The sequence below is a fragment of the Mytilus edulis genome, chromosome 7 (assembly GCF_963676685.1).
Source record: "Mytilus edulis chromosome 7, xbMytEdul2.2, whole genome shotgun sequence".
NCBI classification, from domain to species: Eukaryota; Metazoa; Mollusca; class Bivalvia; order Mytilida; family Mytilidae; genus Mytilus; species Mytilus edulis.
The window spans coordinates 68,502,390-68,562,126 of NC_092350.1; the positions used below are offsets into that span (position 1 = coordinate 68,502,390).

The window sequence follows — 59,737 nt, forward strand, 5'->3', positions numbered from 1 at the left end:
CTTAATTCTGGAATGATAATGCATGGCTTACCACTTCTGGAGCGATGATGCATGGCTTACCACTTCTGAAGCAGTTATGCATGGCTTACCACTTCTGGAGCGATGTTGCATGGCTTACCGCTTCTGGAGCGATGATGCATGACTTACCACTTCTGGAGCGATGATGTATGGCTTACCAGGTCTGGAGCAATATTCAGCTAAACCAGTTTATCTCATCTCTACCAAAAGCGTACGATTGTGCCGTGAAGTATAGTATTACAGTGTCGGGCTCTTTTGTGACCTTAAGACGTTAGTTTAACGTGTAATTTAACAATCCTTGACTTGTTTGTTCTCAATCTCTAAATTATTGGTAGAGGTCATCAACACTTATAGTTAGAATTAACTGAATTATGTCTAGAAAAATCTTATGCAAAGTATACAAAAATAAACAGCTATTATGTACATGTATTTTTGCATAGCAGTGTATAAAAAACTATCAGAGAGGATTCCAACTAAATGTTTTAAATACAAATGCATTGATCGTCGAAAAAGAGGGGTCCTAATTCCCGCCCCCATTCTTGATTTTGGATCAGCCACTGACTATATACAAACCCATTCCTATAAAACACATGCTTAAGATTTATTTGCGTTCAGCACCTCTTTTTGGACAGCATTGAAACTGTGTGTGAGTTCGTACTGGGAGGATGGTCTCATCAGGAACTGGAAGTACGTCAACAGAATCTGTACGCACGACACCTTGTTTCTAAAATGACCACGAAATAGCCGTCATCAGGTTGGGGAAAAGGGGGGGGGGGGGTAAACAGAATCAACTCATATTCTATTGTTTTTAACTTGTCATTAACAGAAATTTGCCCCCATTATTTTTGCGAAAGTAAACCCAAGTTAGCCGCCAGCCACCATTCCAGCCTACTGCTACACTACATGGGGATACATGTATCATTTGTTTCAACTTATTTTTCAAACATGGATGTTTCATCGTTTTTGTTCTTTTAATTGTGTATTCCATTCCCATTTCAATTTATATGTCAATGCATTTAAAATTATCTCATTTAACACGCATCATTCAGAAAATGCATGAACTATTTGCCACTGGACGTTAAAACAACAATTTAATCAATGTACCCAAAATTTTGTAAGCTTGGTAATTTTTGTGGTTACCTTTCGTAATGCTCTACTTCAATTATCTATCAAGGACGGGTATTACAGATGCAGAAAAATATGATACAATGACTTTGTACTTATCGTATATATATACAGATCTGTATACCTATCTGGTTTTATCAGGTCAACATTGTGTACGTAATATGTATAAATATATCTATATACCAAATAAGGTCATTTGACCTTAATTTACGTTATATGATCACGTGATTATTGGATGTCAACAAAACGAAGGGTAAGCATATTGTGTGATCCTTGGACTAAGCCAAATATCAACAATAACGAAATGAAACAACCTGAATATAAAGAGGTAAACATTTAACCTTATAATTTACTTTCCGGACTCGTTAAGTTCATTTGTTGTCACAGTAGCTAAACTTGGCGGACATTTTTTCTTCGGGTAGATTATTAAATGTATGTTTCAAACGTATTGATGAATACTGTTAACAACAGTTCAACTAAAAACAGACGAATATTGAATGAAATAAACATTTGTTGATGTTATTCAGAGTAAGTGTGTGTTTTAATTCGAAATAGAAAAAAATAACATGATAAAAAGTATAAGTATTTATTTATTTACCGGAATTTCATTTTTAATACAATAATAACAATTGGAATGTATCCGGTATTTGGTGAGATCAGAATGAAATGTACCCGGAAACTTATTTGAATTAATCCATGTCACTAAACTTTCATTGGACATTAAAGTAGGTAAAAACATTAAATGTACATATCACACTTCTTTCATCATCAAAACGTGTATGTACATTAATCTATTGTACATTTATGTATTTGGATGAAAACTTTATGCATTTCTCAGTATCGTATGAGATATTTGCCACTGAACACTGTAGCAACCAACTATCAATCCACCATGAATGTCTATGAATATTTAAGCAATTAAGAAAAGGTGCTAGACGAGTGTTACGGAATGTTTAGTTTGTGTCGAGCCTGCAACTTTTGTTGCAGAAAGGTTGACATAGGGATAGTAATCCGGCGGCGGCGGCGGCGTTAGCTAACTTCTTAAAAGCTTTATATTTTTGAAGATGGAAGACCTGAATGCTTCATACTTTGTATATAGATGCCTCATGTTACGAAGTTTCCGTCAGTCATATGTCCAATGTCCTTGACCTCATTTTCATTGTCCACTTGAAAAAAAAGTTAAGATTTTTTGTTATGTTGAATTCTCTCTTATTATAAGTAATAGCTTTTTTTTTCTTGACCGTCCTCTTTCAATTCCAAAATGGGAGACTTTGTTCAGTGCTTAAAAGCATAGATTTCAGATGGTCGTACCACTACACCAAAGTTATGGAAAATAAAATGCAATATCCAACTGTTTGAACTTTAAGACCTCAGTAAAATTATATCTTGCTCCCTAATCCTGTTGCCACTAACAGGGTAATAGAAATATGGTAATTTTGTCTTTTTTATTTAAATAATATTAATTAGACAGTTGGTTTTCCTGTTCAAATGGTTTTAAACTAGTAATTTTTGGGGCCCTTTATAGCTTGTTGTTTGGTGTGAGCCAAGGCTCCGTGGTGAAGGCTGCGCGTTTGCCTATAATTGTTTACTTTTACAAATTTTGACTTGGATGGAGATTTGTCTCATTGGCACTCATATCAAATCTTTTTATATCTATGTACGTCGAAAATTCGAATGTGTTTTAAGCTGCATTGAAGACCTGTTGGTGACCTTCTGCTGTTGTTTGTTCTTCTAGGGTCGAGTTGCTGTCTCTTTGACACATTCCCCATTTCCATTCTCAATTTTATATTCAGTTCGGCGTTACAGAATCTAATATACTAGGACTAATTTTATACTTCATAATGAAGTTGCGTTACTTCATTGATTGAATGTCAGTCATTATTGTTAAGGATGTTAACCAATGATGATGATAAAATCACAACATTTTGTTATACGCGTTGGTAAATACAATCTAATTAAATTGCGGTAAATAATACCCAGAATCGGTAACGGCGATTGATCAACAACAGCATGTTTCGATTTAAACCTTGAACTTTACCGACAGAATGCGACTGGGTACGGTTGACACCGAGATAGTTTCGAGTAATTTAGAACAAGTGCATAACCTTTAAAAATCAGCAATCAAACACATTCGGGAAATGTTAGAGAGCTGACGTTCTTGCTTCGAAACTTGAAGACAATTTGTTCTCATTACTCAATACTAAGGCATTCTTAGCATTGGATTGAGTAAGGTTCGGTGTTAAAGGTATACCCACAGTTATAAACTCAGGAAAATGATGTTTAGTAAAAGGAGGTTCCTGCAACCACTTAATTATTTCTTTTATTTTATACTATTTTCACTCGTAATACTAACCTCTACAAACCTAAACATTGGAAAAAAGTGTAATAAATCGTTGCATTTCCAGCCACCCTTACTAACCGAAATTTGCATGTCTGCACATCTACATTTTATGGACATTTCTCTTTTATAACTCAGACCGGTTGTCTTTGTATTATATATATAATAAATAAAAAAGAAAGAAAACTGTTGCCATTTTAATACGAGAATTTGCCATTTTACGAGAATTCAAGTTCTTCAGTTTTTATCTTCTTTTTTTGTACTGGCAAATTTGAAATTGTCATTCCAGACTTTTAATTTTTGACTTTTTAAATGAAATCTCCATTGTCGAACCTTGTAAACCGTCTCGGTAGATAAATTTCATATTTGAGAAAAGACTCGAAATTTTGAAACTTCTATATAAGGGAATAAGCTTTCTGTTCAAAATTGCGTCACAAAGTAAAGTACTATTACAGTACGTTTAAATACACCTATTATTGTACTTTGCTACTTACAAAATACTGATAAGGGCTATACTTGATCAAATCAAGGCCAACAAGATAAAAAGTGATAAAACTATAAATTGCAACTAATTAGTTACCTCCCCTCTGTCAGAGTTCCGGAGTTTCTTTGACAGTCATAATTTTGGAGTTTCTTGTATAGCCATATTTGGAGTTTCTTTTATAGCCATAATTGGCATTCTAAAGTAAGTAATTTATTTATTTATTCATGCATTGCATTTTCTAATTAATTGAGATTTTTAGATTCAGTTATTTAATTTTCATGACAGGAATTTGGCACATTTTAGAAAGAAACTTGATTAAACGTTATCCTATCAGTTATTGTACACAAATAGGAACCATAATTCACAGGCAATATTAACCACTTAAAGTATTTAAAAAAACAGAAAGTATTTGAATACTAATTAAACCTGAGAAAAAAGGTTTTCTCAATTACAGGTCTTTTAAGTCTTTTTATTTCCAGATTGGGGTCACCCGCATATTGATTGATTGTGGAATTTGCAGTTGTTTTTGTCTCTTATAGTTGCAATTACTAGTTTAAAAACATAAATAGAAGTGCCGATTTGTCTAAAAAATCAGTGTTGTAATCCACTATAATAGAGAATAATATGAAAAATATATAGAAAAATTAACCGAAAAAATTAGAATAGAGAACAATAGGATAAATAAATAAAGAATTGAGAATAAATTGGTGCTAGAGCAAACATTATAAATTCTTTTAGAGAAAATACTTTAAATTTGAAAGAAAACCGAAAAACAGGATCCCTCATCCACTGAGACCCTCCGCTGTTCGTAAAGAAGCGATCGAATTATTTATTCGAGTAACAAATGTTGCCCGTATCAAAACCACGGAGACGAACAGACTAGATGATGAATGTCCATTTGATGTACTTTAGTAAATAAAACCCTACAACACGGGATCGAATTGTGATTTTGAGTATCATACTGATGTCGTTAGGCAGACTATTTGTTGTACAAATACATCTGTTACTAAGTAATTAATGTATCAGCTTCATTTCATATCGGTTTTCGATAAAGTCGTGTCATGAATCTTAAGTTGAAAGTTTAACACGAGTAACCTCCCTTTACACGGTATTAGGTTATGATTTCTCTACAATGCTGTGATATATATGACGAGAAGTTTCATACATACAGTTTTTGTTTGTTTTTGTTGTATATAAAAAAGATCATTCAATACTCAAGTTGGAATTAACTACAACATAAGATAAAGAGTACATTACAAACGTAAGGCAGTTAGTTTTCACGTTTGAATTGTTTTACATTGTCATTCCCGGGACTTTTATAGCTGACTATGCGGTATGGGCTTTGCTCATTGTTGAAGGCCGTACGATGACCTGTAATTGCTAATTTCTGTGTCATCTGGTCGGTTGTGGAGAGTTGTTTCATTGGAAATCATACCACATCTTCTTTTTTATAGTATCGAATTACTCTTAATTGAGGGCAATTGAGATTGATTGGTTGCTGTTTTTGTTTGGTTTAACGAACTGTCAACACTATGAGCTGTTTCATAGCGACAACATTTTTATCTGTGGAATAAGCGGGAATACTCGGAGAGATCCACCGACCTACGACAGGAAAACCTAGTCAATTAAGATTGGTGTCGAACGCACCGTGTCACGTGCGGTGTTCGATCGTTAGACATAATCGAGATTTAATGTTTTCTGAACAAGTTACATTATACAATTTGGGACCCTTAATACCATTTGATATGAAGAACAACTATCAAATCGCCTGTCCTCATCTTCTCTAGCCAAGGGTTACGATCCACTCCCGTTCTCTTCGAGTGGTGAGAACGGGAGTGGATCGTAACCCTTGGCTAGCGCAGATGGCATGTCCTTTGCATTTAGTTTGTGGAGTGTACGATGTAGGGAATACATATGATATATATGGTACAAATAAATATACCATATATTGTATTGACTTTAAGGAACAGATAACGCTTTTATGGTAGATTTCTCATGTCCTTGAAGGAGTTAAAATCTTACGTGTAATACATTTACAATTCATATCATATGATAAAGATGTCCATTTTTGTGAGTAATCAACAATGACTTAATCATAGAAAACCGGTTACAACTGGATTTATATCAGAAAATGATATGGTTATTGACGAGGGTCTATAGGATTTGAGTCCTTCATTTCTGACTGTATTCCTTATAATGTAGTATATGTCTTTTTCCGTATTCTTTATCATGTTTCTCCCATTATTCTCTTTTCTTTATATTTAAGGCCAAATAAAAAAAAGATGTGTGTCATGTTACCCTACCCTCCCAATTTTTTTCAGCTTAAAATAACCTTCCGTAAAAAAAAAATGGTCATTTTTCAATAAGCACTTTTAAAGTCAGAATGTCCCTCACATATACTCAATGTTAAAATATTAAAAAAAAACCATATACCTACCTACCTACCCTATTTTTTTGAAAGATGAAACACACATATTATTTGTTTGCCTAAGCACCCTATTTTTGACTATTCTTTTTTTTTGGCCATTTTTCTCTATTCTTAATTTGTTTGACACTTTATTCTGCGCCTTTTTCTTATGTTTTCTCTTGTCTGTAAACTCCATCCGGACCCTCATTGATGATTCGTTTATGGGAAGGTACGTTCGGAAATATAATAGTATTTGCTATACCCCATGCTGTTAATTGCACTTCAAACGTTTAATTGATCTGGGAGCCAATGAAATTACTCTCACGGTTTTTTCAATAGACAAACTGAAATAAATGTATTGATTTTTATAAAAACTAGTTTTAAATTTCTTTCTATGGAGTAGTCACCACGAAAAGCAAATATTTAATATTTGATTTATGGTACTTTATGAATAATTTAAAGTCACCCGACACCGATCTTATCTTCTTTTTTTATATAATGTTTTTTTTGTTAATAGATCGAGGTTGATGGATGGTTGCTAAAAAAACTTTAGTAAAACAGGCTAAGTATGTCAATCTGTCCATTGAACTTTGTGCCATATTTGGGCGTTTTTTCTTCTAAAATGCGTTTCACCAAATAAGGAAAAAATATAAAAAAAATGAAGCAATTGTTCATTCAGGGTTATGGGTATTTGTTTAAATTGACGAAAGAGCCATTAGGAGAATTTATGACTCAAATTAATAAAAATATTAATTAGTAATGCTATACAGAAGGGGAAAAAGCGAAAGATCTATAAAGCGAATGTTAATTGTCTGATTTGTCGCGTCTTGAATATGCATAAGATATTTGCGACTGAACTTTAAGCAAAAAACAAAAAGAATTCTATTGTATATGGTGACAGTTCCTTTTGGAAAGTGGAAAGTCTTGGTTTGATTGATTGATAAATGGTTGCTTAACGTCCAGTGGCAAATATTTCATGCATATTCAGGACGAGAACAAGTTCACAATAAATACAATAGGTAGTTCACAATAAATACAATAGGTAGGTTGATACAATACAGGCCATCTGAGATGATGTTCGGGGAAAATCGGACTGCCACTGGAAAATGAGGGTATATTGGATAGGGACAGAAATTTTGCCTTGAAACAGGCCACCTACGGACCCCTCAAAGAGGTGTTGCAAGGGTTCTTAACGTGCAAAGAGCGTTGCACTCTCTTTACACGAGGCATCGAATTTAACGTCTCCCTTCTGGCCGGACGTGACTGCGAACTTGAAACATCCCGTACAGCCAAACGGACGCCCCACTTTGGCAAGCGTTTAACTGCAGGTCGGGAGAAGACGTAAGTGACCATATTTCTATACCCCAGTCACCCTTGGGGTCGGAAAGTCTTGGATTGGTATGACAAATACTTCCTTGAAATTTCTAAATGTTTTGTTTGGCTTTGGTTTTAATATGTCTTTTATAATAATTATTCAAGAAACACATATCAATGATACACACTGCAATAATGTATTGCTTGTACCATATTCATGATATTTTGCTTTAAAGGGGCACTAGCTACGAGATATATAAAATATCTAAAGTTTGATTTTTTTTTGTTCAATCAATAATGAAAGTGAAATAGTGAAATAGCAATTCGCCTTTTGCAGCCAAAAAGGTTCAATTTTGTCAAATTACGCTAAGAAACATCGATAATTAGTTATTCACTTGCAAGTGAATGAGTCGACCTCTTTAAATCCGTATTCATGTGAACTTCAATTTAACCCCTAGCTAGAGATTGACAACGCATGCATTGTACGTGTACTGGTTATCAAGTTAAAGAAAAAGAATGTCAATAATGAAAGTGAAACAACGGTAAAACATTTGATTACTAATTCGATGCACATAAAATCATTCTTATACGGTTAAAAACAACGAGAAACGTCTATTTTTAATCTATAAAATAAAATCAAACAGGCCTATAAAAATCCAATTGCACGTGTTGGTTTAATCTATTTATATCTTAATTTGGGTTTACATCGCTTATATGGTCATCTGAGGTCAAATTGATAGTTAATTAGATGGCGTCTGGACTAAAATACACACGAAACGAACCTATATATTATCTACCCCATGCTCTGTAAACTGTTTATTTTAGACTTTATTTGATAGTTTGGATAAATGTTTTACATTGTTATAAATCAACTATGAGAATTTGAGTCAAATCGGTGACCATGAATTTGACAGCTAGTGCCCTTTAATTCTAAAAGCAGCATTAAACACCGTTTAAAGAATGATTCTGATTTTAGTACACGTAGAATTAGACCAAAGAAAAATTCATTGTATTTTACCCATCTCGTTTAGAATTACATGTACGACACGAAGGAACACATTTCTATTCTTCCTCAGTCATAATAACCTTCCATCATTACCGAACTGAACAAAGAAATAACACGACGGGTGCCGTATACGGTGCAGGAAATGCTTACCCTTCCGGAGCACCTGATTTCACTCCCGGTTTTTAGTGGAGTTCGTGTTGTTTCTTATTTATTATTTATAACTGTTGATGTAGATGTCCCTTGGTTTTGTGAGTCTTTGTTTACTCCTTGGTTTTGATCGTTATTGTCTCTTCTATATATAGTTTAAAAAACACAACTTTCTATATGTTGTCCCGACAAAACAACAATTTTCTAGGCCCTGTTTCATGTACACATATCTATACTATTAAACGAGAAGACCTCATTTTGGGTGTCGCTTCTCTTCTTTCCACAATAAATTAATCATCATGCCTCTGTGTCCTTTGGGTTCAGTGCATAATCGCATTTGTCATCCATTCATATGATTATTCAGATTGAGTTATTTTGGGTGAAAAACGAGAAAAAATACGTCCGGATATGTTTCCGTCATTGGGCGAAATTTTAAGTCAGATCAGTCTTCCGGTTTGCGTTTTTCTGTATACTTTGAACATACATTAATACTACGAATACAGTGTATGTTCTGTCTTATATCCGTCATTGGACGAAATTAAAGTCAGATTAGACCTCCGGTTTGCGTTTTTCTTTTTACTTTGAAACAAATACATATACTACGAATAAGGTGTATTTTCTGTCTGATATCATTTTCAAGTTTACTATCAACGGCAGTCACAGGTTTTATTTAATAGGGAGGGTCTGAATAATATATCAATGACCGCTGTGGATCAATTATTAAACTGAGAATTGACTGTAAAAAGAAAATACACTTTCAGGACGTCTGGAGCGGGTGTTTTAAAGATCGAAATTTCAGGATTGACCATTTTGGGATCCGGGATTTCTTTTTTCGAATTTCGGGATGTCGAGATATTTTATTTGTATAATAAATTCAGAACCTCGGGATTTCATGTTTTTAAGCCCGGGATATTGGGATCAGGGCCCCTCCGAAGTGGCGGATCCAGAAATGTTCATACGCAGGGGCCCGTTGACTGCATAAGAAGGGGTCCGCTCCGGACATGCTTGAGTGATTCCCTATATAAGCAACCAATTATTTTTCAGAAAGGGGGGGGGCTCCCTTAATCCGCCTCTGCCCCGATCCCCCCTTTAATGAATGTTCATAATATACAGATAAGCGCTAAAATTATTCATGTGTCATTAAAATTAATAGAGAACAAAAAAAAAAAAATTTGGAAAAAGGAGGAGCCGGGACAGAAAAAAAATTATCCTGTCCCAAATTACCTATGACTTTTGATAACTTTTCTGAAATTCTCAAGTCGCTAAATGTTTTACAAAAAAAGAAGATGTGGTATTATGAATGCCAATGAGAGAACTCTCCACAAGAGACCAACATGACACAAATTAACATTTAAAGGTAACCTTACGGCCTTCAACAATAAGCAAAAGCCGATACTGCATAGTCTGATATAAAAGGCCCCGAACTGACAATGTAAAACAATTCAAATGAGAAAATTAACAGCCTTATTTATGTTCAAAAAATGAACGAAAAACAAATATCACTGAACCACTGAATTACAGGCTCCTGACTGGAATGTTTTTAATACATGTACACTAAATGTATGTTAATAATGACATTAATAGAAAACAAAAAATAGGAATTTTGGAAATAAAGGAGGAGGGTTAATAAAAAAACATTTTCCTGTCCCCAAGTACCTATGACTTTTGATACTTTTCCTGAAATTCTGAAGTCATTATAAATCTTTTACAAAATTCTGCCTACAACACTTTACATCCTCTCAAATACGCTCTGAATTACCGCGATTTCGCGGGTGTGTTCTAGTATGAGTTATAAGCGATGCATTCTATTTCTTTTAATCTGCAAAACAATGACTTGCATGGCTCGAGTTAACATTTACAAATGAAAAGGTTGCAGGCCCAAGCCCCCAATTCCTTTTCTTTCCATAGCTAACAAGTTGCGGTCTATGCCTTGCACTTTTACCTAATACACTTTTCGGTTCGATGCGGTCAGTAGTCATATCACTCTTCATAGTGTTGACTTGTGAAATGATCACTTCACATTTACTTCGAATTATCTTTGAGGTTAAGGTTATACAAGGTCAGTGACCTTCACCTAAAAGTACAGATATGAGATAGTCACAAATCCAGAAGTAGGTCATCAGTTTCACTAGTACCATTACATTTGATTTGTCTGTTGTTTGTCCAATGACTTATATACATTTGTACAACACAAGATAATGATAAAAGTTTTGACAGTTATTACAAATATAGGTTATCTCGTTTAGAAGATCACTAAGTGAGTATTTTATCATGGATAGCATTTAGAAGAAATACGGATTGAAATTCACTTTAGATTTGGAATTGACAGTTTTATCATAATCTTTGTATTGACTATATTTGGATGAGTAGTATACATGTATAAACATTATATATTTGCAAGGTAAGTTTTTTTTATATCAGTGTACCTGAAACAAGGATACAAACAAACGAAGCGCAGCATCCAAACGACACAAAAAAGAAATGCATATATATTATATACATTGAAAGATAAATTTATTCGATCGAAACAACAAAAAACAGGTTTGAAAATTATATTAAGCTCTTACTAAATCGATCAGTCTTAGACTAGAGGAGGTGAATTTAATAATAATAGGGATGATTGGAATTTTGCTTGATGTCCAGTGGCAAATATTTTATTCATATTTAGGACGAGTAAATTTAAAGATGAGCAATCATCAAATAAGTAGGTTATTCAGAGTGTGTTACCCGGTATGCAGGATGGTTACAAAGGCTCATTTGTATATGGGCAGAATATTTGCCTTGCAATTTTCCGTTGAATCCCCAAATACTGATATTTTTAACGTGCAGAAAGCGCCTTATTCTTCTAACACGAGGCATATGTATATTACTTGACGTCTACATTCAAACCAACATGGCTGTGTATGCTTATATACATCCCGTACACCTGGAAGTCATATAAGCATGTACCTCACACTCCCCTGGTGAAATCAAGGTTAATAATATATTTGCATATGCATGTCATCTTTGAATGGATATTGGAACTTTCTACAAACCGAGTTTGGCATTATTTGTATGATATACATGCCATATTCGAAGTTTTGAGCTGGCCCGTTTTTTACGGTAAAGCTAAAGCGATCTGTCGTGATTGAGCGAAAGGAAAACTGTATATATGAAAATGCCTGTACCAAGTCAGGAATATGACAGTTGTTGTCCTTTCCTCGGAGTTCAGTATTTTTGTGATTTTACTTTTTATCTAATTATTTAAACAAAACTAAGTATTTATATACACAGAGGTTTTTTTATTTAGTAAATCAAGATTTTTGTTTTATAAACTATTAAGAAAAGTTTCGCCGTTTCTCCTGCTTCGTCCTCATAAAAGCTAAAATTCACGAATGTTCTCTATTAACATGTCAGTTCAGCCATTGAGGACTTTTTCAAAACAAATAATTGTAAAATCGTAGACGCTTGTGAAAAATATCGATTATCAAAGTATATTTGAAGAAAGGGAAATATAGTCCATATATTTACTCGAAATAAGCATGTCTAACTATATATATAGTTTGTGTTAAATATATCAATTTGCGGTCTTCTTACAATAGTTTACATGTAAATGTAAGTGGGCCAACTTGAAGAATCTCTAGTTGCTTAGTTTTAAAATATACGCTTAGCCTATATAGCTAGTACCTTGAGCCTGTCACGACTTTATTTAAAGCATATTTATATCTTTTAACAAGCATATCAAATTTGGTTGACCTTTTTTCGGGTACAACATTTTTCTACTGCACGATTTTCTATTTAAATGCATAACTATATGTTTGAAATGATTTTTAAGATCATACGATTGTATGAAAAGGCTTTGTGTTGACATAAAGTGATGATTTAGTCGTGTAATTCAACGACAGTTCGTGTGTACGCGTACACAAATGTAACATGGTATGCATTGTACCAGTTTGTCATGTGTATAAAAAGAGTCCTGTAGACCCTGTAATATAAGGTTTCTTTAATGATGTAATAAGAGTTTTATTTTTAGATTGAATTTTTGTTCTCACACATGCACTGACATTGAATAAGATTTTAACTGTAAGAGGTTGTTAGCCAGCAATCTAAATTTGGAATTACTTGCATGCTTATTTATAATCAGACGACAGTTGAGTTTAAAAGCACTACGCTGTAAATATTTTAGCAACACTGAAAATAAAGAAGTAACTGCATTTAACGTCCAAAGAGATTTACTACATACATAACAGGAGAACTGTTTTGGACATCTTTCTGATTTTTAGCGTGCTTTTTTTTAGGGTGCCCGTAGAAGAATATATTGCCCAACTAGGACACGTAATTCTGGTTCTGATCAGTATATTTGCTCTTACCTCTAACCGCCACATGCCCCCAAAAAAGGGGGACAACTCAGATGAAGCTGCATTATTGTAATTTATGGTAAAAAGCTTTGAACTTCTGATTTATATTAGGTGCGTATCCCGGATTAAAAAAGTTTGGCCTTGACAGGCGACGTTTGTGGTGATACTTTTAATTTTGGCGTTATCATACATGTATATGCAGATCTATTCTGGGAGCCCGGCATTGGCGGAACCAGGGGGGGAAGGAGTCCGGGGGTTGGAATCCCCCCTTTTTTTTAAATGGCTGGATTCGCCCTTGCCCGGGCGCCTGCTTCCTTCATAATTCCACACATTTACATGTATACACTATATATTTATGTTATGACAGTGCAGTACTTTTGTTAGAACTATTAACAAACAGTACCCGACACCCATCTGCGTCAGACGATTGAAATTTACAATTACCTGTAGTGATCACATGGTATGGGTTGGTCTAAATAACAGACATATTTTAATATCGAATAACACAACTACAATACTAGAATACAATGGTACATGCTTGTGATAGTCTCTTACTGCAGTATATTGTTATCAGACTGATCTAATTATTGTTTGCATGGTATTCAGACAGACTATGGTGATTAAATTACGGTAATATTTGACGTCAGTGACTTCTGATTTTAAAGGGTTCTATTTATAGCTGAAGTTTGACAATGACAAGATATAGAAAAATATAAATTGCGTTATCTATATACAATCATGTAGGTTATGCTGACATATCTGTGTTGGTCAATGATCCTTTTAAAGGTTCATCCAATTTTCGAGATTAGGGTAGTAGCCTGGTGTGACCTATAAGTAACCTATATATATATGTAGCCACACAATAGAAGGCTTTACCAGTGGCGGACCCAGGAATTTTCACAAGGGGACACACTGACTGAGGGGGCCTGATCCAGTCATGCTTCAGTGATTCTCTATATAATCAACAACAGTTTCCCACAAAAGAAATGGCCCGGGCATCCTGCCACCTAAATTTGCCTCTGTTCACAATATATTAATTTGTGAGGGCGGGTCTTTGTACTTGTATATTTCTTATGTTTGTTTTCTGTATACTTTATATAGTTTAGCAATCGATCTGTTTTGGTCTGACTCCTAAATGCTGTCATCCTCGTGTTTGTAGGAACTTATTCAAATGTTACTGTCTTTGAATTTACTAAGTCGTATATCGAGATTGCTCTGACGTTCTGACGTTCTGGCAAAACAGTTGTTGGTCGTCAGAGCAATCTTGGATTAATTAAGTCGGTGCGGTCGAACCAGTAATAGTTCGTTCTCAAGGCGAGCACGATACCACGAGACCACCGAAGAAGGAAAATACGCACGGATTTCAGACCATGCACAATTAGTACATATCTGCACATATCTGATTCTCGTGAATATTAAAAACATAGACAATAAGTGAGATTGTGGCATGTGAATTGCTGTGTACTAACATGTATATTTTTAATAAGATTGTCAATACTTCAGATAACTTTTGAAGTGCATTATTGCGCAACATGCACATAATGTATAAGATATCTGATAACAAGATTTAACAATGGGCAATATATTACGTAATTTCAAATCTGTTGATCGATCAAAAACTAAAACGTCGAATAGAAGTTCATTTAGTAAATTGACATAAGAAGTTCTTTATAAACCATACAACTTTGGATCTCGGCCCAATATCTGCGTTGTGTCCCTGAGAAGTAAGCCAGTATTTTAGGCTGAGAAAAAAACATTCGGATTTAAACTGATAACAAGGTTAACCTCGTGAAATAAAAAGTCGACTTCTTATCAGTATTTCAGAGCACATAGAAATATATTAGTTTGTTTGTTTCTGAATCAGCAGCTCAGCAGCTAGCTAGTTCCTGCATATAGATTAGGATTGTTTTGTTTCTGAATCAGCAGCTAGCTAATTCTTATACTTGAAAATATTATATTTCTGATACAGAAAAGTCAGGCTAATAGTACTGCTGATTCCTTAAAAAAACTGGTTCCTTCAGTCTGGAGCCCAGTACAGGCAACTCTCAGTTATTTTTGTAAACAAATGTTTTATGTCATAACTTAAGTATTGTGTTATCTTATATGACAATATCCATTTATTAGTTATAAATGTTTATTGGCTTAATCATTACTGTTTCCTTATATTGTCAATATACCTTTTCCTTCATGTACCTTACTGAACTTCAAATCCATTGCACGTTTTTTTGCACGCACTTTAAAATCGATGCGATAATGTAATTGCCTATCGACCTAAATATATTACATGAAATATATATGCCACTGTGTATTTAACGAATGAGGTCAAATAGTATCGTTTAAATGTGTGAATTTAAAGATACAATTATTTGAATTGTGTCTGTATGTCATTCAGAATATATAAGCTGTTACAAAAACACTGTTTAGTAATTTCTTATTTGTTTCGACATCCCCCCTTCTTCTCGGAATAACTGTCTTAAGATATGTCTGTTACATATTTTCTAATTCACTTATGTTGCACCTTTCAAAATATGTCACGTTTCTAGGTCAAACTTTACTGTTTAGTGAGTAGTTATTTTTTACTAATTGGAAATGCCAAAACAAAAACATTTTTCGTAATGAATTGGTATTAATTATGATGTTCTTGTAACCGGTGTTCTTGTATGACGTATTTGGCACTGATTAAACAATACAAATTTTAATTACCGATAAGACTGTCGTAAGTAGAAATAGGGATAATAGGATTAACTATCATAAATCCGATATATTTTTTTAATAAATAGGATTTTTAAATGAAATTATCCTATTGAAAAAATGTAATACTTCGTAATAACCTCAAAGTCATTTTTTCTTCTTTTTTTTTAAATGGTTAGTATTGAAGAAAGAAAAAAAAAACCACAAACATAATGCATATTTAAACGGTTTGATATTTTGTTTTAGTTAAATCCGTTATATGGTTAATATAGAAGGATTAGTTGTTGTTTGCTTAACGTCCAGTGGCAAATATATCATTCATGATTAGGACTATAGCACAAGTAACGATAATTGGGTACTGAAATAGAGGTTCCTACGGGATGATAGCTTGGAAATTAGGAATGCCAATGGAAAATGAGGGAATATTGGATAGGGACGGAACTTTAACCTTGCGACACGCCACTAACAAACCATTCCAAGGGTGCAATCAATGTTTCTTTATAACGTGCCTAGAGTGTGGCAATCACTCTAAACGATACATCGGATTTAACGTCCTTATTCTGTTCAAACGTGGCCGCGAATTTCCAAATATTAAACAAAAATGGAAATGTTTTAACAAGCAACCACTGACACAGCTTTTAAAAAAAAATTGCCGAATATGTGCACTTTTAACGTATAATCAGGTCTGAATAGTGGCTGACATAATTCTTAATTGTATAGAATGCACTGATATTTTACATCATAAATACAATGATCATCAATTTAAAATGTTTATGTAGATTCAAATGTATTAACTCATGCACAACATTTAGGATTTTATAATACTATTAAAATCACAATCCATGCAATTTAACGAAGATGTTAAATTTATTTTGGATTAGTATTAATGATATATTTTATCATTTTAAAACGAAATAGATATTCATAAAATGCTTGGTTAAACAAAAATACGCTAGGGGTACAATTTTAAATTATAAATTATATAACTTAATCACTATTACAGAATATAAACCGTTATGGTATATATGTACCTGTTTTAACATATTTTTAAATAATTCATTCTCTTGGTTATAAAAATCAATGAATCGTTGCTGACGTCACAATAGGCTTCTAAGTACTATATATACCATGGTTATTACGAGTTAACATATTTAAACAAACGAATCCGAAGGATGAGTTTGTTTAAATATGTTAATGAGTAAGACACATGGTATATAAAATTTGTAATATAAATAAAATGATTGACAGCTTCAAGACCTTCAACTAATATTGGAAATTGATCACGTTACAATTTTATCCAATGAAATGGAAGCTCGCGCAAGTCACTTTTGCGCCTCGTGTATGATAGTATGTGTACTTCATGTAATAGAACCCCTGAATTTGCAAAAAGGAAAGAAAATGTCACATTTTCCCGATTTTTATTTAGTTTTGCGCCCCGTGTATGGTTGATAATGTCATCAGACTGAGGTAAACAAAAATATCGGAATACAGCGTCGGACAAGGATTAAATAATTATTCTAATGACGGTAAGAATTGTTTTTTGTTTTGTTTTCAAGTATCATACAAATTAGTCATATTTTACAGAATTTTCATCTCATTGAAGGGGGTCTCATTGGGGGTTCCGATCCCGGATCCCGCTTACTGTTTTGTCAGATTCCCGTATCCCGCTTACACTATGTACGTAAGCAATTTTCATTTTTTTGTCATTTCCCGGGTCCCGCAAGACCTCATTTCCCGTTTTCACGCCACAATAATTTGACATTCACGTGTCACGCTTACAAAAAATCGGCAATCCCGCGTCACGCTTAGACCCAAATGAGACCAACATTGAAAAATGCATGTTTATATATTTCTAGTTTTCGTACAAACTGCTTTCTTCCGTTATTTTATTAATTCGATTATTAGATAATTTATTAAAACACAATTTTAATGATAAAACACTGTACTTAAACAGTAGCGGATCCAGGGAGCGTAGATAGTGTACGTTCCCCTAATTGATCGCAAAAAAACCCCATGTTTTTTCACAGATACTTGTAGCCGATATTTATTCCTTTTTCTAAAGGTACCCCCTTTTTAAAATCGAAATTTAATCGGATCTTCGCAAAGGAAATGATAGTTTCACATTTCATTTTTTTCACAACTTAAAGAAGAAACATTTAGTAATTGTTTCCAAAATAAGGGGAATTCGTAACAATCCTATATAGTTTGAAAAAGGTTTTCTTAAGATTTGGGTACACATAATTTATTGCTTTTTGTTATGAAATGAAAACAAATGAAGATCTTGACCTTTTAGTACGTTTAACAGTTTCCTAAATATTTAAGAGGCGGATACATTTAAAAAAAAGGTGGAGCTTCAGCCATGGAATAACATAAACATGAATATGTTATACCATGGCTGAAGCTCCGCCTTTTCCCTTTGAATTCTAGTTGAGTTGCATATTTAATTAGCAAAGTATGGTACAACATTAATTTGCATATAATATACCATGGTTTTGCCTCACCACACTTTTTAAGCAAATTATTTCATAAAAACATCAAAGGAAAAAATCTAATTTATGTTACAAAGACTATTTTGACAACGGCTATACGATGTTATTGTTCCTGGGGTCTACTCGGCCGTTGATTTCCCTCCCGCAAGCCGTAACCATGTGGAGACAATTACAAACATTTCTAATTGATTGATCAATGAAATGTATTACTACCTTGAGCCAGCCATTTAAAGTGTAGATTTCGCAATTCATTTCTCTCTCACATGACTGTGGATCACCCGATTGACGTCACAGCATACTTGACGTAGTGGTATTATGATATTAGGTTAACCCAATATTTTAGTGTGTGATTCAGTAAACGGCTTACCGAGCACATGATAAACTATTTTTAAACTCAAGATTTTTCATTTGAACAATACATGCTTAGTAAAGCGTATATGGGATTTAAAAGAGATTAAGTTGTCCAACAAGTCACTTCTATATTTTTATCTCTACTTTACAGAATGGATTTTTTAAAATTCTGTGATTTTGCTGTTTCTGGTGAAAATGTGGCGCATAGTGTTATTTGCGAAGAAGTCGATGTGAACGAATTTGCAGATTTGACCGATTTGGATTCGTACTCTACTTCAAGTTACAGCTCCTCTGGGAATACGAGTCCAGTGGAATATATGCAAGTTTACGACAATCAGTCTTCTGGGAGTAGCCCCGAGTATTGTCCACAGAGCGGCACCATGGACCAGACATTAAGCCTTTACCATGATCAAAATGGTTACCACGAGCAGATTATTAAAAATGAAATGGAATTGGATGAATGCAGTATGCAAACTTTCAGTTCAAGTGAAACCCAAAGAGGTGAAACTGATGACAGCAAAAAATCACCCAAGTCGGCTAATCAGTCTGATCCGTTTCTACCTCCGTGCAGAGTCTGTGGACAGAAAGCCTCAGGGTTCCATTACGGTGCTAACACATGCGAGGCTTGCAAGGTAGGAACTAAACCTTACAATTACATTTGCTTTATTTTTATTTTTATTTTTATTTGTTGTCGTTGTTATTATTAGTTTGTCGTTGTTTTTTTTTACTTTTTGAAAATATTGATAATAGTAAGTTAATGAAAAAAAGTGCGGTCTATTTTTTTGCAGTCATTAATTATCCCAATGTATGCATGATAATCATATTTCAATATTTCTAATTTTAAAGTACAATTTTAACAGAAATGATTAATTTCAGACCTTGTACTATGAACTATCATTCGATGATTTATTTACACAAAATGGCGACCTTAATAACTTTTATCATTTAAAATCCACTTTGAACAGTGATAATACATACATACATACATGTAAATGCATATATTTTTACGAACATCAAGATAGAAAGAATCTCATAGCTTCGTATGTTCATCATGCAACATCACAATTGTGTGTAATGATTTTACATAGTATAAAGAGGGCCCTCATGGGGTTTTTGATTATGTGATTACTTGGCCGTTTTTTTAATGATTATTTGATTATTAAGCCAAATATTTCATGATTATTTGATTTCCTAGGACTGTATTTTTAGTTTATGATTATTTGATTACTCAAGATAAGCAAATATTTAATGATTATGTGATTATATTGGCAAAAAAATGGTGATTATGTGATAACTAGGACCCCCCATGAGGGGCCTCTATAAAGAACGGTAATTTGTTGTTTGGTTGTTACAAGCTTGTGTCCATTGGCAAATTTTGCGATTACAATACCGGTACAAATTGAATGTTTGTATGCATACATATGTTTCTGTCTTCCTGTTTTAGTAACGAAGAAATATAATTAAAAGAGGGGGACTCCTGAAAGTGACAAACAACCCTTCTAGTCTAATAGTCTAGTAAAAAGACAACTCACCTAGCTCTATCATTTTCATTGTTTATTTGCAATGCATTTTGACAAAAAAAAGTTTGAAGGATATATATAGATGTGTTGCTCCCTTTTGAAAATTGGGTGCAAATGCACTAATTCGAATTTCTCCTGTTCTCTTTTTTGACCATGCTAAGACTAATTAAATGTACACTTTACAACTGGTAGCAATTGAAGTATGAAAAAGCTATACAATGTTTCCAATACTAATATTGATCTTGTATATGTTTTCACCGGTCCTAATTAACGTATAGTACTGTACTGTACTACATGTAATAAGTGAATTCAATACTGTAGTTGAAGTATATTGACAAGCAAATTGATTTTAAGTACCTGTGTTTATCGTTGCTAAGTTACAGAATCAAATAACACATCTTCTTGGAAATGAAAAACGAGACACCATGGAAGTAATATATTTTTACCATTAAAAGAAAACTTCTAAATTGTAATTAGACTCGTGAGTGTAATAAAAGATGTTAAGAGGCGTATAACAGTCTGACATAAGGTTTTCAGTTTCTGTAACGTACAAAAAATGTGTGGGGTTTGTCAAAATAGGCAAAGTTATAACTATTGTGCTCGCAAATACACATATCTTGTTATCTATAATAATAAGTATAGTTTCTAACCATAAATGTGAGTCTAAAGCTGTGCATAACCTGATAGTAATCGGGTTTGCTGATTTTTTTAATTTTTCCTAGAGTATTGCTCATATATATATTCAACTCAATTAAAACTTGGAAACCCTTCCTCGATACTTGCAATATGGAACATGAATATGCATGAAATTCTTGCCCCATAGCTTTTAACAATCTAAAATCTAAGTAAGCTTTTGAATCCCTGTTTCACTACTTGCAAGATGGAAACTTCAATTTGCATGAAATACTTGCCACTGGGCATTTACCATTCTACAATCAATCAATCAACGTTACTCTACATATACATGTAGGTACAGTACAGTTTCATTACATACTTGTTTTTTTTTAATCAATTATTATTTTATTCAATTATCTTTAATCAATCTTGTTTGATCTACACTTTAGTCTGCATTGGTTTTAAAAGTAACACTTTTTCTCCTTTTTAACAGGGATTCTTCAGAAGAAGCATTGTAAAGATAATCAAAAAGAAAGAAACTTACAAATGCAGCAAGGATAAAAACTGTCCCATTGGTCCCGGACGACGGGCAATGTGTGCCTTCTGCAGATACAAGAAATGCTTGGATATTGGAATGTCACAAGAAGGTACGAATATCTTTTAACACGTGATGGAAACTTTTTCAGCAAACAAGAGTTAGACAAGCAACGTTGGATCCTTTACTTAATGTTCTAAAAACATACAAACTTTTTTCAAAATAAGAAATAACGAGATGTGGTATGGTTGCCATTGAAACAACTACCCCCTCCCCTAGAGTTCAAATGACGAAGATGTCAGCAATTATAGGTCTTCGTAAAGATATTAAGCAACAAAGCAGAAAAATAGAGTTTTTTTAAGGGAATTTGTGTCAGAAAAGTTTGAAATAAAATGTATCTGCATCATTGAAGCGCTGCGAATTAAAATATTCCCTTTTAAAGTATGCTTATTTAATTGTAACGTGTAAACTTGGAAAACAGACACACACACGTGCAAAGTTGCTTTCTGAATGACCTCTACAACAACAAATTTCCTACGTCCTACGAAGATAAATTTGTCAATGAATATTCCCTTTCCGATAAATTGATTATAAATGGTAGATTTTATAAATTATTCATTGTAAGGGTATTTTATGGTCAATTTATCAATTATTTACACCATTCATATTATTACAAAAACCTTTAATGACTAAGACGTGTTAATTAAAATCCATTGTTATACACAGTCAACAATTTGATCCCTTCGGAAAAGAACAGTAGCCGCGCGGCTTGTCGATTTCATTTAAAGGCCTTCTGGTACGATATCGGTACGATAACCAACAAAATGAACCAATGAGACAAGTCTCCACCAAAGACCAAATGACAAAACCTTATTTTTTCCTTTCTAAATCGTCTTTTTTGGTAGGATGGTGAGAAATACTATGCGTATTGTTCTCTTATGGTACAATTATGTTCAATTGATTTTACCTTAAGTAATTAGAAAATATATAATTCAAAGGATAGTAGGTAAAACTGCATGCATGATGATGCTTAGGGGAACACTCGGCATCCATCCCATATGATAACGTACTGTTTAAAATCATATATACTAATGTGAAATTTACATTTCTTAATAAATTCGTTAAACATGATTGATTTTGTTGTAAACAATGGCGTCACACTGTAAAATGATGTTTTAATTGTTTTAATTGTTTAGAGTACAAGTGGGTTGCTTTGTGTCCTAGTGTGTACTTCCTGGTCTGACCTAAATTTTATTTGACAAAAAATATATATACAAAAAGCCAGTCACTAGGTGTGTTCATGGTCTTATTTTATTGTAGTCCTAAAAATGGACAGTTGATGCTTTGGTTTTTTTTTTAAAGCTTGCTTGTGCAGACATAGTGGATAAACAATAAAGTGGTACTCCTGAAGTTACAAAGGTGGTTGATTCTTGGATTGGGTTTGGAATAGGGCAAATTGATTTTATGATCCTTTTGAAATCGACCAGTATACTGATTAAATTCGAAATTGTTGGTGCCAAATGCAACTCTTTAAAATTTTATGGTTAAACTATTCAATGGCCCAATAGACGGGACAATATTTTCATGCCGACCATATTGGATTTCACTAACAAATTTGATGAACCTTTCGTAAACATCCATGTGTACGGTGAGCCGTTTGTTGATTATTTTTCTCTTTTGACTTAAGATTTTACAGACGAACCACCATTTTTTGTTTAACACGTGAGTGTCTACAAGTTTGCTATTGTCATTTCAGCTATCAAGACCGGACGTTACACATACGAGAAAAAGTTCAGGGATACAAAAGAAGTAATACAACTCCGTAACAAGGACCTTACTAATAATAATGATTCGGATTTGTGTGGAAATGAAACAGAACTTTTGGAATTCATAGAAAGTCTCATTAAAATCCAGGAGAAGTTAGTCCCAGATTTCAGGAAAAGTTTCGAACCAAACACCTTACTTGAACAACAAAAAGAAATATTTGTAAGTTTCAATGACGTTTCTGCTTAAAATGTCTTGCAACCACCTCATGGTTCTTCTTCAACGGTAAGGTGCTCCTCTTTGGTCTTGAAACTATCTTTGAAAAATAATTTAGAATTGTTATGGTAAGGCATAGGACGTGCAAAACTGAAGTGCAAAGAGTAGACGTTGGCTGAAAGTCACTTGCATGCCTTACAGTTGCTATAGTACTTCAGTAAAATGCTATATTGTAAGTTAAGTGTAGCATAAGCGAAACTGGATATTAGAAAATGTAGTCGATCAAGCGTCAAACAGAGCTCAAATTCATGTATAATTATTTTCATCCTGAAGATGTTGATAAGATTGTTCGTTCCATGTTTAACAAGCAGGCGGTGCGCCATCATCTTTTTATATATGCTCTCTCTCCATACTGTAAGGCCAATGTGGTTCCAGTTACATCTAAACAAAAGTTAGGGTAGGTAGGTTTGAACTCCAGTGTTATGGCAGTGTTAGCAAGGACGTATTTGAGCAAATTCCCACTATTGAAATCTTTGGCCTTTCTTCCTGAGACCAAACATTTTAATGGTAGGACTTCCTGAAGAAGCAAATATCATGGTGATTGCATCTGAAGGCATTTTGTAATTCTTCACTTTTTTAATTAAAATAAATTTAATATAGGACGCTTATCATTTAAAAACGCTAGACCCTAATTGAACTATGTACTGCTAATATACTGTTTAGTGCAAGGCAACGTGAATACTTTACATGTTACAACAGTTGAGTATGCAGCCAAACATTTCCTTTGATTTTCAAAATTAAATAAAAAGTTTGATAAATTACTGATACTAATATGTTGGCTTTTGATAATGCATAACTGCGTAATAATTCTTGTATTATAAAAGTTCAGGGCCACAATTTTAAAGCTTCTAAATAAGTTTTCCTTTAATATATTTAAACATATATTTTCTGGTTGGTTGAAGCTGTACACAAATTTATAACATTTAATATTGAAATTTGATTGCTAGCATTTCAAAAGATTTGCTGAATGAATTAGGGCAAAAAGCATGAATTTTTCGTATCTTTTTTTTTAATCGTTTGCATATTTTGAAGTTTAATTGCATAAAATTACGCCAAGCCACAATTATTTATTTTAGCAAATTCATATGAATTAATGAATAGAGCAAAAAACGTAAACATTTTTATTAAAGAAATACCATGCATTTTATTACACGTGACCATAGATAAGCATCTGTTTTGATGCCTTAAGATAATTCTACCTTTTAACTTTTTTTGTTGTTGTGTTGATAAAGACGGCGTTACATAACAAATTACTTAAAAAATACACGTACATGTATGTACTCGAAATGCAAACACTTTTCATTTTGTGTACGTAAATCAAATACCAAAGGCTTTATACATGTATACAATCCGGTATATAAATTTAAAATCTAAAATAGGATTGTCTTTTCAGAACATACGTCAATATTAAATCGGCTAGTATGTTCTTAAAAAGGATTTAGATAATAAAAGAATGTACTTTTTTAATTTGTGAAGCCAAACGTGTAAATACGAGATTTAAATTCACATTCACACGTTCATACAAAAAACAATACCCTGCGGTCACGTACATTTTTGAAACAAATACTTTAAATGTTAAGGTACATTTGAATTGTAATTATTTGTCCTTTTCTTTTTTCTATCGTATATCGTGAGAAGCGTAAATATATACATGGACATACATAACTAACTGTAATTCATTTGCTAAACAATTCTTTTACAAATTGTATACATACACACATTTATGTTTGGTCTTTCCTGTTACGCATTTTCGCTAGCCATGGGTTGCGATCCACTCTCCTCCTATCGTAACCTTCGGCTAGCAAAGATACATTTAGTGCGGCTGAGCTGTATTTTGAAATAAACATCTAAACAGTACATTGTATATATCTATCGCTGATATAAAGCTTCTTTTAAATCAATCTAATTAAAAACCGATCTCTCATCGCTCCTGTTTCTGATATGTCGCGCTCCCATGCGTCATATCAGAAAACGGTAGAGATGAGAGATCGGTTTTTAATTAGATTGCTATTAAATTAAGTGAATGATCGTAACATTAAAGATACTAATTTTACCGCAACAAATGCGCATTTCGTCCATTTATATCTGTTCAAGATGCTCGAGACTAAGATATATTCCAACATTCAAGATCTAATGCAAATGTGATAGTTAATTTGAAGAACAACTTGCAAACTATATAAACAATAATTTTATTGAAAGGATCATGCAGTGCATGAAATTCTTTTTTTAAGAGGGACGTTTCTTCTGTGAAATGTCCCCCTCTCAAAAATAAATAAATAATAAAAATGAAAAATGTAAATCACCTTGAGTGATGCTTTCCCTAAATGTCGTTAATTGTATTACATGTTCTACAGTGGTCTCAGTCAACACAAGCATTTAAAAGATTGAAAAAAGAAAATGAAATTTCTGCTTTTCAGCAATTTAATATGTCTTAATATTCACATTTCAGACAAAATACAAAGAAAAGCAAGAAATGTTTGGACAGATGAAATCTCTCCCATACGATGTCTATGAAGAAGTTTATAACGAAACTGGTTTGGATCTCGGAAATCGTTTTGAAAAAATGGGCAAGATAGCCACCAGTATGGAGAAAAATATTCGCAATATTGTAGAATTCGTCAGACTTATTCCAGGTTATTCTCAGCTATCTACAAAGGACCAACTTCAATTAATTAAATGTAAGTAGAGAAGTTATATTTGAAATAAAATATTTTGTCATTTGGTCTCTGCCGGGATGGAGAGTTTTTTTAATTGGTTATCATACAACATCCTCTTTAAATCTTATATATTTTGAGTTCGAACCTCCTTTTGAAAAGGTGCGTTTGAATCGATATTAATTGACTAAAATTGCTAGCTTTCCTGTCAAACGTTGATAGTTTTCTATGATGCACCGCCCCACGTGACAGTAAAGAACGACTATTAATCTATTAACCTATCAAATTTTAGAGGTGTTGGATAAAAACCGTCTATTAGATTTTTTAATTTCATTTTTAAAGCCAGTTTTTTGTGTGACATGAGCAGAAACAATAATACTCTATACAAATATTACAAATCTTGTGAATTTAAAATGACTTCTTTAACAATAGAAATTTTAGTACTCTCATTTTGTTAAAGTAAAGAAGAAAAACCCCAGTGACATGTTAAGCAGTTAATATGATTTTGAATCTTGTTGGAGATTAAAATAGATTTCGCTATCATTATCAATTTTATGTTTTTAAAGCTGATATATATATATATATATATTTATATATATAACAAATGATAACTTGTTAAAACAACCATATAAAACGAACGTTATTTTTTCTATTTTCAGCATGTTTTTCTGACTATTGGTTTTTGGCAGCACATAAAAGAATCAATTTAGAATTACAAGTGGTATGTGGTTCAGTTAACGCCCACTTTGATGAACTCCTTGGATTAATGCATAAAGATTATCTGGATGAGATTTGTCAAGTGACCACAAAACTACAAAAATGTAACATGACAATCGAGGAAGTCACCCTTCTGAGAGCAATTACCTTAACAGCTGGAGGTAAAGAGATTTAAAATTTATATATTTTTTTTTAATTTCCATTTATACTGAATCATACCAGCATAATTTTTATGTAAATACACATTTAAACACCACTTTATGAATAAGTTGCGTAAACAGCCTTTCCTCATAGAAAAAGTTAAAACGTTGTCACACGCAAAGATACAAATTTCCAAAGAGAAATATTGAATGACATTTTAATATAAATAAAGAAAAAGCTATTTTTTCTAATAAAAGGGAGATAACTCTTGGAATTTAAATAAAGAAACGAGGAGAAATTAGACACAATCCCTCCAATCAGAATGCAGGACATTAAACCGATGAAAAATTGAAGATATGCAATGTTTTACTTAATTTGAAGTGAGTGGTATTGACATCCAACCAGTTTCTCTGCCCCTGTTCTATAAGAGGGTACACCGAAACTTATGAATCGAAAATAAACTGATAACACCATATAGCTAAAAGACAAAGAGACAAACAATTTTACACAAAACACAACATAAAAAACTAAAGACTAAAGAATAAAAAACACGAACCCCACTAAAAACTATATTTTGCATACAGTTATTGAACTTCGGAAAAGGCCCTTTGAATGATTTTGTATTAAATTGTTGTAATACCTCCATTCCTATGATGAAAGTTGTAAACAATGCATATTGAGTTGTTTTCTTTTTATTTCAGATCGTTGTGATTTGGAAAATCCAGCAAAAGTAGAAGAAATCCAATGGAAATTAATCAGTTTCTTGAGAAGTCTTTTAAAGAAATCTTATGACAATCCTGAGCAAAGACTTTGGCAGCTTTTTGATATTATGACCTCTTTAAGAAACTTAGAAAGTGTTGCTAAAAATATTCATGCACTTAGATCAAAATGGGCTGTTATGCAGGACCACCCATTGGTCTTAGATGTTATAAAATGTCATTAACTGTTTTTGTTGTAAATAAAATGTTCAGTGTTACGTTTTCAATTAACATTGTATTTCTTGTTTTTACAAAATACACCACATTTAAAAATACCGATGAAATCAGGCAACTCATTTAAACATCTGCCAATAAAAACTTCTCTCTTAATTCTCATTCATGGCCTAAAATCAAGACATGCACATCAAGACAAATAATCCACAAAAGCAAAGGGGCAACACTTCTATTGCTGTTCTTCATCTCAAAGTCACAATTAGGCGTTCAACAGGGACCAAAAAACAACCAAAAACACTCAACTCACTGCAAGTTCAAGACGGTCCATATCACAGTTTTGAGTGGATTTCATGATCGCGCCACAACTGTGAATTGAGGAACAAGCTGTGGACTATTGTCAGTAACAAGAATCTTGCAAAGAAGAATACAGTATAGTTTTTCAAGGATTTTTAATAGTTATAAATCTCAGTGCTACATCGTACCGGCAGAAAGTTTGCATTTCTTGACTGACCTTACATGGAGGAAGAGGCCTTTATCTGACGTAATATATATTCAGTGCATTACAAAGTTGCATCCATCATGTTCTACATGTATAAGGAAATGCCTTTACCAAGACTTGAATAATACAGATGTTTTCCAATCACTTGATTGTTCGAACTGTCGATGTTACCTGATTAAGGACTTTCCGTTTGAACTTTCCTTAATTGGAGTTCGGTATTTGTTTTCTTTTTACTTTTTGAAATCTGATATACATATATTATTGATTTGATGGTCTAGCTGTCTTATTAATATATCTAAGATTTCTTGAAATCTTTAATTTCTTGTTTCATAAGAGTATTTAGGTGTAGCGCTATCAACAAATATAATTGATATTAATGTAGAACGCTACCACGGAAAAGAAATTATAAAAAACAAAGTTGTGAAGGCAATTTTAAATGTTTTCAAGGATATCTTAGTTCAAGTTGTAATGAAACTCCTGGTAATCACTCCACAACATCATATTTTGCATCCTGTTTAACAATTATTGTATGTACATAACAGCACACAGTTTTAATCAACATCTAAAATGCATATAACAATACCACTGAAAATTAAGGTACAGGTGCAGCATGCACCAGTTTCCCCAAACCCGTTCTCACTGTTATGTTACAATAGTTCTTGATATCCAATTAACTGATGTTTAATATTTTATCAAGCTAAAAAAACATGATAAAAAATTGAAAACAACACGTTTAATAATTTCATGCGTCCGAAGCGCTTTTCTGAATTTACCTTCATCAGGAACGCCCAAAGCCAAACATTTGAAATCTGAGGGATGTATTAGTACGAAAAACAGTTGAAGAGCTAAATGACAAAAATACCTAAAACAAATAGCCAAATTCATCTAAGGTCAACTTTGCCTGAGGGAGTTGAAACCTTAGTTTCTTAATTCTTTATAATTTCAAAATTTATAAACGTTCTGATTACAAAGGAGCTGATGATACATGTACCCTCGGGACTGATAGTCCAGCATCAGAGGTATCGACCCAGTGATGTAAAAAATTGAAAACAACACGTTTAATAATTTCATGCGTCCGAACGCTTTTCTGGATTTACCTTCATTAGGAACGCTCAAAGCCAAACATTTGAAAATTGTCAAAAAAACATAATATACACTCGAACGTGTTCATTCTTCCTGTGATAATGAATTATAAAGCTGACACTTTTTCAAAGTTGGTATTGAATCGGATATTAATTGGACATTTGATTGTATTTCCAAATGCAGTGCAATTGGTTTACATGAATTGAAGCCTTGCAAACTCTCACGAAGGCGAAATATACTGACATGGTCTATCGGTAGTTCCATTGTTCAAACATGAAAACATACATCTAATGTAATTATTAAAAATTAAATAATTTTCTATGCCATATACATTTTTGATAAATGTTATAACACCATCGAGCGAATTTGGAGTGTATCAGATTTTATCAGCCTATCACAACATTGGCCTATCATGTACTTAAAATTTTACCCAGAATGCATTAAGATTCGGCGAATCGACTCGTATGGTAACAGGCATTTGAAAACCGTAGTTATTCATAATAATTATTATTGGAATTATTGAAGGCATTTCACAGGGTCATGTTTTTCTCTGATTGTTTTTGACGTCTTTACAATAAATCCATTGGATGTTGAACGTGTACGGATTGATAATTTAGTCTTATATATGCATTATGTTTTTAATTAGTTGTTAGTGGCTTTGAACAAGTTGTCAATAAATGCGAGTACTCTCAGATCTGTACTTAAGGTCTTTATGTTGTTGGGACAAGACAAGACAAGACAAATACTTTATTAAAGTCTCACCACTTGTTACATCTAAAATATACAGCTTTTTAAAACACAAATTAACAACAAGAGCCACTCTACAAAGAGTTATGAGAGACTATATATAAAACAATTTTTCATAAATTATAATACAAATATAACTCAAGTCAACTATCACGAATATAAAATACATTTTCGCTTTATTAAAATTTCATAGCAGATTTTGGCAGTATAAAATACCATATTTTCATTTGTAAAAAGAAATATATATTTTTTTCATTATCAGACATATGTAAAAAAAATTCTCATCAACAATACTAGCATGGTTAAAAATAACATTACGAATATCTGAATATACAGGACAGTTTAACAAAACATGTTTTTCATCTTCAACGTCATCATTACAGTTAAAACATAATCTAATTTCAATATCAATATTTTCATAACGACCAGTTTCAATTCTGATGGGTGCTACACCACATCTAAATTTTGCTAAAGCACTCCTGTATCTACCTGGTATATTTAAGAATTGAATGCCTCTTTTTGTAACTTCATTGGGGTGTAAAAGCGTTGACCGAAGTACATTTTGTATGAAGGGCGGAAGCGCTTCATTCTAAAAATGTGCGCACGGTCAACGCTTTTACAACCCTATGAAGTTACAAAAAAAAAGAAATCAATACTTATAATTACATTTTTTTTAGCTAGGATAATGAAAACACGATTTTTTTTTTTTTTTTTATTTAACTCTCCTGTGCACTTTATTGTGGAACCTCGTGTTATCATGGATGAGAAGTTTTATTGAGTGATACAATTGCTTAAGGAATAACACGTGATGTGCAGTTAGCCAATCAGAATAACGTATTGTAATGAAACATACATCTAATGTAATTATTAAAAATTAAATAATTTTCTATGCCATATACATTTTTGAAAATTCTATATGTACGTAATTTATTTTTATCATCTGACATTAATCTTGTCATACCATTCTTCCTTAAATTTTTCAAAACATACTTTTCAATATTCTTGATTAAATCCTTGTTCAAAATAAAACCATTACACAAATATTCCTTATTTAAGTTTTTAAACTTATTTTTTACTCTAAATGCCATTTTTAAAAACTTTTTTACATGTGTTACCCCATATTTTTATATGTTCCCCATATAGAGGCACCATAATCTATTACAGACCATACAAGTGTATTAAATAATTTTGTAAATATTGAAATCCACCATAAGCTACAAATACATTTAGATTGGGATATACGGGTTTTTTTTCAATAAAAGCGTGACTTTCAGACCTAAAAAATGAAAAATCAACTTGTCTAAAATTTTATTTCAAGAGTTATTTTGAATACCTCTATTATAGACCTGTTTGTAAACAAAAAGTGCAATCTTAAATACTCTTTAAAATGATATTATTTTCATAATTTGTGTACTGTTTCGAAGGTGACTTTTGTCCCCTACGAAACTGCTTCTAAACACAAATATTTTTGCAATTTTAAATGTTTTCTATAGACATTGCAGTTAGTTAACTTTATATACTAAAAAAATCTCATTTTTTTCTGAATTGGAGAACCATTTTTTATCGATAAAGATGAACCAGTACTTCACATATGAAGGTACAACTCATGTTACGTAGTGGACATTTTGATGCGTTTCGTAGTTGACAAAACCGTTTCGTAGTGGACAAAAAGTTTCGTAGTTGACATCAACCCTATTCTATGTTAATAAAATTTAAACATAATTTTGTTTACATGAAACTAACCCTTGTTATTTGTTTTGCACGAATATAATCGAAAACAAGTTAAAAAAAAAGACTGCATGGTGGTGGTAGTGTCCACTACGAAACGTTTTTCTCCCATACTTGTTTCGTAGGTGACCGCGTCGTAGGGGACATATTCACATATTTTATTTTTTCCCACAATCCCTATATTGCAATAGTAACAAGACTGATTGTATTCATCAAAGCATGTATTAAGCTGTACACTGATATTTTTTTCATAATTTTAAACCCATATACTGAAGGAGATTTGACCCGTTTCGTAGTGGACATTAACAAAACTACGGTATCACTCTGGTCCATTTATGGTGCTCAATTTTTCTTACCAACAATTTAATTACCGTTATAAAAGCATCACTTCTTTTGTAAGACCCTAATGTTATATCTCTTGCGAACAAAAATTACATGGATTTTATAAAACTGTTTATTAGCAAATTTAAATGACTTCGTTTCGTAGTGGACATTTTATCAAGGACACACCTTCTGAAATTAAAAATCCTATGTTAAAAGCTGTTAAAATATGTTAGCTCTAAACATACTTTTGAATTATCAAAGAACTTATATTAAGTAAAAATAACATTCATTTCTTGATTTTTTTACGATATTTTAGAGTATGAATGTTGAACAGCCGGTCTAGGGACATGTCATTTTGGTTGTTTTGGACCATTCAGGAATCAATATATTATCAATCCCTCTAAAAAATAAACTGTTTTTTTTTCTCAAGAGTGTTAAATCTAATGTACTGACTGCACAAAAAAATACTTGCAAAGGTCAAACACATTTTTTAAAGTGGCTGGGAAAAAAAGTACGTTTTTATTGAAAAACGCCGATACAAGTACCCGGCCACGTCCACTCAGTGTATAGTATCTTTACTGACAAAGTTTTCCTGTCGAAGGTTGTTGGTTCTCTTCGGATCCTTCTGTTTCAATAAAAAAAAAAATGGGGCATGGCCATGATCATGATGATATAATTTATAAAAGATTGCTGAAAATGATGTAAAATTAACATTATATGTTAGTGGCTTTGAACACCATGTAGCTGTCAGTTAACTGCGAGTACTCTCGGATCTGTATCTAGTGTCTTTATATTGTTGGGATGTACTTGACCTGGCCATGTCCACTTGTATGTTTGTCCATCTGATGAGTTAAACCTTTTTCAACTGATTTTTACAGAGGATGACCTTGAGGTCACTCCGATGTATTGTTATCGCTTAAATTTCCGTCATGCATAAATTAGTCAAATTAGTTTTGGGTTTTCAACACCAGTGAAAAAAGTGCATTTTCATACCTGCGATTTCTGTTCTCCGGTTGTACGATGTTTCAACAAAATATGGAATCATTTCAGTTGTTGATTTAGCTTGGAGAAAATTTGACTGAATTATATCTTAATAAATACGGTTTTATATGTTTAATTGGTGTTTAAGAAAGAGGTCAGGTGCTCTTGTTCATTCATTAAATTATCGTTCATTCATAAATTTATCGTAAAACAGGACCGTAACTACATTGAGGCAAATGAGGCAAATGCATCACCTTTTAAATTTTAAAAAAAAACAACCTAAAACAAAAGATTGTCTTCATATGATTGTTTTCATATCAAATTGTTTTCACTGAAAGTGTCTTGCAAGAAGCAAGTTCTCTTCACTCTCTGGTGTCGCCCCTGCATATTTTTCGTAATCCATGTTTCTATTTTACTTTTGGTTTTCAGAGTTGATGGTCTATTGTTTGTACTTTTGTGTCCCGGGTTTGTCTTTTGTCTTTTATTGTCCTACTTTATGACTAGTCTGAGTGTTGATTTTATTTGTAAACCTGTCACACTGTGTGTAATGTTGCATGTCCACCGATGTCCAGGCATTATGCGAGAAAATATTTTAAGAATATACGATGCTACTGGACACAGAAAAAAGTGGTCGTTTCTGCATGGAGAATTGAACTTGATATCAAAGAATACGAAACTGCCTTTCTTGTATATAAAACAATACCATATTTTTCTTAGTATGTATTACAAAATTAGGTATTTTCTGTAGGTGAGATATGCACAGAAGTGATAGATATGTATTATAAATATAGAAAATTGAATATCATAATCAACAACAAAATTAAAAAAAAAATAACTGTATCATATATCCAAGCGCCTGTGGATGAAACTAGATAGCTGCCATGGTTTAAATTAAAGTAAGACCACCAATTTCCCGGTATCAAATCATTTGTTGAAAAAAACATCAATGTATTGCCATATGATCTTTTACATTCAAGGGTTTAATTTGCATTAAGTCGTGTTCAGACTATTTAACAGAAAATAAAGGAATATGAAGTACACGTGCACGGGAGCTAATCGCACACAATGTCAATGTATAGAAAAAAATACAAATGATCAATGGCCAAAGTTTTTATTCCTGTTCTTCATCTTGATAGTTGCTGGAGGGTCTTCAATAATGAAAGAATCATAAATACCGTAAAACAAGGTCAATATGGTCCCTAGTGTCGATTTGAGCAGTACTAGTATTTAACGTATATTACTGCACTAATTTCTGTCACTATATTTAAATCTAGTCATAAAAAATCTCAAGTCAGCACAATACAAGACAAGAACAGACAGACAGACAGATCCGGTATTAATGATTATGAAAATAACGATTTTTGCTTTATCCTACATATCGGTCTTTTAATGTTTTGAATTTCCCTAAAACTTTAAAGTCTTAAATAACAATGAATCTATGTTTTTGTTTTGAGACCAGAATATTGTCGAAAAAATAGCTAAGAATTATTTGCGTTTCTATGGAAGAAAGAGTCCGAGAAACGCTCAGAATGCACGATTTTGCGTTATTTTTCTCAGCGGCCCCCAGACCCCTCGCCAAATTTTTTTCGCCTCGCTACGCTCGGCGAATGTATTTTGCCTCAGTATTAAAACGGGCTAGTTACGGCCCTGGTAAAATCAAAATCACTACACAGGTTTATACCCATGACCGTGTAGTGTAAATGACTACCTGTAATCTTAAAATAGGGGTCTCACTAATAATAACAAGAAGAATTTTAGCGACAAGAAGCGTCAAGAACGGACAAGAAGAATAAATTTAACGACAAGAAGACTATTTAGCAACATGAAAACTTCTCGTATCGCATGAGGATGACACATATCAAATGAACAATTATGTGTGGGACTTAGTTTTAAGAAAGATGTCAAAGTAACACTATGAAAATATTTTTAGTAAGCTGAAATATATATTTATTTTTTACATGTTTATGTCTGGTAAGATATTTTATTTCTGTCCCATTTTTCAACATTATCGTCTCGAAAGGTGAAATGTTTTAACTGAATGGTTAATTTAAATTAATTATGAAAATTGTTAAAATTAAATCAATAAAAGTAATTAGTGCCCAGTTATAAACACTACCAGGGGATAATTATGGATTATTATCCATAATTATCCCCAACTTTAGCCTGGTAAACTTGTCTCCTTGTGAAATATAACACATATTAAAAATGATTTCCTGCTTAAGTCTTTTATTGATATAAAGTTAAAACCTTCTTGCTTTTCACTAGACTATATATAACAACACACCAGTTTATTCTCTACGACTATTATTATATAAGTATAATAGTCCAAGGTATACTGATTTCTTGCACTACCGGCAATATAGTGAATATAATAGTTATTACGGTGAGGTTGAATTTCCTGTCATTTATTCATCATCCAAGCACGAATTTGTATCAGAAAAAAAATATCTCTGTAAATTAACCCAAGTTTCAGGTATAGAGATGGAACTGTTTTTGTGACATGTGCTTTTGACCATCCACAAGAACCTGCAGTCATCCGATGTTCAGTACTTCAGTACTTTGATTATTGTTCGTTCTTATGTTGTACTGTTACACCACTGTCCCAGGTTAGGGGGAGGGTTGGGATCCCGCTAACATGTTTAACCCTGACACATTATGTATGTATGTGCCTGTCTCAAGTCAAGAGCCTGTAATACAGTGGTTGTCATTTGTGTTACATATTTGGTTTTCGTTCATTTTTATGCCTACCTACGATAGTAGAGGGGCATTATGTTTTCTGGTCTGTGGCTCCGTTCGTTCGTTCGTCCCGCTTCAGGTTAAAGTTTTTGGTCGAGGTAGTTTTTGATGAAGTTGAAGTCCAATCAACTTGAAACTTAGTATATATGTTCCTTATTATATGATCTTTCTAATTTTAATGTCAAATTAGAGTTCTGACCCCAATTTCACGGTCCACTGAACATAGAAAATGACAGTGCGAGTGGGGCATCCGTGTACTGGGGACACATTCTTGTTTGTACATAAATTAAGCCGTTAGTTTTCTCGATTGCATTGTTTTACATTTGTCATTTCAGGGCCTTATATAGCTGACTATGCCATATGGACTTTGATCATTGTTGAAGGCCGTACGGTGATCTATAAATGTGAATTTCTGTGTCATTTGGTCTCTTGTGGAGAGTTGTCTCATTGGCAATCATACCACGAATTTTGTCAGATTTTCGGACTCCTTGTGTTTTTCCTACTATACAGGGTAAAATATTTTGAAACTTTAATAGCTCATAAAAGGACATTATCAAAATTTAAGCAGATTCTAGATTTCTGTTCTTAAGATCTGAGACCCAAATAATGACAATGGTAAATATAACGTACAAGTCCAATTCAGCCATTTCTCGCAATACACAAAAAGGTAAAAGTTAATACTTATATATCTTGAGAGTTTTTTTTATTTTAAAAAGCAGCACAATAACACATAGCAACATGGATATTTAAACCCCAAAGGAATGTATAGAGGCGTATTATACTTGTGTCACAGACACACAAAAACTTATAATTTGTTTTGTATTTGACAATTATTTAAGGAATGTCATGACTGTAATATTTTTTTCTGTCTATGAAGAAATAACATTAAAAATTTGGTGCACACTGAATAACGCGCGTATGTTATTTCGAATAGACAGAAAAAATATTACAGTCATTTCTTATAATCTAATTCTAAATTCCATTTCAAACCGTAGAAAACCATGAAAAAAACGTGGATGACGTCACGGTCACATGACTAAATAATGTCTATGGGCTCATAACAAAATAACGTCAGCCAATCAGAAGACGCGTTACATCCAAAATTAAATTATACAAATTTAACATGAAAATTTGTATGGAATGAGCTATTTGCAATGGTAAGGACATGATGCTGCCAAGTTTCGATGAACGGAATGTGGCAAAGATGAGATCCCCAAAAATAAAAACAAATGACTACAATTGTGAAACAATAAATGTCAACTAGACCAAATGATCTTTTGGTTTGAATTGACGTATTTCGAACGACAAGTTGATGAGTTAAGGATTAAAGCTCCTTTTATTTTTGAATATTTACCAGATATTCGAAATACTCTAGTTTTTTCCAATGCATGTCCTTATAATAACCAAACATTCAAACTATGTTTCAAGTAACATAAATTAACAAAAAAAAAAAAGAGATATAAACCTTATTTAGGGAGACATGGATAGTAGTGCTACAAATGTATTAGAAAAATTTGACCGCTGACCTCTACATTTCTTTTCATATTTTATTACTAATAGTTCAAAAAGCCATATTTGAAAATCTTATAAAATCCTCATTATTTTTGCATTTATTTTTTTTAAGTAAAAAAAAAGTAAATGTTGAACGTCTGAAAAATCTGAAAATAATCAATACCCGTCCAAGAAAAGCTTGTTACTTTGAAAGAGAGTTGCTAACATCCTTGAGTCAGAAAGATGATGAAAATTTTTAACGACCTTGACTGGCTATACAGCCCTTGCACGGTTGGAAGTCAGAATGCCGATTTGAATGATTTATATAGTGTGTACTCTTACACCACTGTCCCAAGATATTTGTATTTTGTTGATTGATTTGTACATCATGTCGTTAGTTTTATCACTTGAACTGTTTTACATTTGATTTCGGGGCCTTTTATAGCCGACTTTGTGGTATGGCCTTCTTGTTGAAAGACGTACGTTGATCTATATTTGTTAACTTTTTTGTCAATTGACATCTTGTCTCCTTGGCAGCCATACCAAATCTTTTTATTCTCTGACATTGTAGATAACGATCTCAAAGTTGTATATTTCAATCAGATGGTAACTGCAAACAGGAGTAAAATTCAATACATGCAGCCTCCTTTGTTTAAAACAGTTCATTTCCTTGCAACTTGAATACAAAATGAGATAATACAAATGCTTGCGTGTGAATACAAACCAAATCAGAAGGCAACTGATGGGTCTTCAAAGCAGCGTGAAAATGTTCCAAATGGCAATGTACTTGGTGACTGAGTTTTTGCTTTAAACGTTCACTTTACCTAATAACATTTCGCGTATCATTGAGTACCAATCTTTGTGTGTACATCTGCTTTTGTGTACGATTAATTCTTTATTTCATATTAAAGACAATTGGGCGTTGGTGGTTGGTGTGTTCTGTTTAGTTAGCCTTTATTGTTGGTGATGATAATGATTAGATGATGAGTGTTTAACGTTCCGTGGCAAATCAAATGAGGTTACAGTAGTAGGGGGGATCTACTTTCTTAATTCTTTTATCTTTTGTAACACTTGTCTCTTTTTATCGGTCGGGGGACGAACACTCAAATTGAATATGTGTACACTCTATCTGTCAAGTGATAAAAAGCAGATTGAAAACTGTTGTAGCTGTTGATTAAACAAAAGAAATGTAGAAACAGTCTTTGCAAATCGTGCTGAAAGATTTATATGTTATAAAATCCCAGGTCTTGAAAACCGGTGTCTTGAAAGCTAAAATTGAAAATGCAGTCAAACAATTCCATAACAGCAGTTGGACAACTTCAATATGTGTGTAATTTAAGATTTCGAGGGGTCCATCACACAAAATAGCTACCCACGAGTCACGTTCTGTTGAAATCCTCAAACTGAATCATCTAACATCAACATTGTAAAGATTGATTTAAAATTTCGTTCAAATCGGCTCAATAAGTTACAATAAAACACCACAATAAATATATAATTCAAGACCATAGTCTCTATTTATATCTTAAAAGTAAAACTTCATTTCTTGGACAGAATCAAGCAAGACAATTAAAAAAAAATCATTTTCTGAAACAAGTTGAAAGATAACAAACACTTTCCCTGTTTAAGAAATATTCATGACTGTCTAGTGCATACACAGAAATTTATAAACATATGCCTATAATATAACACTTTTATCGAAATCTGTTATACTAGTTGCGATCTATTTTGTACAAAAATGCTTTCTCTTTTTTCTGTGCAACTAACAAAATATCTCTTGCTTTGTCATAATGCAGCGCCTGAGCATCGCAAAGTCCGTCACTAGAAGATAAAAGTGTTCTATGCTGCTTACCACAAAGAGAGATAAGTACAACGGACTTTTTTGATATAACAAATAAAAAGTCATCGTCATCTACAGTGATTCCTACGGGATTTTTCAAAATATTTTCATCTTTAAAAGCCCATTTAACGGCACCCTGGAAGTCACTGCATGTTACAGAATGATCACTATATGAAGTATAATACATGTTCGTTCTATTTGTGTCAACACACGAAAATGTGGATAAGTTTGGAATTGAAATGGTGTTAACAGTTTCAGTTTGAATGTTTAAAATCTTGATTTCAGATACTGTACAAAATATTACGCTTCCATTTCGTTCTACTAAACCATAACAGTTGGATTGGACAGGGATATACTTTCTTATCTTCCTGTACTGAATGTCAACAATGTTGATACCTTTTTTACTGACACATGACGACACAATAACCGTGTTATTTGTTATTCCATTTGTAACATCGTATGCACCTGTTACTAGTATCTCAAAATCTTTGGTTCCGTCGGCCTTTATCAAAATTAACATTTCCTTTCGAAAGCAGGTAAATGCCATTCTACCATCCGGAAGAATACAGCAACCACTTACGTTATATAATGTCGTTTGTATTGTATCCTGCAACCGAGTTTTAATATTATCGCTAGGTTTTGGTTGTACTTTTGGAATAACTTTTTGAGCCTGCATTTTCTTTCTTTCTCGTAAATCAGCTTTAGTTGGCTTTATTACTACTGTTATTTCCCCAAATTTTTGTACGTTTTTCTTGAAGGTTTCTACATTTTTTTCAATTTTTGAAGTGATGACTCTTGTTTTCACTTTGACTCCCTCAAGGCATGATTGAATGAACTCGTCTTCGTTAGCTAAATCCTGCTCTATTTGTTTTATTGACATAAATGTCTGGAGATTAGATGCATGATGCTTGATATTTGCAATTAAAATCTGGTACTTTGTTAAATTATTCTCCTTTTCTTCTAATGTTTTGATCAGCTGTGAAACTTTTCTTGTTTCTGTTTCCTCTACTTCTTGTAGTTCATCTACCAGCTTCTTCTGTAGTTGATTAAGATGGGTATCGATCTTAAAACGAATTTCCTGAATCTGCTTTTCTATATCTTTTCTGTTTTCTGACAATGTAGTAATATTTCTCCTGTAGACCTTTTGTATTTCTTTAATATTAGCTACAAACTCGTCAAGTGTTTCCTCTACTTCTTGGAAAGAGGTAGAGGTCTTGGCATTCTTGATTATATCGTCGAGATTAACAACTTCATGGCATCCTTTATGAACCTCAATGGCACACTTACCACAGCATGGCAATTCATGATCTTTGCAATATAAAAGAAACTTTTCATCATGCTTGGTACAAGACTGAAGGATCTGCAGGACATCTGGAGGCAGCATCTGGTATTCAGCCATTGGTATCGTCTTGTGGTGTCTGGATGCCTTCGCTAAGCTGTGGTGTTCTACACAACCCGAACAAAAACCTTCATCACACTCAGGACACCAGGATACGGATGGGTTGGTCACGTGACGAAGTTCACATATACTACAATTTTTTTTTGCAGTAGCCATTATTTCACTGGTTACACTGTAAATATTAAAAAAAAAATATTTTTGATATAGATATTTCTTAAGAATTAATGTCAGAAAAAAGATGGACGTCCAAATACCTTTCTTTTGTACTTAAACAAACAAAAAATCATCAGATGCAATTCTACAGAACATCAAGAGGTGACATAGTGTAGTACCGTGTCTGCTTTTCTAATTAAGACAGACTTAATTTTCATTTAGGTTAATCATTTACTACAAGTATTGCAATACCCTAACATTGGTCAATGAACATAAATGCATGATCAGACTGACATTTTTATCTTACATTGAATATATACTCACATTAACTAAATGACCTACACTTTATAGTTCTAAAACCTGATATTTTATGAAAACTTAACATCTATTGATAAATTATGCAAATTAGGTCAAGTAAAGCAAAAACTATCAGACACACATACATTTCAATCCTTATATATGGTATCCACAGCCTATTTTGACTAATATCCTGCTCAGTTTGTACATACTATGGTACTGATGCAAATGCAATCAATTTATTATTTTTAATTACAATGTAAAATTTGAAAAAATTTATCCAAGAACATAGGAGTTATCGATTAGAATTATGTTCAAACCTTACAGGAATATATAAAACTCTGAAATGACACAATCAACATGTTTTACAATAAAAAAAATGACCTTCCCGTCAATCCTTGTATTTATATTTTGTGGGAATTTCTGTAAGAACATTTGAGATTATGTACGAAGATGTACGAAGATGTGTGTGTTAAACATACAGACAGTCGGACTACGGTACACCATACTATGTCCTGTCTAGATTGATGTTAAATACCACACATGCCTATATACACGAGAGAAATAAAGAAAAGCATTCAAATATTAAAACAACTACATTTTAATTGTTGTTTTTTTATATTTGACCAAGCGTTATTTGATTTGCTCATTGTTAGAGACCTTACAGTGATATATAATTGTTAACTTCTATGTCATTTGGTCTCTGGTGGAGAATTGTTTCTTTGGATATTATACCAAATCTTCTTATGTTTACACATAAACCGCATCTTGATTAATGAAAAAATGAAACGAGTGACTGTTGAAAAATTAAGTTAATCCAGTTCTTGAACCAATGCATGCGTATATCATAAACTAAGTCGTCTGCGCACGGTTTTATTATTTTTTCGCATCATTTCGTACAATTGTCAAACAAATATTTCACTCGGTAAGTGTTATTGTGGCAGCTAATCAATGGTCGTGTTTTGAAGCTGAAATAGTCACTTTGTACACTTTCAAAAAAGAAGCATTGATATTCAGGTAAGCAAGTGTGTAACATGCACAATAAGATATAAATCATTTTGATGAAAGAGCGATGAAGGACAAATGAAAGAATTTTCCTCCTAACAAGTATATGTACAGAAGTTTTACAATGAAAACTAGCCATTTAGTTATACAATAAAAACAACAACATGTAAAACAATTATATTTTTAAATTTAAGTTTCTTATGACTTTAAAAGTATAATATAACAAAACACTCTGAAGCTTTTTAGAAAGCTAAAACTTGTACGGCATTGTGTTTCTATATACGATAAAATATTGTAGAAGTCATTATAAAGGTTGTTCCAGGGAGTAGATATTTTCGAAAAACAATTCAAATAAATAGTTAAAATATTCGGATAGAATCTTGAAAACTTTTGGGTCAACCACCAACCAAGAATATCAAATCATGGTCGTCTTTAAAATGTAATAATTGGTGAAAATGAAACATCAGTGACACGTTCAACTACATGCATGATCGGTTTGAAAATTAATCAATCATGATAAAAATAGGTGACGATTATGAAGATGTACATCATAAATTAACCGCGTTAATTACCTGTATTAAGACCAATTCTAATACAAACTGTGACACAAACAAAGCCAAATAGACAAGGAAGGTAAAAGGTAAAAATAGAACTTGATCACATGATTGTCTGCACACATGGTTACAATACCTACGGGCAAACAATCAATTAAATTATCTTTAACTGGTGGTTCATTTCAATTTTTTGTGTGAGAATTTTATAGAATTGCTTAAATTAAACAAGCGTGAAACAGAATATATATATATAGATAAACAAATCATTCGGAATATAACAAAACAATATAAAAATAAAGTAGCTGAAGATTGATAATAAATACATTCAATTTCTTAACCAGTTACAAACTTTGATTGGGTTCAAAAGGGAGCCTGCAAAAGGCCAAAAATGGACTTACATTATAGTATCTTTAGAGTTTATGTGTATAACTTATCACAAATGAAAGGTGCTGGAGCGTTTATTTTTTCGGAGTATCTGTTTCTGTGGTGAGTTTTGTGTACTGTTGTTTGTTTGTTTGTCTTTGTCTGTTTAGTCATGGCCTTAATATGAGTTGGAATATCCCTTTGGTATCTTTGTATCTCCATTATAATCGAATGATCTAAATTTTTATAGGTGATTTTTGAAACATATGAATGGAGTTGATAATGCGCTTTTCAACAGTTTAAGAAATTATCAGCCAATCATAATTTTTGATTTTTGGTTTTAGAAATATTACTTAGAACGCATTTAAGTTCTGAAACTATAAATTGTATCTATAATTATCTCAATATATTGTCCAACATTATCCGCAGGATATTACCTTGAATAAATCAAGTACTTACAGTATTTCCGAGATAAACACATTTCAGTTTCACACCACAAACTCTTCACATAAATTAGACGACAAAAGGGGTGATTTTTCTTTTCATATTGTAATTTTCTTTTATTGGACGATTATGTTCCTCTTGCACCCTGTTATGTCCCATGTGTGAAGTGACGTTTCGAATTAGAATGAGCGTAATCTATGTGTTACTGGTGAACTATTTAGTCTGGGATTTTGTTACCACACATTAGTTGAAACCGCTACTTAATTATTGCAAATTATTAAAAACAATCAGCAAATAAGGATCTGCTAATAAATCAACATGGTCAATTTATCACAATAGTTACATGTATATGATTTGTTGCCTTTATATGGATTTGTTTTACTCTCAAAAACTTTAACAGATAAGTTTAAACGTTAGACTGTAAAAAGAGCAAACATAACTGATTGCAATAAAGGAAAAACAAATGATCAAAATAACATATTATTCTACCAGGAAAGCGATTGAGGCTCTTCGGAGCTTCTGGTTTGTTTGAATCGGCTCTGTTTCTGTTATATGCATGCAATGGAAATTTATATTGGAATTTGTAGAAACACCGTATAATGTTCCACATTTATTCTTTAAGACCGTTAGTTATGTCTTTCTAGTTGTTTAACACTTCGTCATGCAATGATTATCAGTACCATACGGCATAGACATTTTGTTCAAGTGGGAAATTACAACAGATCAATATTACTCTGTTTGACTCTAAATGTATAAAAAGACACCAGATTGCAGCAAAAGAGCAATATTGCTGGTGGGTAACATGTCATCTTTTGGATCTGGCACAAAATTCTTCCAAATCCTTGACCTTAATTCAAATTACTAATACATATGTAAGGTTACGGAAAATGTATAATACCAATAACACTATTATGAAACGAAGGAAGGGTCTGGATAGGTTTAATAGAGTACAGAATGATTTGGCACAGTTAGAGAAAAAATAACTACAAAAAATAAAGGAGTGAAGAAATGGGTGAACAAAAATAAAGAAAAGAGAATGAACAAAAAGATAGGAGGAAAAATAACATGACGTTTAAAAATATACAGATATAAAGACCTACATCTAGACCATAATACATGAATAGCTATGTCTCATTGAATATCTTTCCTCTTATTTGATTTAAGGATGTACACTTCTGAGGAGCCAACAATTTCTAGAATCATATGGTGGTTCACTTTTTTTTCTACGGCCCTTTGAAAATACCCAAAACTGGGCTGGTGATACCATCGGGGACGAAACGTCCACCAGTAGTGGCATCGAGACAGTGGTGTAAATAGATATCAAAGGTACCAGGATTATAATTTAGTACGCAAGACGCGCATTTCGTCTACATAAGACTCATCAGTGACGCTCATATCAAAATATTTATAAAGCCAAACAAGTACAAAGTTGAAGAGCATTTAGGATCCAAAATTTCGAAAATTTGTGCCAAATACAGCTAAGGTAGTCTATGCATGGGATAAGAAAATCCTAAGTTTTTCGAAAAATTTAAGTTTTGTAAACAGGAAATTTATACAAATGACCACATTATTGATATTATTGTCAACACCGAAATGTTGACTACTGGGCTGGTGATACCCTCGGGGACGAAACGTCCACCAGCAGTGGCATCGACCAAACGGTTGATTGAACTTGTGTTATAGCGCTAAACATCTCACTCGTAAATCAGTCACATCAAATTCCATCATATTTACAACGATGCGTGAACAAAACAGACATAATGAGTAAAATTGTCAAAATATTGGTTCAGCACTGTGTCATAATCCTAAAAAAAAACCCAACAATTATTTAACAAAGAAGCACACAAAAGCATTTATCAAATTTAACAACCACATTCATTGCTGCGAGTGTGTGACGTCAGAAAATGTAAACGTCACACACAAAGAAATATAAAATAATTTTGTCGTTCAAAAAAACTGAAAATGGTAACCGTAAATTAAAATTATAAATCAAATCTTCAAAATATAATAGATAATCAAAATTGAAATAAAACTAAAATGTACTGAAATTATGAATTAATAGTGTGCTGAATTGAACCCTGGCAACAGATGTCCTAATCAACATGAAAAACTACGTTTGAAGTGTAAATGAAGAAATGCATTAATGTTCTAAATTAAATAATAATAAATCAAGTTTATCGGTACTGGTGCAGCCTATAAAGTCCGCCACTAAACAAATTCGAAATCTTCAAAACAGAATGTTTCGAAAATTGTTACCGCCAACCAGTACTATGAAGGTGATTTATTTGAAAAATAAAAAACCTGTATGTTAAAGAATCTGACCACCGTAACTACAAGCTAACAGATTCCCGAAGCCATGGACCTACTTCGCCGTTTTGAGGACAAATTGTTTGTGAAAATTTTATAATGCCAAATAAACCTTGCTGTAACCTATACAGAAACAAATCATTTCCGATATCCGATAAATGAACACCGTCTAAAAATAAATCTGGGTTGTCTTCAGATATTTCTGGATATCTAATATAATTAGCACCGCTATGTTTGATGATATATGTAGCTACTAAACTATTTAATCTAACTCTAGTTCTGTTCAAAGATCTGTGAACAATCTCATTCCTGTATTTCAATCTGGGTAAAATTTGAGACCAAACAAATTTTGACTGTGGTAGTAAGACCCGAAGGCAATCAATTACTTTTAAAATATCGTGTCCTAATACACATGACACTTTTTGTCCTATATCATTTCCACCGCAGTGAAATACTAATACTTGCGGGTTTTTTTCAAATGTAAGCAAATGTTTGACTATGGGTATTATCTCACAAATCCACATTCCACTTTTTCCTTGCCACCATATTGAAGGTTTAATTCGTTCCAAACCTAAATTTACACCATCGACAGACTTTCTAGCATGTACAAATGCATGTTTGATGATTGAAGAACCCACCAACCAAACACTCTTTTGTTGACCTGAAAGTCTTAAAGAGACGATAAGGCGAGTATTCAAATTTCAAATCAATAATGTACAATATATACAAACAAATAAATGATGACACATATTAAATTTGACTTGCTAACTTTATCGTTGGTATCTGATATATCTTTTATAAGCTTTTGATTCCCAACGACCAAAATCCTAAATATCCTCATCAGAAAACCCCATTTTCGAAGACTGAGATGCAGCTCCGATACTAAAACTATGACTTTGAAAATTTCCGATGTAAAATTCGCCACATTCAGAGCTTTCTTTAGAACAGCGTAAAACTGATAACGTGTAACATAGTTTCCACCGAAGTGTATGAATGCAGGACCAATATGTTTGGGCCTGGCAATGAAATATTTCTTTAATAAATGAACAGGACATACATGGGAATTAATTGAAGGTATAATTATTAAACTACCTTTGCCTAACTGATCAGTTTTAAAAATTTAAGGTTGATAGAAACGTTATTTTCTGAAAAACTTAAATCATCTAACGACAAAGTTTGAGAATGTGCCAGTGATTTATTGATTTCTAATTCCCCTATCCTGAAAAAAACCCCGAAATACGCAAAACTAAACAACCCCGAAAACAATAAGGTCTCATACTGTGAGAGACATACAGAAGGTAATAGTGAAATCAATTTATCTAAAATCTGTGGTGTAATTGGCAATCTTGAATCCACTCGTATGTCAAGCCTTTCCATTCCAATTAACATTTTCTTAATTATAAAGTTGTGAGTGTTAGAATATTTAACATTTTACATTTAAAGGCTATACCAAAAATATAAGACTTGACAGTAGACGGAGCATAACCTCGCACAGATAAATATGCTGTAAAGTTACAGATAACATTAAGTGAGGGTGGCCAATCAATGGCATGTCCGTGTGAAGATCTAAATTGATCAAATGACCTGACAGCAGTTTCATAAGTGTCACTCGTGTTTGGTGAGATTGACGCCGTTAACAACTTGTTGGATTCAAATTTGAGACCACTTGAAGAAAAGACTGTGGGACCTTTTCTGGTTCTTGTAGCGCCTCTGGAGACCTGCGACGAAACCGTGGCCACTGTTGACGAGAAATTGCATCCGCAATACAGTTTTTGTTTGATGTAATATGCATTGCTTTGAACTGAATATTATAAACCATAGCTTTTAAGACTAAAGGACGAAGAAAATGCATTACCCTTCTTGTCTTCTAGACGTTTTAGAATTCAAGATATGAACAAGTGCTTTATTGTCAACGTGTAAGATAATTTTCTTATTCGCAAGGATCTCATACCACAAATGACAGGGTAATACAATAGGTAATAACTCTAAAAATGTAATGTCCTTTAATATTCGCAATCTAACCAAAATGACGGCCAAGGAAAGAAAGCCCAATTTGGAAGCACATCCACCAAACGCACTCCCCGCACTATCAGTAAATAACTCCATATCAACATTTGATATCCAATCGGAATCGGGAAAATAAAATTTGCCATTAAAACAATCTAAAAATAACGACCACAGCCTTATGTCTTCCTTAATTGATGCAATGAGCCTTATATGGTGCCGAGGATTTGATTTTCCTGACATTGAATCATAAAAACGTCTGTTGAATGCCCTTCCCGTAGGGATCACTCTCGAACAAAAATTCAAAATGCCTGTAAAAGACTGAAGAACACGTAATGTTGTTCTTTTTTTTGCCTAACAAGTGTGAAATTATTGTTTTCAATTTCAGCAAATTCTCTTTGGGAATTTTTACAGACATTTCACATGTTTCAATTGTATCAATGTCAAGCCCCATAAAAGTAAGAACATGAGTTGGACCGACGGTCTTATCATGTGCCAAAAGGAACTCCTAAGTGATCACATAAACAATCAAATTCACTCATCAGGTTAAGGCAAGTTGAATCAGTCCTCGGGTCTGCAAACAAAAAAACATCTAAATAGTGTATAACACTTTCCGATCCCGTTTTGTCCTTAAAGATACATTCTAGAAATGTTGAGAATTTCTCAAACGTTGCGCAAGACAAACTACAACCTTGAGGCAAACAGCGGTCGACAAAGTAAAAGTCCAAAAATTTGAAACCCAATAACTCAAAATCATCCGGGTTTACTGGTAAAAGCCTAAATGCTGAGCTGATATCTTTTTTTCCAATTAGGGCGAACTTTCCTTGGCTACCTACCATATCTAGTGCATGGTCGAACGGCGTATAAGTCACAGAACACAAGCCCTTATCAATATAATCATTTACGCTTAAACCGTGTGGTTATGATAAATGCTGTATAAGCCTTCAAGAACCATCCTTTTTAGGACATAAGCCAATCGGAGACATTCTTAAATTAAAAAGTGGTATATTGTTAAATAGACCAGCTATTCTTCCCAAATTAATTTCTTTCAATATTTTTTTTGCAACTTCAACTTCATTGCCAAAAACAGAAGCTAGAGTTCTACAATCAGTAGTCATCCTAGGTTCAGTATAATTTAGACGAAAACCTTCCAAAAATCCCAAATATAATTCTGAAGCAACTGTTTTATTACTATAATTTCCCAAAAACTTGCAAAGAACATCAAATTTAATTGGCGTATTAGCGATTGAATGAACCGTTGAAAGCTGGTCGCTGGAATCTGACAGCTGGCCTTGGATTAGCACTCGAGCCTCGTTGCGAACTGTTATTTGGTTTTCCAGCAGCGCATCTAGGACCACGCCTAAAATCTTTTTTGAACGGAATTGCTCGTCATACCTCTTCCAACATAAACCTGGAACATTACTAGCTCCCAGTCGTATGTTACACCTGTATTTCAGAAGCCCTCTTGCCTCTCCCAAATTACTTGACAAGTAAATATCAATGAAAATCAGGAATGCATCAGTCCACTGACTAATACTATTAATCTTTACTGTTGATGCTTTTGGTTTAGATTGTAGAACATCATCTTTAATTATTAGAGTATTAAAATTATCATCAATAGGTACTGGGTTCGACAATAAACAACCTAGATCAATATATTTACCATTTAAGATTTTTTGTCTGATATTGCTAGAAACATCAGTACCCAAGTCATTGCTGATGCTGGCAATTTCATGTACAGAATTAACATTAGATTCAAAATTTTGAAATGTACCTTGTTCATTGCTGTTTTGAGAATACGCAGGTATTACGGACTCTTCATTATTCGGTAAATCCACTGAACTGTTAGAAATGGTAGATGCATGGTCCTGGTGCATAAGATGTTGTAATTTGCGTCCGGGGCGGCACTATATCATGATCTGTTTGAGACAGTGCAGCTGTCCTGTCATTCTCAGTAACACGGACTGTACTCCTTCCTTTAACTCCTTTTCCCTCGCGACAGTTTTCCCCCTAGGCATCACTAACCTTCCAATAAATGAACACAGTGTAAATAAAAATAGTTACCAATCTTAAAATATATGTATCCCTAAATATAAAAGTTAACATGAAATGAACAATGTAATATCTATGACGGAAAAGATTTGATCATAAACAATTAATCAAATGTCAATTTAAAGCATTTACCGAATATTTTTTAACGAGAACCTAGTTAAGTATAATTCAGTTAAATAATTCGCAACATCCAATAACAATTAGCTGTACCATGTATAATTATATTGTCTAGCCATTTTAGATGACTCTCAGCGTGCATCGTAAATGTAGTATAAATTACATACCTCATAATAGGAAGTTACCAGAATAATCTGCATAACAAAATGTAACTTGCATGGATAGCATCAACATTAGATGCCTCAAATCATCAAAAAGTCTGTTGAATGCCCTACCCGTAGGGATCACTCTCGAACAAAAATTCAAAATGCCTGTAAAAGACTGAAGAACACGTAATGTTGTTATTTTTTTGCCTAACAAGTGTGAAATTATTGTTTTCAATTTCAGCAATTTCTCTTTGGGAATTTTTACAGACATTTCAATTGTATCAATTTCAAGCCCCAAAAAAGTAAGAACATGAGTTGGACCGACGGTCTTATCATGTGCCAAAAGGAACTCCTAAGAGATCACATAAACAATCAAATTCACTCATCAGGTTAAGGCAAGTTGAATCAGTCCTCGGGTCTGCAAACAAAAAATCATCTAAATAGTGTATAACACTTTCCGATCCCGTTTTGTCCTTAAAGATACATTCTAGAAATGTTGAGAATTTCTCAAACGTTGCGCAAGACAAACTACGACCTTGAGGCAAACAGCGGTCGACAAAGTAAAAGTCCAAAAATTTGAAACCCAATAACTCAAAATCATCCGGGTTTACTGGTAAAAGCCTAAATGCTGAGCTGATATCTTTTTTTCCAATTAGGGCGAACTTTCCTTGGCTACCTACCATATCTAGTGCATGGTCGAACGGCGTATAAGTCACAGAACACAAGCCCTTATCAATATAATCATTTACGCTTAAACCGTGTGGTTATGATAAATGCTGTATAAGCCTCCAAGAACCATCCTTTTTAGGATATAAGCCAATCGGAGACATTCTTAAATTAAAAAGTGGTATATTGTTAAATAGACCAGCTATTCTTCCCAAATTAATTTCTTTCAATATTTTTTTTGCAACTTCAACTTCATTGCCAAAAACAGAAACTAGAGTTCTACAATCAGTAGTCATCCTAGGTTCAGTATAATGTAGACGAAAACCTTCCAAAAATCCCAAATATAATTCTGAAGCAATTGTTTTATTACTATAATTTCCCAAAAACTTGCAAAGAACATCAAATTTAATTGGCGTATTAGCGATTGAATGAACCGTTGAAAGCTGGTCGCTGGAATCTGACAGCTGCCCTTGGATTAGCACTCGAGCCTCGTTGCGAACTGTTATTTGGTTTTCCAGCAGCGAATCTAGGACCACGCCTAGAATCTTTGTTGAACTGAATTGCTCGTCATACCTCTTCCAACCTAAACCTGGAACCCTACTAACTCTCAGTCGTATGTTACTCATGTATTTCAGAAGCCCTCTTGCCTCTCCCAAATGACTTGACAAGTAAATATCAATGAAAATCAGGAATGCATCAGTCCACTGACTAATACTATTAATCTTTACTGTTGATGCTTTTGGTTTAGATTGTAGAACATCATCTTTAATTATTAGAGTATTAGAACTATCATCAATAGGTACTGGGTTCGACAATAAACAACCTAGATCAATATATTCACCATTTAAGATTTTTCGTCTGATATTGCTAGAAACATCAGTACCCAAGTCATTGCTGATGCTGGCAATTTCATGTGCAGAATTAACATTAGATTCAAAATTTTGAAATGTACCTTGTTCATTGCTGTTTTGAGAATACGCAGGTATTACGGACTCTTCATTATTCGGTAAATCCACTGAACTGTTAGAAATGGTAGATGGTCCTGGTGCATAAGATGTTGTAATTTGAGTCGGGGGGGGGGGGGGGGGCACTATATCATGATCTGTTTGAGACAGTGCAGCTATCCTGTCATTCTCAGTAACACGGACTGTACTCCTTCTTTTAACTCCTTTTCCCTCGCGACAGTTTTTCCCCTAGGCATCACTAACCTTCCAATAAATGAACACAGTGTAAATAAAAATAGTTACCAATCTTAAAATATATGTATCCCTAAATATAAAAGTTAACATGAAATGAACAATGTAATATCTATGACGGAAAAGATTTGATCATAAACAATTAATCAAATGTCAATTTAAAGCATTTACCGAATATTTTTTAACGAGAACCTAGTTAAGTATAATTCAGTTAAATAATTCGCAACATCCAATAACAATTAGCTGTACCATGTATAATTATATTGTCTAGCCATTTTAGATGACTCTCAGCGTGCATCGTAAATGTAGTATAAATTACATACCTCATAATAGGAAGTTACCAGAATAATCTGCATAACAAAATGTAACTTGCATGGATAGCATCAACATTAGATGCCTCAATAAAAGACAAAGCATAATGTGAATGAAACTAAAATTAAATTAAATTAAACATCATAATTCGTTATATATATGTTCCAGACCGTATGAGTATTTGGACCGTACGCGTACGGTCTGGACCGTATGCGTACTTTTTCAATATACGCATACGGTCGGACCGTACGCGTACGGTCTGACTAATATTAAGAATTTGGTCATGTTTATTAGATACAAATGTATATAACAGATCAACATAACTTGTATCTCAAATTAATATAAAAAGTTGAATAGTTATTGAAATAAAAACTTAATATTCTAATTATTTGTAAAAAATCAGGCTTATTTAATCTGTTAATCTCCTGTACTTAGCATGTCAGTAATTCATTAATTACAGCCCAATATGCTCATTGAAATTGCAGTTATCGGAAGTAAACCTAATGTGGGAGGACAATTGTTTAAGAATATTTAGGAACTTTACAAAAAATGCATATGCAAAGGAACATGCATGAACAAAACATGTTAATGTTAAAAATATATGACGTTCCTTGTGGAAGCAAGTGTCATCTTGGGCCAGAGTAACAAAATAGGATTCACGGATATAAAATTAAACAAATATTTAATTTTAATTGTTCGCTTATTCACTTTATCCATCTAATTGTAATAATAACAATTTGTATAACTAAAAATAAAGATTTTGATAAATGTTTGTTAACATTTAACCCATATGATCCCAAAACATGTATGGTCAGCTGGACCGTACGCGTATACTCATACGGTCCGACCGTACGCGTATGGTCGGACCGTACGAGTATACGTATACGGTCCGGACCGTACGCGTACGGTCCAAATACTCGTATGGTCTGGAACATAGACATATAATAAGCATGATAAACATAAACAAATAAAATCGATTGAATGTATTAAAATTAAGTATCAAGTAATCATGTGTATGATAAATTAACTCAATAATCTGACCTTAAATCTATATAAATCCTTGAAGATAGCGTTTTCAATATTTGTGATGAAAGGGCAAGACCAGTTAACTTATATGTAGTGTAATAAATTTAGACATGCTTAGAGTCTGCTTTGACCTGCTAATGAACTATTGCTGGTCTTCCTCTGATAACGCAATTTAATGGTCGAGCCCTTTAAATCGAAATAAAAGGCCATTTTACTTGTTTTAGCTAGGAGAACACTGAGAATAAGTTAAAAGGGAGAACTTGAAAAAAATATTTACTACTAAGGTAGCAATACACAGTTAGGAGTCTAGTTTCACATTTTGGCCCCTGTGGTTTTTCAAATAGGAAAGTTATTGTGTAATAAAATTCATTTTAGACAGCTGAGTGCTAATTTAGCCTTCAAAGATGGTTTATAGGAGCATCACGATTATTTTTTACATGTTTTATGGGCTGTTTTCTGTTTGACAATCCGTATTTTCATAGCTAGACCGGCAATCGCTCCAGAAATTAATGTAATGTTTGCAAACACTTTTTTTCTACACGAAGTTTTTGACGCACTTTTACAAAAAAATGAGATAACAGACATATGATTTTCATTGGATTTGCTGAATGTATTGATATATGTACACAGTTACAGAAAAGGTATTACTTCAAGCGATTGAAATTCTACTTTTAGTCAAATTTTGGGGGAAAATTTGACATCTTTTCCCCCCTTTTTTCATTATTTTATAACTAACAAATGCAGATTGTTGCCCTGGATACACCCAAAAGAAAATAGATTTATCTTCAATTTTGAATTTGTTTGGCTTTATAAATATTTTGATATGAGCGTCACTGATGAGTCTTATCAGACGAAACGCGCGTCTGGCGTACTAAATTATAATCCTGGTACCTATGATAACTATAATTACCATTTGATATACTGGATATAAAATCTATGGAAGATTCTGATTACATACATATGTCCATATATCACACAAACAGTAAGCTTGATATTGCAAGAAAGCAATGAAAAGGGGATGGTAAAATTTATAAGGGCAAATTTTAATATTTTTTCCTAACTGTTTATTGCTACCTTAGAAAAAATGTCCACGCGATACAGTTCATGATTGGTGATTGTTTGTAACATGATGAAAGTGAAACAACAATCACAAGTTTTCCTACATGAACGTCTTGTCTGCAATCAAATCAGGTTAAAAATAAGTCAGGATTATTTATAAGCACATTACGTTTAAACCCCGATAATTACCTGAATAAATATGTATTCCAACACAGGCTACGACACAATAAATCTACAATCTATAAAAGGAAGAGGGGGCTAGGCAGAGATATAGATTAGGAAGATAAACTTGTATACAAACTTCATTATTTTTAAAGGGCGGTTCTTTTCCAATCTATGATTGAGAATATGAGAATGATGAAAAAGTATAGAATAAAGGAACAGTACACAATAACTGAAAAAAAATTATACTATTAAAGGAAGGAACCAATTTCAATGAGTCTCAACTCCACTGCAACAATACAAGGTCGTATATCTTTTCAAAAATGTTTGTGATAAGATGTATTCATGTATTTCTTAGTACTTCCTAAAACTTTCTTTAAGACAATATTTATTCCATAGGAAACGCCCATTTTGAGAAATTAATCAAATTCGGAGACCGTTATCGAACCGTGTCTGATACGATTTCGCGCATGATCAGTCGACGTACGGCACGCGGAATTTAGAAACCCTTCGTTTCAACACTTGCCGAATTGTACAGCGATTTTGCAGGCTTCTTCTAATAAGTATAATAGTACACACTACAGTTACAATCACACACAAGGCAAAGTATAGTATTTATTTCCCATTCTTTTGGTAAAGTAATATGTTTTGGTGATATTTCATGAGGCCAAGGAATAATTACGGAATAACTTATCGAAGAATTCAAATAGAGAAAAAGAGTCAACGAGAGACCGAACAACACATTCTGCATGAGTTATTTATCAGTGTTGTTCGGTCACGAGTCGAATATTTTTCGATATTTGAATTCTTTAATTAGTTATTCTTTTTATTACATTGGCAAATGTCTTTTTTGAAGAAATTAATGTAAAACATGTAAGGAACTATCTCTTTTTCATACGCATTCACAATTTGTTTTGATCCGCCGGTAACGACGTCTTGACAACACCTATTGTTGTATGACGTCTGAGAGTGAAATAACCACGTTAATTTCACATGTGAAATTATCGGTTTTTATTTAAGGTCAAGTAACAGTAAATGAACGCCGTCTAGCGGATTCCGCGAAATTTTGCGACGTTTTGGACGAATTACGTCCCTTTGACCAGATTTTGCAATGTTAAAATTTCAACCGGCGACTTTTCAATGGGACAACGGTAAATCTGACGGAAAGTATGTATCTTCTAGGAGAATGAACTTGTTTGCTAAAATTGAAGAAATGCTACCGGATTTTGAAAATGAATATGAAAACAGTCATGAAGACGACCTTCAAAACGAAAATCAGGTGTTTGAGTTTGGATATCTGCCGACCAGTTAAAACAAGTGTGAAAACTGTTGATCACTGTTGCTCACCACTATTTCTACATAATTGTGATGAGGAAAAACAGTGCGGTCTCGACAGTATATTGAACTCTGACACAAAATAGTACTTTTGATGTCATTGTTTACTTAACCTAACCAACAAATATGCAGAAATGAAACTTCTGGTGAAAGGGAAATATGTTTAGACCATTTTGAGTCAAATTTCACTTGTCTATGAGTTTGCGTTAAAAACTCAGGATTAATGCGCTACATAGTACACTAATTTAAGATTTCCAGAAAACAGGGAGTTATTTTAATAGTACCTGTGTTTTCAAGATCAGAAATTTCATATAAGACTTTAAACATTGGTTGAAAATTGGCATGTAAAAAGGTGATACATGTACAATTCAGGATATACCTGGTTTCCTTGAAGTTAAACTTGAGGTAAAATATTTAGATAGCTGTGAAAGATTCGGTTGAACAGGGATTGATAGGGATTTTTAATTGGTGGTCTGACACCTTTATATTCGTTTTCCTCCCAAAATAACACAAACTGAATAATCGTAAGAAAAGATGACAAATGCGACTATACATGTACCTATATAGAACACAGAGGCATGATGAATAATTCATTGTAGAAGGAAGAGAAGCGACACACAAAATTAGGTCTTCTCGTTTATTAGTATAGATACTCTAACTTTTCTTTTACAGTACTTTGTATATCCCCATCCCTGTTTCACTTGAATTATTGTCAGCTTATTCGAATATGAGCATGTTTTCTGGCACGTTTGAAATAAATGCAATTCATCTAATGTTTGAATGTAAATTTACACAATCATGTAATTATAAACATTTAGCATGTTTTAAAAACAGGATGAAATGTTTAAAAGTGCAACACACGGTATTTTTGGACAAGAAATCACTTTTTCTTACACTTTTAAAATTCAAATGAAGTAAAACAAGAAATCAATCTGGTTGACGCAACAATGACAATCTGTTACACAGAATAATAGTGGTGCATTTCTTTCCAGTGGGTCTCAATCAACACTGATTTACAGAAATCTTGGTAAGAATTTAGTCTTAGATGCTTGATTTTTTTTTATTAGTTGTTATTGGCTTTGAACAAGCTGTCAGTAACTGCGTGTAGTGGCGGATACAGAGGGGGGCATGAGGGCGTACGCCCCCCTTTTTGCTTGGACTTAGACTAGACTTCGTAAACTTTGCCATTTCCCGTGTATTTCATTTTTATGAGACAATTCTTTTCATATACAGTTTTTTTTTCGCCAGTATTTACTGATTATTTCAAAAGTAAAACTACAAAATACTGAACTCCGAGGAAAGTTCAAAACGGAAAGTCCCTAATCAAATGGCAAATTCAAATGATAAAACACATCAAACGAATGGACAACAACTGTCATATTCCTGAATTGGTACAGGCATTTTCAAATGTAGAAAATGATGGATTGAACCTGGTTTTATTGCGCTAAACCCCTCACTTATATGACAGTCGCATCACAGTAGGGTGATTCGGTATGGTTGAGTTGACCATTTCGTCGAAAAAACGTCACTCAGTCATTTTGAAATTCAAATTACAGGAACACATTTGCAATTCTGAGCATGAAAAATCATGACACCTTCAAAGCGACAAAGGAGTGAGCAAGAACGTATTGACTACTATTTCACAATTCAACCTAAAAAAGTTATACTCTATTATACATGTTATAATCTCATAAAAAAAGTTCCACATTAATATTATTTACCTACGAAATTATGTTTAACCCCAAACGCCCGCGCCTATCTTAAAATAACATAGCTGAATAATTATCCCCAGTCAGTATAAGCTCTGGATAGATTTAAAGTGCAAGGTTCGAGCCATTAGTTGAGGAGGCAGTCTGAGATCTGAGAGTCTGGCCGTATTTAGATTGAAAACAATAATCTTGTCCACTTTTTGGCTAATAGAAACGAAAATTTCCAACAGAATAATATAGCATTAAATGAACATAATGAATAAAAAACGGGCGTATTTTTATTTGGGACGGGGGTTTGCATGAACTAATATATTGAATACTTTTATCAAGATCAGACTACAACCTGCCTGCTGGTGTGGCCTTTATGTCTCCATTTGTCGACCGTCATTCATAAATTCGTTGTCATTTCAGACTCATTCGTAGCCTTTGGTTAATTTTCAATTGTGTTGGGTAAAACATATCAACCAAACATTTGTATAAAAATTGCTTGTTTGTCTTTTTTAACTCGTGTCGCTCGTATTGTAAAATTCATCGAATAGCGAGGCGTGTATCTTGTTTACAACAAGAAATCTGTGAGTTTATGCTAACTTAACATACAACAAGCGAGAATTTTCCATGTCTATTTTTTACTGACAAGTCCCACATCAAATATATCAGTTCACAGCTTTTGACCCATACTATAATTTTATGATAGACAATTTATGGGGAGAATATAACATCAAAAATGTCCAACTCTTACACTTAACAGCAACTATTAAATATACATGCTCCACGTCAAGAACCGTTTAAAAAGTGCATTTTACTCTTATTTTATGTTTTTTAGCCAAAAAAAAGGTCCCAAAATTTGTTGGCCTCGTTCCGCTCGGCGAATTTAAAAAACTTCGCCCCACTTTGCAAAATCCTGGATCCACCCCTGTATTCTATATGTAGTATGTCAAAACTGTCCATACAAAAACCCTATATTCACTGGGAAAAGACATCGTGTAGCAGGAAATAAGCAGAATGGGGGGCAAGTTTTGGACATTAATACTAAACTTAGTCTTGTACGGTAAGACTAGATATCCCCTATTTTGAAAATTATCACACCATTCGGAACAATTAAAAATATTTTCAAAGTAGCGAAAAGGAAATGAACCACATAAATTAATACTGGTCATAAATTCTCCGCTGCTGTCAGTCAGTCATATAGATGACACTAAACTATAATACATTTAAATTTTTAACCTTCTTTACGGTCGGAACAATAATTAAATATTCATACAACAGTTTTTAGACTATAACAAATGAAAAATAAACAAAAATGATGTTTCATGATCATTAATCCATCGCTACATTTTGTATTCTGACGTGTTTGTTTTTTTCTAATGGTGTTTTCTTTCACGTCCGCAATTTTGTTGAAAGTTTCGATATTAAAAAATAGAACACAAATCTTTTTAATAGATACATGTATAAATAGTTTATGGTTTAAAGAGTTATACATGGAATATTATCCTAATAAAAGAACATTCAGTGGATCCTTAAAAGAATTGTCTTACTAGTACTGATTCGTATGGTTGTTTCCTCAAACGAAATTGTTCTATATATATATATATATATGGGTAAATATTAACCGAATAAAAAATAAAAATGTACCCTCAAAGTAGCATCTCAAATATAGAATAGAACTGTTCTCAATTCTATTTCACCCATAAAACTTGAAGGTCGAGAACGAGATTATATCGATCATCTCTATATCATACTACTACTATATACCTACTAAAAAAATAGGAGGGGTCCTGATTCCGAAATCCCGGACTTTAAAAAATGAAATCCAGAGGTCCTGAATTTAAAGTAATCTAAAATAAATCCCGCCATCCCGAAATTCGAAAAAAGAATTCCCGGATCCCGAAAAGATTAATTTCGAATCACGTATTTAAAAATACCCGATCCCGGAGTTCAGATCCCGATCCTCCCCCCTCCCTCATTTGTGTGGATGAACTAAATAACAAAACAAACATTTACGAGTCATGTCTCAGCCTGTGTGCAATTGTATTTTTTTTTGTGTTTTCTTTTTTTGGGGGGAGAGGGGGGAGGGATTATTTTGGTAGGCATATTAAACATTAATTTGTACATCTGTTTTTATGTTATATCTCAATCTCCGT

General features: G+C 33.1%; 2 protein-coding genes across 6 annotated transcripts; one reads left to right on the plus strand and one right to left on the minus strand.

Annotated features, from left to right (window-relative positions):
• Positions 1 to 1,333: 1,333 nt before the first annotated feature.
• Positions 1,334 to 27,918, plus strand: LOC139482076 (retinoic acid receptor beta-like). 5 transcript variants are annotated; one of them, XM_071265725.1, is made up of 7 exons: positions 1,334 to 1,471; positions 18,859 to 19,339; positions 21,336 to 21,489; positions 23,134 to 23,363; positions 25,867 to 26,095; positions 26,731 to 26,949; positions 27,631 to 27,918. In XM_071265725.1, exons 2-7 carry the CDS (start codon positions 18,860 to 18,862, stop codon positions 27,870 to 27,872), a joined length of 1,554 nt encoding a protein of 517 aa, XP_071121826.1. In that variant the 5' UTR covers positions 1,334 to 1,471; position 18,859; the 3' UTR covers positions 27,873 to 27,918. The 5 variants fall into 5 exon arrangements, with proteins under 5 accessions (XP_071121826.1, XP_071121829.1, XP_071121828.1 ...); XM_071265728.1 differs by having other exon boundaries at positions 1,371 to 1,396; XM_071265727.1 differs by having other exon boundaries at positions 1,432 to 1,671.
• An 11,019-nt stretch (positions 27,919 to 38,937) lies between these two features.
• Positions 38,938 to 42,784, minus strand: LOC139483603 (tripartite motif-containing protein 5-like). Its single transcript, XM_071267596.1, has 2 exons — positions 42,717 to 42,784; positions 38,938 to 40,861 (listed from the first exon to the last, which is right to left on the minus strand). The coding sequence occupies exon 2, from the start codon at positions 40,843 to 40,845 to the stop codon at positions 39,163 to 39,165; it is 1,683 nt and encodes a 560-aa protein (XP_071123697.1). The 5' UTR covers positions 40,846 to 40,861; positions 42,717 to 42,784; the 3' UTR covers positions 38,938 to 39,162.
• Between the last annotated feature and the right edge of the window lie 16,953 nt (positions 42,785 to 59,737).

Excerpts from the sequence above, each read along its gene's own strand:
- LOC139482076 (XM_071265724.1), top strand. The coding sequence starts at position 1,840 with ATGTCACTAAACTTTCATTGGACATTAAA. Across the intron at positions 23,364-25,866 it reads AACAACAAAAAGAAATATTT|ACAAAATACAAAGAAAAGCA; the intron begins GTAAGTTTCAAT and ends TTCACATTTCAG. Across the intron at positions 26,096-26,730 it reads CCAACTTCAATTAATTAAAT|CATGTTTTTCTGACTATTGG; the intron begins GTAAGTAGAGAA and ends TTCTATTTTCAG.
- LOC139483603 (XM_071267596.1), bottom strand. The coding sequence starts at position 40,845 with ATGGCTACTGCAAAAAAAAATTGTAGTATATGTGAACTTCGTCACGTG.